Genomic DNA, 72,089 nt, shown 5'->3' with positions numbered 1-72,089 from the left:
TATCTCAATGCTCTCCTAATAAACTTTTATGTTAAATTTATTTACAATATGTTAGTTTTATGTTAATTTTTATTTCAAGAATAAAGAGGGAATTGGAACCAAAAGCAGGAAACAAAGAAGATTGATGGAGCCATTTGGAATGCATTATTGAGGAGATGTAATTAATAATAAAAAAAAAAGGAAGTGAGCTATATCGTGATAGTCAAGTGGGCATTTTATCACTTGACTATCACACATTTCTATGCAAATATATAATTGAAAAAAAAATAAATAATAATAAAATAAAAGAAGATGATATATTTGTTGCCTATAAGAGGTAAGGAGAGGAAGAACGAGGGGACGGGCGAGAGAAGACGACGAGAAAGGAGCTAAGACCGAGACTTAGAAATTTTTTTTCTTTTGTGTAGTTAACCCTCTTTTAATATATTTCAGAAGTTTTTTAAATAAAATGAGTGTTCTGTTTATCAACATGAGTGGGTAAATTTTCTAAGTTGAGATGAAATGTGAAGCTTAAGGATTTAAATTATTGAATTAATTACTCTCTCAAGTGAGTCCTAAAGTTTATTTTATTTGTTTTGTTTGTATTTTTTTCTTTACCACTTTCTTTTTATGTCATGTTAATTTATAAATCTAGATCTCCTTAGATCTATATAGTATTTTGGCATAATGTCGACACTCTAATATAGTTGTGGCACATTAGGTACTTGATTTCATATTTATCCATACAAACGGTTAGTTAAAGATTAAATAACATAACAATTAACTAGAAAAATGAATGATGAATGTAAAATATAAATATGAGAGAGTATCAGGACAATAATTTAACAACTGAGAGTAGATCCCGTAATCTTAACTTTTTTTGTCAGATTGATCCATATTAATTTTTTTCTTTAATTAATTTTTATTTAATAATTGACTACTAGATTTTTATATTCTATCTAGTTCGACTCCAGACTCATTAGATTATATTATAACTAGACACTGTTATACTTGAGAGTAAATAACACTTTTGCGTCACATCATATTTTTAGCGTCATTCCTGAGAATTTTCTAAATTTGGTGTCAGTTTGTCCTTAACTTTGTCGTTCGTTTATGTTTTCGTCATTTTATTTTATTTTATTTCTTTGTAAAACTTCAGTTAGCCCCCCACTTCTCTTGAAATTTTAGTATTATCTATAAAATTTGTGAAAACTTCATTTTGACCTAAAAACTTTGCAAATCAGTCCTTAAATCGAATTGGAACTTGGATCTTAGGAGTATGACTTATTCTTTGGACTTTTGGACTTAAAAGACTAAATGAACTTGGACCTTTGGACTTTGTGGACATAATGGGCATGGACGTGTACTTTTTTAAAATTATCATTAAGGCCTAGAAATTAATTTAATTATCTAATTGGTCATTAATTTTTAAAAGTTGTTAAAAAGGGGGGAAGAATTCATGGCTTGTGGTAAGTATTCATTTCCTTCCTTCTTCTTTTAATTTCTACAATTTTATTTTTGTAATTTTTTTGTGTTATTTTATATGGCTGGTTTAACCATCTATTATTTCAATTTCAACTGGTCAATTTTTAATTAATTTATTTTTATTTCACATTTATTTATTTTTAATTTTTGTACATTTATTTTATTTGCTTATTTAATGTTTAGTTTATTTTTGTTTGTGCAATATTCATTTAGTGTTTTATGCATTATTTATTTGTTTGTGTATCATTTTCATAATTTAATTTGACACATTATAAATCATCAGCATTGTATGCGACATTGGTCTCATATAGAAAGTGGCAAATTGATTAGGAGATCGCCTTCATCATCTTTAAACATAGCCAATATCAAAAGTGATAACATTTTAAAGTATGGAAATAACCAAACCTTGCAAAATCGTCATGAACAGCCTAGGACACTTGGAGATTTCATGCATCCTACTAGAACAAGGTCATCATTATGCATAGTTTTTTCTCTTGATGCATCTCATATTCATTTCAAATCTAGTATCATTCAATTTCTACCTATTTTTCATGATTTTAAGTCTGGAAAATCAATACTTGTGTTTAAGAGAATTTGAGGAAGTTTGTAACACCTATATTGATCAGAATTGTAGCATAAACATAATTAGACTCAAGTTTTTCTATTCTCATTAAAGGAAAAAAGTTAAAACTTGGCTACAAATTCTTTCAAAAGAGAAATCACCACATTCACTCAAAAGTTTGGAGAAACCCTTTACTAATGTTGGGATAGGTACAAGGAGACACTTGACATTTGCCCACACCATGGTTTTAAAACATAGAGGTTAATGTCTTATTTTTGTGAAGGACTAACATCTCAAGTAAACAGGTTGTCAAAATGATGTGTAATGGTGAATTTTGGGACAAAAGTCTTGAAGTTGCATTAGATTACCTTGACTATATAGTAGATAATGCACAATACTGAGACATAGTTGGTTTTTTTTTTTTCGAGTCACCAAATAAACTTTAGTCATCTCTATCTGGTGGAGGCATGTACAACTTTAGGGGAGACCATGAACTTCAAGCCAAATTTGCATCCATACGTAGAAAAGTCAAAGCACTAGAGTCCAAAAAAATGATCATGTCGTGTTTGCAATTCTACTGACCATTCTATGCAAGACTATCCAACATTGCCAATTTTGAGAGAAAGTTTGCATGAACAAGTAAATGTCATGAACAATTTTAAAAACCCACCCAATCCATACTCCTAAACTTACAACTCTGGTTAGAGAAATCGCCTAAATTTTAGATGAAGAAATGATAATAATGCACATCCTTCACAAATAGCTCCTCTACATTAGAAGAAGGTATTTTTACTTCTTATAGTACTTATTCTAGTAAATATGGTATCAAGCACTCATTGGGTCAGGGGAAATAATTTTTTACTAAATGTGGTGTTAAGTACATGTTGTGCTAGGTGATAATAATCCTACTATCAACAATATGGCAAGACCGTCCACTAAAAAACATAGATGCATTCTCTGTCAACACTAAGTCAAGACGAGCCACTAATACTAAAGTGGAGTTTCTCGCTAACAAATATAGTGTAAAGTGCTCGGTAACATATACACCCTAATTTTTCCTAATTAAGTATATTATGTATTTTACATTACGGTAGAGATGTAGTGTTTAATGAAGGTGTTTTGGTTAAAGACAGTCAAACAGTTGTAAAAACAAATGAAAATTCCAAATCAAATGATAAATTAGAGTTTAAAGTGGAGCCTTCTGAATGAGGAAACACAAGTGAAACTATAGATTCAGATAGTGTTGCAGAAAATGAAGAAGACAAAGAATCACCTCAAGATCAGTAAGGTTCTCAGGGAAAATCCAAAATTTTCAACTTATCAGAGATAAAGAGAAAAGGTAGATCAACCACCAAAAAGGTTTGGATATGTAGATCTTATTGCCCATGCTCTAGCAGCTGCAAAAGACATCGATGATGAGGAACCTAAGAGTTTTACAAAAGCAACTCAGAGCCTATTCAAGGAAGAATAACGAAGGGTTATAAATGACAAAATGGCTTCTTTTTATAAGAACAACACATGGGAGTTGGTTAAGAAGCCTGAAAATAGGAGAGTGATTGAATGCAAATTGATCTTCAAGATCAAGGAAGGCTTAAGTGGATCTGAACCAAAGAGATTCAAAGCTAGACTTTTGGCTAAAGGTTATACTTTAAGGAATTTTTACCCCCAGTTTTCAAACATGCCTCTATAAAAGTGATCTTAGTTATAACTACTGTCCAAGACATAGAGCTTGATTAACTTGATGTCAAGACAGCATTTCTACATAGTAGACTTGAGGAAGAAATATTAATATCTCAGCCTCAAAGGTATATTTTCCTTAGAAAAAAAGATCATGTATACCAACTAAAAAAGTCTCTTTATGGGCTCAAACAGTCTCCTAGGCAATGATACTTTAAATTTGATGAATTCATGCAATTGCATGAGTTTTTTAGATGTAATTATGGCTGCTGTGCTTACTATAAGCTAATCAAGGATGGTTTATACAAATATCTCTTTTTATATGTAGATGACGTGTCAATTGCTTGTAAGGATAAGAGAGAGATAGATAAGCTAAAGATGCTGCTGAATTCTGAATTTGACATAAGAAATTTATGGTATACAAAGAAGATATTGGGAATGGAGATCAAAAGGGATTGAAGTAAAGTACAAAGTTTCCGTCACAAGAAAAATACTTGAGAAAGATGCTAAAAGTGTTTGAGATGAGTAATGCTAAACTTGTATAGTTACCTTTGGCACCACATTTTTTGTTATGCAATTTACAGTGCGCTCAAACAAAAGCTGAAAAGCAAGACATGGCCAATGTAACTTATGCTAAGGCAGTAGGTTGCCTCATGCATGCAATAGTACTGACAAGACTTGACATAGAAGGAGATATCTTAATAGCACTGTGAGTTGTGGCTTGATGTATGGTAAGATAAAAGTTGATAGTGATGGCCTGAGAGGATATGTAGATTCAAAGTATACAGTGATGGCCTGAGAGGGTATGTAGATGATCACTCACAGATTTTGTATTCATGCTCAATGGTTCTGCTGTGAATTGGAAGGCAACTTTACAAATTGTAGTGGCTCTTTACAAAGCATCATCTTGTTCTCTGTATTGTTTTTGGTATAAGGCTCTGTAACTGACTCCATTTTTTTAATCAATAAAAGCTTTCTAAGTATTGAGTATGTGTTAAAGGGGCTTGGCCTAAGCTTTCTAAGTATCCAACCCAAAAAAATAGACTATTAGGTGGAGTGACCTATCCTAGATATAAATCAAGTATCTCCCCTTTACTAGTTAATATGGGACACAACTCAATAATTTCCCCTGAAAAAGACCACTATAAAACTTTGATCCTTTCATCTGACACATTTGAGTTGTTCTACCACTACATTCTAGCTAATAGGGTCTGGTTCTAATACCAATTGTTAGGAGAACTTGGCCTAGAATTTCTAAGTATCTAACCTAAAAGACTAGCCTATTGGGTGGAGTAACTCATCATACTTATAAATTCAAGTATCTCCTCTTTACTAACCAATATAGAATACAACTAATAATCCTCCCTCGAACAAAACCACTATTGCACTCTGGTCTTTTCATTCGACATACCTTAGTTGTTCCACTATTACATTCTGGTTATTAGGGTTTGGCTTTGATAACAGATGTTGAAAGGTCAACTTAAAATGGCTTGCTAATGGTGCTTAAACAAGTTTGGAATCATTAATACCAAACCTTAGTAAAATTTTCTTGATATAGTACTGTTAAGTTAAAAATATAACTTTCGTTCTCCTATCTCTGATTATTTCTATCCCTAGAATCTTGTTTGCAGCTCTAAGATCTTTCATTTCAAACTCACTACTCAAAGACCCACAGACTATTGCAGTGTAATAGAAAACGACAAGATTTCCTTACTCTAGCTCTATTGAGAGTCTTATGTGATTGTAGTAAGCAAATTTATGACTAATCCAAGCTATGAACATTTGAGAGTAGTATAGTGGTTAACGAGGCACCTGAGGGCACTGTAGAGTATGGTTTCATGTATGGTGGATCGAAAGATGAAGAATACATTTGGATTGGTTGTGTTGATTCTGACTTTGCAGGGCACCTTGATAAAAGAAGAGGTTGTGTTGTAAACTAAAAGGCTACATTACAGAGTGTGGTTGCATTATATAAATTAGAGGCTAAGTACACAACTATTGCAGAATCTTTCAAGGAGGCTATTTTATTTAATGGAATGGTCATTAAACTTGGAGCAAAGTAAGAGTCAGTTCATGTGTATTATCATAGTCAAAGTGCAATGCATCTCAGCAAAAATCAGACTACTCAAGAAAGAACAAAGCATATTGATGTGAAGTTGTATTTTATAAGATTAGAAGTATTAACAAGAAGTGTGAAGCTTATGAAGATACATACATAAGAAAATCAAGTTGATATGCTTACCAAAGTTGTACCATCTGCTAAGTTTAATCTTCGCATGAACTTAACAAAGATTTGTAAGTTTTAATGGCTACAAGTGTTGAGGAAGATAGCTGACGAGAGTAGTTAAAGTTATGAGTTCAAAGTGGAGATTGAACTCAAAACTCAAATGACCGATATGTAATTTTGAGGATTCATGCTTGTATGACATATCATTGTTAGAGTTGTAGCGTAGAACCAATGTGGTTGAGTATTATTGTGAATTCAAATGCTATTGGTGTCAATGTACAAGTGTACACAATAAGTAATTATAATAATAAATATTCAAGATCGTCTACACATATATTGATGTTACCAAATTTAATACATCAATCTGTAACAGTGCAATGGTTGTTCTAAATTTAAATACAAAAATTGATAAAATTAAATAACTAACTAAAATATAAAATGCAATAATTAAAAATTCAATAAATTAAATTATCACGTCAAACACAAAAGTAAACCAATGGGAATGAAGTAGTTGAGTGATTAAACTTTCTTAATGGTTTTCACTATTTCTTGTAATTTCTGGTTCAGTTGCTATAGCATCTGCTACAACACTGGGCAGAATCCTTATATATCCTTAGTTGTGGCATGTTTGATATCTTATATCTATATGCAACCGAACAGTAACCAATTGTTATGTCAACATAAGATATAGCATTACACACTTAGGTTCTATTTACCCTACAAGGTGAATTCCTATGTCTAGTTCATCACTAATTTTAGATTAAGCATGACCCTTTTGGAATCAAGTGAAACTCAACTCAAGAAACCAAATCTAAAATCAAGTATTGCTCTTATATGTTCCACTAAGATAGGCCCTTTTGTGGCTCTTTCTTAGCTTGTATCATTAAATGGGTGGTCAACCGAAATAATGAATAGAATAAGCTTTACCAAAGCAAAATGTTATAGCAAACATGCAGCAACATATAAACTTAGTCAAAAAACCATTAAGATTATCTATCACTCAACCACAATTAAATTAGTTCATGGTTTGCAAAAGAACAATAAATAAACGAATTTCAGTCATTAAATACATCCCAATGAATAAATAGAAAATAAGAAAAGAATAAAAAGGGCTGAATTCCCGATTGATTTCTGCAAATTTTCCTTGTTGCAGCCCTTAGTTTAAATCTTTAATTCTCTTTAATTCTCTTTTTGTTGGTTATTTATACTCAATTGCTATTAATGTCAATGTGCAAGTGTACACAACAAGTAATAAAGTGATGAATATTCAAGATCGTCTCCACAGGGACTAATGTTACTAGAAATGCTATAGCAATCACGATAGTGCAAACTTCCTTTAGTTCAAGAGGAATCTAGTTAAAGTTGATTACTACTGAAATTAATAATTGTAAGAAAATAAAACAAATAAATGCAGTAATGAAGTAAACTAGATGAATTGCGTAAAAAGAATTTAATGAGAATAAAGTAGTTGAATGATCAAACTCTCTTCATGGGTTGACTATTTTTGTTCAAATTAACACCAGTTGCTAGAGCAATTCTTACAGCACTGGGCAGAATTATTTTGGACTTCTCATACCCTTAAGCACCCTAACAATGACTAGTTGTTATTCCACCTAAGGTATGGCATTATGAACGTACACTCTCTCTACCCTACAAGGTGAATTCTTATATCTAGTTCTTCACAAATCTTAACTAAAGTGTGGTCCTTTTGAGACTCAAGTCAAACTCAATCCAGGAAACTTAAATTAAGATTGAGTATTACTCTAATCATTTCCACTAAGACATACCCTTTTGCGGCTCTCTCTTAACTTGAACCATTAAATGGGTGCTCAACCGAAATAATGATTGTAATAAAAGCTATCAAAGTAAAATGTTATAGCAATCTTGCAGCAACTCATAAGAACAGTAAAAAACTCATTGAGATTGTTTGTCACTCAACTACAATCAAATTTAGTTCATACTTTGAAAAAGAAAAATAAACAGCAAAGTAGCAGCCATGAAATACATCGGTTCAATCAAAAAATAAGAAAAGGAACAAGTAAAGAACGATGAAAATTGAATCCAAAAATAGTTCTGCTAATTTCTTCACTGGTGCAGACTTGTTTTCCCTTGAACTTTGATTTTTCCTCTTGATTCCTTCAATGTTAATTCCCTGCCGCTTTTTCATATGATGTGTGCTCTTTCTATATCTGAAAACTAGGGTAAATAGAATCCTGAGGCGCGCATAAGTCAGATTAAGAAACTCTTGATCGTGATTTTGCATATATCCCGTGCTAAATTTTCTCTATCATTGTTCCAGGATTGCTACAGCAATGGTTGCTCCAGCAACGATTACAGCACTACATTGTTCCAGATTTTGTTTCAATTCTTTTGTGGCCATGTTCTTCCTCCTTTTCGCAAGCCTGTTGCATCAGCATTCCTTCCATGAAATATAAGCTTCTGGATACCTACACTTATGCACACAATTTGAGACGAATTACTCTAAGTCAAGCAAAATTTATTAAGATTAAACTAAAATGATTGTTTATGCAAAATGTAACAAAAATGCAATAGAAACATATCATTTACTCTCTAAGTAATCTTGATTTGAGTCTAGAATTGCTATAATAACTCTCATTTCATAGAGTTATCACTTTTCATATTGGGCACATAGTAAACATTCGAAATTATTTGGTGGCTACCATATTTTCCACGAAAAATAATGTTACCTCTACCCTTCATTGGTACTTTTGAATCATCTCCAAAAGTGACAATGCTATTCACAGATTCATTTAGTTCTATGAACATGCTTCTGTTTCCGCTCATATGATTGCTAGCACCTGTGTTAAGATACCATGTATTTTCTTGACTTCCACTTGTGTCATTGCGTGCTAGTAAAAGAGTGCCATCTTTACCATTTTTCTCTTCAACATAATTCACTCTCTCATCAACTCTGGTACTTGGAGCTCTACATTCTGAAGCATAATGCCCAAACTTTTGACAATTATAGCATTGCACTTGAGATTTGTCATACCTCAATCTTGGATTGTCTCTACCTCCTCCTCTGGTTGAGCTTTCTCCTTTGCAATAATTGGAGTTGTTGTTGTTGAAATTCCAACTTCGTCCATGACCACGACCTCTACCTCGGACATAGTGCATTCTCTCATTGTCGGAGCTTTCTTCTCTTATATTTGGATTGACTTCCATCTTGAGAAGTTGTTCTTCGATTCCTTACTTCTTTTTTAGTGTTTCTTCATATGCTTGCAACCTTCCTTGAAGTTTCTCGATTGTCATATCTTTCAGATCTCTTGTTTCCTCAATTGTCACAACAATATGGTCAAACTTCGAGTCTACTGATCGAAGTCTCTTTTCAATGATCCTTACCTCTTTTAACTCCTCGCCATTTCTTTTTAATTCATTGGAAACGGTCACAACCCGAGTAAAGTAGTCAAAAATTGACTCTGACGCCTTCATGTGTAAGGACTCAAATTCTCTTCGTAATGTTTGGAGACGAACTTTACTTTCTTAACTTGCTCCGCTCCTTTGTAAGAAATCTCTAGTTTCTCCCATACTTCTTTTGAGGAGGTTGTACCAGCAATCTTTTCAAAAGCATCTTCATCTAATAATTGAAAGATGAGATACTTTGCTTTATTCTCTTTCTTCTTAAAGTCTTTTAAATTATCCTTCTACGACGCAGTTAAAGTGGCTTCATTTTCTGGCACAATAAAGCATTTTTCCACGACATCCCATATTCCATGTACACCCAATAGAGCCTTCATTTTAATACTCCAGTTGTTAAACTTCCCTTTAATTGTGGAACTTGAAATGACATCATATCACTATTTGCCATAACTCACAAATTGAGTGAGAATTTAGAGATTCTGAATGTACAGATGGATCCAGCACGTCGAAAAACCTTGGGATGGACTCGAGTCAACTTTCGGTCAACAGTCAACGTCGGTCAACGGTCAATGTCAGTTTGGTTGACTTTGTTCTGTCCGGCTTGGTTCAGCTCGCATTGGCTCGGTTCGACTTGATTCGGTTCAGCTCCGTTCGTCTTGATTCGGTTCGGTTCAGCTTGGTTCAACTCGGTGAGTCGACTTAGTTTCAAGACAGAGAAATTCTGACGGCGAGTGTGGGCGCGTCCGGTCTCCAATCTGGATGATCTTTACGGTGTCGCGTACCTCTCGTCGAGAGCTTCAATTTAATATGCTATATTGATATATATAGCTTCGAACACTAGCTCTGATACTACTTTGTTGGAGAATTAACAAATAAAACACACAAAAAACACACTATTTTATTTCTTCAACAATACTCCTTACCAAATACAACCCTTATTTTTCACTCTCTACAACTTAGAGATTTTTGTTACTTCACTTGATGCATAAACCAAATGGGAGAAGGGGTATTTATACATGAAACAAACTAATCACAACCATTTAAATAAGAAATTAAAAAAAATTAATAACCATTCATCTTCACCTACCACACCTAACACAAATAATTCAAATCTCACCAACCATACCTACTCATGAAACCTTCCATGAGTTGAGCTTGAATTTATTCATCTTGAATCAAGTTTATGATCCAATAGATACTACGTTTCATTAGTTGCATCGGTAATCTTTACGTTGGTGAATTGTTTTTTTTTTTTTTTTGGCCGTTGTATTTACTTCATAGTCATCTTCAGGGTTAACTCACTATGTCTTCTTGACTAGGTTCTTGGCTTTTATTTAATAAATGTCTAGTATTGTCGAGGTTATTCCAAAAAAAAAAAAAAAGAAAGAAAAAAGAGTGACCGTTTCATCCCTCATAGATGTTTTTGTCAGAATCTATAACATTCTCCATGAATTCAGAAACAATTACCCGAATCCATACCTGTAGCACGCGAAAGTGGAAGTGGAAGAACCAAGGTTGAATCACCATTCAATTTGGTCGGAAAGCAATCACAAAATTGGAAGTCTTCTCAAATCACAGCATAAGAAATTTATATGCAATGGGGCTCGAATTATAGAGTTCCCAAAAGTCTAAAGTGAGTTCTCTGCACTTTTCAAATCTCAACAATATTTTGTTCTTCGTGCTTTTATATCTACACATAAAACTAAATTCTGTGCAATTCTTATTTTATGTGCGTAGAGAGAGAGGAAAACAAAAAGGAGGTAGAGAGGTTAGTGATAACCACCATGATTCAACTTCCTTTCATCTTTTCTTTATTTATACGCTACTGCTAGTAATTACTCAAGTGGTAATTACTTCTATATGGGTTGGGTCCGATCGGTTCATCTTGTGCAAACCATCTGGCAACTCCCCTAAGTCTATCAAGTTGATTTACTACTTACATTCCCACTAGAATTTTAATTATTTGCTTCATCCCTACCATTAGAAATTAACGGAAGTAATTGTGAAAGTAAGCATAAAACAATCATTCAAAGTGTGATATTTTTAAAAATTCAAAATTAAAATCTGAAATAAGTTGTTAGGATTAGAAAAAAATTGAAAAATGAATGGTTTTTTTTTTTTTTTTGGAGCTAAACAGACCAATCTTTTCCACTTTCTCTTGGGTTATATTTCTGTACAAACAAAACTCTTCTCTTACCCGTGAAATACTGTGTCACTTATGAAACCCTTTCTCTTGTAGACAACATCAAACCCAAAAATCACTCACGACCGTTAACCATCCATACATTCTGTTGTTCGAGACGTTTGTTTGATGTGTGGCACAGCATTTTGATCGAATCAGATCGGTGATAATCAGTGGAGATGGCTCCAAAATCCTTCGAGGTTAGTTGTTCTAGGTAAACCTACCTTCATTATATAGAAAACAATTATTGTTGATTTATCTTTATAAATTGTATATGTTCGTATAAATAAGAAATAAAGTTGAAAGCTTTACCTGTTTAAAACTACGAAGATTTTGAAAAATGAAATGGGTATTGATCTGTAATGGGTTTGAAATATAGAAGTACTAGAACCCCTTTACTTGAAATGTCATGAAATCCTATAATGAGGGATAGAATTGTAAACGGACAAAAACTATTGACTTTATCTGTTATCTTTTGACACAGATGTAATAGTGGAGATGTAAGAGGTAAATAAGACATATCTATCAAGGATGAAACATTTATTTTCCCCCCAAAAAAAAAACAGATGTTGGAGTTTCCTTAGCTTTCCAAATTGGTGGTACAACATGGAGTAGCTTCTGGACTTTTATTTCATAAACATCTTGCATTGTCGAGGTTATTAAAAATAAATAAAATAAAATAAAAATCCAGTGGTCGGAGCTTCCTTAGGCTCTCCAAAATCACTAATACAACATGATATGTGTTTTAAGTGGATTTTGGTTGCCAGGGATAAAAATCTCACCAAAACAATGAATTTATTTTTAGGAGTTCAGGGTACCTCACTAAATCGTGGCATAGGGGGCTGTTTTAGGCTTTTAAGGGAGGTGAAGAAGAAGGGTGCCCAGGGTGGATAATGGCGAGAAGTCTAAAACGGAGTGAGTTGGTTTGAGATAGTGTCAGCACACCTGCAAAATAGCCCAGGGAGGTTAGAGGTGGAGTCGACAGTGGCCGGTGACCACACTCCGATGCTCAAGTCAGCTACTTAAATTTTTATGGAGGTGAGAGCTTGCAAGCTCTCTAAAATGAAGGCCGAAGGTTGAAGAAGTACAAGGTTCTACGTTCAGAGAATGTTATCATCCTGTCATCCTCATTCTCAATCTTGGCATTCCCTCCATGACTTCACTTTGTCGGATTCTTTACAGAAGATGCTAATGGATTCTCTAATTATTTGTTTCATTGATATTTTTCTTTCTTATAGTTAGATTCTTTCAAGCATTTTAATAATTTGCCTGCAGAACTTTGGCTACGTTTTGTTGTGGCACCATGCACTGTTTGAGAGGCAAAGCGAAATACAACCTTCTGATTGTTATCATTTTCTTTGTCTTAGACCGTCGAGGTTTCTTAAAAATAAATAAATACGATAGTATTTAAAAACTTAAAGGACATATTACATATAAGCTCAAACATTAATTTTTCAGATATTTTAATTAGTTTTAGAAAAACAAACAATGTAACATTTATAATCAGATATTAAACAATGAAAAACGAACATATCATTTAAACTTATGCATTCAGTCATATTCCGAATTCAAAAATTCCGAAACCATTTGCAACAACTTTAATGGAGAAGTGACCAACTAAGAAAGGCTTGCTAGTGAGATCACTACAATGCCAATCTCAGCGCCAGTGAGAATAACAAGCTCGCTTGCCTTTTTATAGATCCCGGATCTACGTTTGGAGAATGTACTCATCTCCTGTCACCTCATTTTCAACCCTCCTCTTCTCAATCTTTTGAAGAAGTTAAAGGTTGAGATAAAGAAGATTGAGAATGAGGATGACAGGATGATAACATTCTCTGAACGTAGATCTGGGATCTACAAGAAAGCGAGTAAGCTTGTCACTCTCACAGGCGCCTAGATTTGCCATTATGGTGGTCTCACCATCTGGCGAGCCTTACTCCTTTGGTCACCCCTCCATTGAAGCTGTTGCAAACCGTTTCCTGGGATTGAACCAGCCGCCTATTGACAACAATCACCCTCTTGCTGAGGCTCGACGCCAATTACCCTCTTTCCAATACAACAAAAAAGTATTTTTTCCTTTTATTTTTCAATTAGTAATGTTAAAGCTTGAAAAAGGCTTAAGGAAAATATCAAGATATTTATAGGGAATAGCGCGTAAAATACACCTACGCTCGTGAGCGCGTGCATGTATTTATGCACATGTAAATGTAAACTTAGTTATGTTCTTTCAAACTTTACCAACTCAAGCTCTCCAAATTACTAATTCAAGCATCTTACAGATTATTTTACCAAATTATTGAGAACTAGAAAACAACAACATTAATTATAAAAAATCTAAGCGTATCTGACTAATTCTACCTACTATACAAGTTACCAATTGCCTTCTAAGGGTTTGGTCGAGTGGTTTTCAAATAGTTTTATTTAGTTGGTCATCAGAGTTCAAATTTTGGGCATGTAGAAGGTTAAAAAATTGATTGAGGTATTGCCCACCTCTCTATCTTCGAAAAAAAAAGCAAAAAATAATGTGCCCAATGGGCATGGCCAAATAATTTTCTAATAGTTTTATTTGATTGGCTGCCCAAGTTTAAATCTTGGAAGGTAGGGTTAAAAAAAATTAATTTAGATTTACCCATTACCCTTAAAAAAAAAATCAAAGAAAATTTTGATTTTGATTTAGACTAAATATAAACTGATTTTAAGGGTATATTTTTCTTGAGTCCTCGTTTGTAGAAAGAAATTCACACCAAAATTTTTAAAAATACATTACTTAAGTCCTTGTCAATACAAATTTGTCTCCTTCAAGTTCTTGAATGATTTTCATAATTAAAAAAAAAAATAGCATTATGTCATTTTACTCAGATTTAAGCATTCAGTCTTCTTATTTTTAATTTTATGTATGACAGTGCCAAGGTTTCAAGCTGACTAAGGTTAGAAAACCTCAGCTTTTTATATTACTTGTTCTTTCCTATTTTAACAGTTTCTTGTTGCTCAACTCTACTTCATAATTTTACAGGGTCCTTTGCTATTATAACCCCTCGTTCAACTTTAATTTGCTGATAAAGGATCTTGAAAGCCAATATATAGACTTGTATAAAGACATAAGATATTGCGCTGAAAGTGAGAGAAAAAAAAAATACTCCTGAAGTTAAAAAATCTAAAGTATTTAGTTGAAAGTGGGGACTTATATGTATAGGGAAGAAAAATATGTGATGATAAATAATGTGAAAAACCTTCAAGTATTGTGGTGTTAAATCTATTGTAATTATTGAGCAATTGAATTAATTTTTTAAACAGTGAAAAAATAACAATTAATAAACTCAGATAAAATAAGCTTTAAACCATTAATGCGAAATATAAGGTTATAACTAGCCAGTTGAAGACAGGAATAAAATCAATTTCAATTTAGAAAAATTAAAGTGACATTTTAACAAACTATGGTCATGAGTTTCCTTCTTTTTTTTTTTTTTTCTATTTTCTCCGTTTTCTCAAAACACATAATTAAATACCCTTATTTTGTTCCTTCATTACTTCCACTTACGGATTATTATTTTGACAATATTGGAAGGCTTCATTACTTCCATATATGGACTATCATTGTACTATTATTAGAAGGCTTTTTTAATTTGTTACCCAATTAGTCTCACACGTGTAATTATGGTACTTCAATGCTTTTTTTTTTCATATCAATTAATCATTCTTAAATTTTTTTCCAAAAATAATTTTTTGAGTGATAATATCATTACTATAGATTATATATTATAATATTAACAATAGTTGGTGTGGCAGACAACCGGGACAAACTCTATTTATTTTTTATTTTTAATTGCACGTACCTTAATGAAGCTCAAACTCAAGACCTGAGTCCTAAGGAAGCAGCTCCTTACCACAACTTGGCCTCAACTCAAGCGAACTCATCTCTTCAAACTGGAATACAACTTTATCAAAGCCTAATCATTTCATTAAGGTCCAACTGTGTCACCCCAAAGACACCGTAAAATAATTTATTAATTTTTAATAATTTTCTAATTATTTAATAGTCATTATTCTTTTCGTTAGCCTTTTGTTTTCATTTTCCACTGCTTTCAATTTCCGCTGCGGTAGTCATATTCCGTTCAATAAACAAAATGAGAGAATTCTCATTTCATATACCTATTTTTGGCACGCTTACGAAAAAGAGTCATTTTATCGCAAAGTACTCACCGAGTAATTTTCAAATAATTTTATTACACTACCACCAAAATTTAAATTCCAGAAGTAATAAGAATTAAAATATCAATTTGACCAGGCCAACTCTACCTTCAAAAATAAATAAATAAATAAGTGCCATTTCAAGTAAAAATAGTAATCGATTCACTTCTTTCTTAAAGGAATATGGTACACGGTATGTTGAATATGGTACTACAATCTAATCTGTCGGTGTATCGGTAAAACCAGTAAAACTCTTCTAACTCCAGCTATCTCCAACAACATTAGCCTTCTCCAAGTGCATCAAAGATGTGAAACTGCAGCAAGCCATCCTTCAAGAACTCCAGAGGATCCCGACCATCTTTTGTGTAATTGTGTTAAGGAGAGGAGCAAGCATCATTGCTGCCTTTTGTCTTCGTATATATAAACAAGAATTGGTGTAGAAGTAAATTTTCATCCTATCTACACAACACACCCCCATTCTAATAGCAGTGTTTGCAGAGATTTCAGCAAATGCTTTTCATGCTTACCAGAAGCAACTGCTGTGTTGACATCACGCAAATAAGCCTATTGCCATCAATTAGTTGATTTTCTGTCATTTTCTCCCAAATTTCTTGTGTTTGTTAAATTTGGAAGCAGAAGCGGGTGTATAAACTGCTGTTCCATCGTTTCTGCCCTTTGTTTTCTGGTCCATCTTTCTCTTTCTCCTTGGTTTGGGCCCTTCATTGAAACTCCTGTTGGTTTTCCCACTTCTTTTTAATTGACATATCATTATCTTTTCATGGTTATAATCCCCAGCACTATTTCCCAATTTCAAACCACCAGTGCCTGTGGCTTTATGAGGTTTGCTTGAGCGATAATTGTTTTTCTTCTCTCTCTTTCTCTTTTTATGTTCTGTTGAACCATTTACCTCAGATAATGCATCCATTTCCTTGCGTTTCTTCCTATGAGGCCTACAAATACACAGTTTTATAGTTCATTAGTAAACATTAAAAAAAAAAAAAAGTGGATTCCAGAAGGAAATTCAAGCATAAGAGATCAGACCATTTTGCAGGTGAATCTGAGGTCACTGTCTCTGTACCAGTGCCAACTTCCTTAGGACCTGATTTATTCTGACGGTTCTGCAATAAGAATGCATGATATCCAGCAATTCACATCATCATGCATTGTAATATAATTCTTTATTGCACACACTTGAAAGAACTTGAAAGGCTACAAATCGAACCAACAATATAAGCTGTGAAAGCACATTACAATCTGCTGGAGGTGTAGATTAAGTATAAATGTTGAATCACAGGTATGAAATGTGATGAACAAAGAGTCAAAGAAAATAAAGACGAAAGAAAGAGTGCATAGGACAAGATCCCAATCACGCATACTGGATGCAAAGGCTATTGGACATTACAGGTGCAATTTGATGCAGAAGATGAAATGACTTGTTTCAAAAAAGTATTTTGTCCACTGAAAAGCAAACAGACAGAAGTGGTAAAGTGAAAATTGCTTATATAAAACAGTGGTTCCTTCACTTGAATTCTTCACTTGAATTATCTGAACATTATTTCGATGCCCAATCTATGTCTCAATCAGATAAAAAAAAGGTGATAGACAGTAAATAAGTTTTTTCAAGCATTAAGAAATTAATTACCTCCAGAACAGTCTTCAAAAATCTCCTATATTTGTCTGGAGTAACTGATTGAACTGCAGCAAAACCACACTTCCGTATCATAATCTCCAGAATGACTGTGACCTATCGTTGCACAGAAATGAATATGCATGTGAGATATTTCAACAATTTGAGTAAAGTTTATATGCATAAAAGTATAATGCAAAATTGGGAGTACCTTTGATCTAAAATGATTTCTAGAGACCGTTGACCATGGGAGAACTTCACTAATGACATCAACAAGAAGATTCTGCATGTCTTTTGCTAGCAAGGAAGAGACCATTACTTTCACAAAACCTAAAACAGCCTGTCATTATGTAACAATCAACTCAATGCTGCTGAAAGGTACACAGTTTTTAAAGAACTAGGACTAAGGAAAAACTCACTTTTATAACTTCTGCAGCTTTGCCTTTTAGCAAAGATAGAAGAGAGTGAACAAGATCTGGCTTTGAGATACAAATGTTAGGATCCTGATAAACCAGCATAGATAATGCAGATACTGCTCCACTCTTTATGTGAGGAGATAAGCCAGATAGATAACCCAAGATCTGGCCATATGTGAAAAACATCATTAGTCCTAAGCTATAGCAGTAGCAGTTATGAAAATCAGTAATACAAATATAATGGAAGTTTGAAGAAAGGAAGGGAAAAATTGGAGAAACTCACGACAACTGCAGCCCCGCAAAATCAAATAAATTATTTAAGAGGACACTAACCATATTAACCAGTTTGTAAAACGGTGCATCAGGATTGACACATGATGAGTCTCTCAAGCTGGAGCTTATCAAGAGCAGAACATCATAGGCTGCTTTCCTAGGTCCTTCCTTTGCCTACAAATTGACAAATAAATAAAATAAAAAAGCACGTAATATCAGCTCATCACTCGCTTCTATCATCTAGATCATTAACGATGTTTTAATACCAAGCACAAACAGTTAAAAGGTTAAAAAATGGATAAATCATGCTCCATAACAATGAAGCATATAAACAATGTTTTAATACCAAACACCAACAATAAAAATGTTAACAAATGGATAATTCATATTCCATACAATGAACCAGAGGTAATGAAAATTAACAGAATGTTTAAAATCTTAAATAACAGAGCTTAATTTCAAACAATAGAAATTCAAACAGAGCTGTAACTACTAAAACGTTTTATAACTAATAACTTTTTTCAGTAATCATAAAGAGAGAATTTGAGCAGAAGCTCTTCGAGAAACATAAATTATAGTTTGACTGTTTACATTAAATTTTGCTTAAACGCACAACATCATATTACTAAAAGCTTTGACAGCTCAGAGATACTACCTTTCCCTGGTACTAACAAGGGACTTGTAGGTTACCCTATCAGAACATCCCAGACAGCATCACAACAAAACATGAACATTAACATATCTAACTTCTTAAAGCCATTCTTACATCTTTTAATGTGACTATGATCTCATTGAGGATAAGAAAAGCCTTTGTATTCTCTTCCTCCAAGCTCATCTGCATAAAGAACTTGAAAGAGTTAAATAGGCAGTCTCTTGCCCTCTAACCTCGGAAAGAGGGTTGTAAATTTCACATCTACATCAAAAAGTCAATCAATAAGATCTTGTAAATATAAGAGCAATTCATCTTTAACCATAGTAAAGTATTTGCAAAAGCAGTGTATTTATTAAATACAAGTAATAGATTCTCAAAACACAAACAAGATAAGGTAAAATAGTTATCTGACCTTCAATGTGTGAACCAGAAGAATGTGGAGACATGCAAAACGACTTCTAAGGGAAGCAACATCCAAAGGAGATTTCACACCAAGTAATAAGTCAATCAGTTCCTCATATCTGGAAGAACAAAACCAAGCATGTTCCTGTGCCATTTGATTACATCAAAAGAAGGAATCAACTCCCATATATTAACAATTTTATAACAGTTCAAAAGTACAAGATGTTAATACAGACCTTTAAGATTTTGCTCAGTGTGTGGTATGCTCCATGATGGCCAAACTCATCACTTGCCTAGATATCCATGGGCCATAGATAATTTTAGACTAAAACATAACTTTTATCACAAATACAAATATTTCGTGTACCGATTAGATTTTTCTTCACTAATATACCTACCTCCAAAGTGTGCCTAATGAAGTTATAGATTAAATCCATCAGATCACCCTTGGCTCCTCCAACAAGAGAAGATGCTATCTCCATTATCACAGACCTGTTAGAAAATCAGAATACGCATAAAAGAACGTCATCAATCTATACACTACCAGGGGAAGAGAAAATTATTATTAGCATACTTTGAGACAGTTTTATCTAATCCCAAGTCCATAGACCATAGTCCACAAGCAGCTCCTAGTTCATACTCATACTTTGGAAGTTTATCAAAGTTGTGAAATTTTTTTTTGGATCAGAGTCGTGAAAATTGGTTGTCCTGATTCATTAAGAGAAATGAGATTTTGAAAAAAATTAAAAAAAAAAAAACAAAGAAAACAGTTAGTCAATTTATTGCCCGAAGCAGACACCCTCACCGATGCATCCACAGTCCACTTACCGAGAATTATAAAGGGAAGACAAGGGACCAGAGAATAGAGCAAGTTGGTTACTTTTCATCACATTTTTTATGATTCAAATATAAAGCGAAACATAATTTTACACTGTACCTCTGTATGCGTATTTCTGAAGCACTTGGATTGCCATGTTCTTCATCAGTTAGATTATCAATATGACTTCCCAGCATCTCAAATTCACCTTCACCATTTATAATATGAAACCTCTTTAGCAATGAAGAAAAAATGGTTTGGGTTATGGAAGAATCAGTTATAGAAGCCAAGCAACCAATTGCATCCTGCAAAAATGAGAGCATAAATAGGTGAAATTTTGGACCTAGTTCAGACCCTTGAGATTTGTATTAAGTAAAAATGTCATGTCAGATAAACTAACCCTGCACCTGAGTAGAACTAAGAAGGGAAAGTAGAAGAAAGTAAAAATGTCATGGAAAACCTTTAAATATGAGCACTTCTCATGTTGTGAATCAATAAATAAGTCTGCCAGAGCCTTAAGCATATCATTCGAACATAGCGCCAGCACCCTAATGTTTTTAGTCGCTGCTTTTTTCGTATATGAAGATACACTTCTGATCCCAAGCACAGTATCCTTGGCTTCGTTAATAATTGACTCATCAAGATTGTCTCTTGAGGTAAGAGCATTTCTGTTTTGATTAACAAGAACCTACAAAGGAAAAAGAAAACGATGAAATATATTACAGGAGACATGAATAAGACCACAATAATAAGCTAAATACATAAATAAATGATTGTAAAACAATGATGGAGATAAACCATAAATGAAAAACCAATGGCACCTCCCAGACCAAAAACAAATATTCACATATATGTTGTAATCAATATGAAGACTGAAAAAAAAAAAAAAATTACCTGTAAGGCAACAGCAATAGTTTCATACATGGATGGGTCCTTCTTAATAAGAGTAATTAAGAGTTTAGCCAAAGGCCCAAAATTTTGGCAAGTATCAGTAGGATAGCGACAAAAGGCAGGTAGTAAACCCCACAGTTCCTGAGCATGAGCCTGTAGATCTTGACCAGTTATCGATTTCTTAACTGAAAATTGAAAATGAAATCAAATGAATTGAATAGATTGGTAAATTATACATGCCAAAATAAATTTTATTTATTTATTTAAAAAAAAATAAAGAGCACAGAATGAGTGGAAATTAAACTGCCTCCAAGCCATGTAAGCGGGGTTCAAATCCCATACCTCTTGTACCGTCCCAAGTGATTTTACTACTTAAACTGATTGGCACTCACAACATAAATTATAGTTGACAAAAGTAAAAGACAAATATGCAAATTTAATACAAGAAATGGTAACATATGTAGAGAGCAGTTCTGCTTCTGAATCCAACAGGACCAACGTAGACAGACATGTGCACACAAAGCAATAAACTAAAATAAAACCCAAAAACAAAAACTTCAAATTTGACCATTTAATCCTATGTCACATTTCTAAAACTCAGTATCAAACCCAGACAGTGTGTCAAACCCAGACAGACCAAGATATTCAAACAGGACAAAGATATTATCAGTAACTATTGAAGAAAACTAGAAAAATAAATGAAAAACTATGGACTCCCATTCAAACTGAATAGGAATTGATTTGTTCTAGAATCCAAGAACTGATCCCCACAATAAAAGGTGAAACTTCAACATATATTAGCACAGTTCTGAAACTTCTAATCAGCTGAAGAGAGAAGGTCAAAGTTTTCATCTGATGGGGCAGTCATAGGGATATGCATTCCCATCAATATATTACTACTTACATAGCCCTCATCTGTGAAACTAAATCAGAATGAAAATGGGAGAGATCCAGCACAAGGAATCCACATACAACAGAAAAATCTAGGGTACAACAAAAAGCATGATTAGATGTTTCAACTTAACTTTTTTTAGATATTACAATAAAATTGTGCTTCCAAAGTAATAAATGTTTGAAAAAAAGCGACAACAATGCCACATCATATTTATTCTTGCCAACACAATATCCTTGATAAAAATCATAGAAAGCAAGCAATAAATCCAACCTCCATCAGCCATTTTTGGCAACAGCGGGGCAATGCCTTCGCACAAAATCAACCATCTTGATTGAAATCAAATATGCATAACATAATGAGCTTTTAAATTTCTGAATTTAATATCTAAAACTCATAGAAACGATTCTTTCAATGATTCAGCAGGAAATACCTTTACGACTTGCCCGCTGAAAAGTTTTTGCAAGAGGTACAATATGCTCCATATAATACCCTAGTGATGCTCCAATAACATGATTTTTTAATATAGGAACCAACCAAACGTTTGAACAAGTGAAATCATCAGCATTAAGGGAGATAGGTAAAAGGGTGAGTATCCTCTCTGGTCCCATAGCAATTACTGCAGATCCAATACAATGCTGAAGCTGCAGTAATAGAAAGAGATCAATCAATTTCAGTAGACATGATTGAAAGAGTAATTGTATCTGGCACAAGCTATAGAAATAGTAACTGGACCACTTGTCACATCTGCAGAAAACTCTAATCAGATAAATTGTCTAGATACAACATTTTTAGCTCCGTTAATCATAGATTATAATCGTTTTCTGTCCAACACTGTAAGTATTATTTTAAGAAGCTACAAGGTTTAAAGAAACTCCGATTAACACTCACATGGTTTGCGGTAGCCATGTCCACACTAGCAAGAGTCAGCAAGTCCGCAAGTTTAAGCACAATTCTTTTCATAAATATATATGATATCTCTCCTGCAGCCCAGAAAGCATGATGATGAGAAGTAGTTCTAGATCTATTAGTAAATAAACAGTGGTTACAAGTGCAAAAAAAATGGTAAGAACATAAATAAATAATTGAAAGTAAGATCAACTCTCAATCACCAAAATTCCAAAAAACAAAGGGCACTATCACAAGACAACCCACCTGACTTTAGATAAGATAAGCCCCAACATCATCAAAATGGTTAACCCAGAAGAAAATAATATTCTTTGTAAAATAAAATACATATAATCATTTTGAATTCGTTAATGAAATGACACTTGCAGTCATGACCTGGTAAGAGAATTAATTTACTGTAGCAAGGAAGCATGAACTGTGACAAAAGGAAAAAAATTCTTTTCACCAGATTGAAGACATTAAGACCCCTAATGCACCAATAGGATAAACTAAAAGACCAGAAATAAGCATTAAATCAAAAAAAAAAAAAAATTCAGATGACTGATTCTCAACATCCCAATTGCCCACCCAAAAAATAAAAAATTTGGTTCATGGACTCAATCAAACAAATAGAATGTGATAACTCACAAGAATAGTATGGCAGTGTGTTCTGTACTAAAGCATATGGTCATTAGTAAACAGCATGAATGAAGTAAACAAAATAATCTAGAAAAGCTATCGAACGAAGTACATGCAGCAAATCAACAAAGTCCACTTACCAAGTTTGAGAAACAAAAGTGATATGACGGCCAAAATATGCTCGTTTGGAATACTCTCAAAACCAATGGCATCCTCAAAGATAGCACATATAGATTTAATTGCTCTAGCTTCATCATTCTCTGGATCTCCATCTTCAAATGATAGAATTTCATAAGTTTTTACATCTGCAAGTTGGCTGATCAACTCCTTCACAAAAGCTGAAGCCTGTAATGTGATGCTAGCCTCAGAAGTCAAAAGACCTAGATCAGATAATTTGCTTAGCGTCATTTACTTTTAAACATTCCTAAGGAAATAACAGCAGCACCAGAGAAGTATCATTCATTTCTCGAATGATTAAATGGTGCCATGATAACGTGCATGTATAGACAATGTTGAACCTCGACTCAAGAGTATATGCACGTCAAGTTAGCACTCAGCCCATTGTTGGATCAAGTGGTCTCATTATTAACATACTTCTCAGATGGACCAACCAGTCCAAAACCAAATAATATATTAACTTCAAAGAACATCATAGTATGATGAAACATAGTAAATGATAATAAAAGAAATACTACAAAGTAAAGCCAATAACAAGTTTCATGCAGACTGAACAACAAAAAACAATACATCAACAAATTATTTAGTTGAAATAAATAAATAAATAAAATTTGAAAGCATGCATAATAGTGCCAAGTATATAAACTGAAAAAACAATATAAAAGCAGGTAAGAATCACTTTCAGCAACCAAATGCAAGAGAACTACTATTCCAAGCATGGCAAATTTACAATGCAAAAAAAATTGACAGTGTTTAACATAGAGCCTTTCTCATATCTAAATCCAGAGATAATGAAAAATACCTGCTAGAGCACCAAAAACTAGAGGAACATTCTTAGTCCACAATGATCTTGTTTCCCCATTCAGAAGCTTCTCCATACAGCTTTTTAACAATATTGTTGCAGTCATGACAGTGTCCACAGGGTTCCTCTTTTTTAAAGATACATATGAAGCAAGAGAAACTATAATGTTCTCCATCTCTGGAATAACAACTTCAACCCTTGATGTTTCAACAAAAGCTTCAATGCCTTTAAAAATGTGCCTTGTAAGTGGTGAGAACTCAGAAGTCATAAGTTTGCAAAGCTCTGATAAAATCTTCAAACGGACTTTGACAGAGAGCCGAGGAACAATAAGATTAACTACATTTAACATGTAGAGAACCTCCAGATGATCAGGTTTCAACAACATTTCATCCTTTGATCCATCTACAGTTCCTGAGGTACATAATGTGATTGCCAGAGGAATGTACTTTTCAAACAAGGAATTTATCAGTTTGCTTGCGGCCTTGATCACAGTTGAAGACTGAAAAGACTTGAGAACTTTTTCTAAACAATCTTGAGCACATCTTCTGACCTACAGCGAGAGAGGAAAAAAAAAACATGAAGAACCATAAATCATTAACTCAAATTGATTTACCATCATATATGAAATCGCCAAATCCCCCTTGATTAAATATTATGTAAATAACTCTAAAGTCAAATTTGAGTCCAGATTTAACCACTACAATATGATTTGCAATCAATTTAAACACATACTGGTCACAATATCAGCATGCACCAAAGTTTTATACCTCAAGTCAATCAAAGCTAAAGGCAGCTAAAGCAAAAGTTTAACAAACCCAATAGGCCAACATGTAGCCCCTACCAAAGTAAACATAATTATACACCTTAGGAGAAAATAATCTTGCTTAACCACATACCAATCCCAAAATTGAGAACATTCTTGATAAGCATTGGTGACATTGAATAGACCAATACAGTAACACCACGCTCAGCATCATCAAAATGATCATGTATGGTTTAATAATTTGATACAAAGTATATCTTCAAATCAAGGGTAATGCTATCACTCCAGGCCAGAAATACTATCCTAACAGTGACTTTTAACCATGTTATGAGTTCTGCATTCCGTGTTAAAAGTTTAAACTATTACATTACAACTCACATAACTAATCATTACAAATTTCACGTCAAGTTCACCACAATTTGCTGAGTTCCAAAAAAAAAAAATTTACCCTGATAACATTACTACAGATTGAAAGTCATCACAATTTATCAATAGCTTTTTAAAAGAAATTCTTACCTTGGGACGCTTATCAATAGAGAACTTAAGCAAGGTCTCGAACCCCAATTTAACCGAGCCCCAATCCTCCAAATCACAAAAACTAACCAACAAAACTCCCAAACACTTGACCACGCACTTAACGGTCGCCACTCCCAGCGACCCATCTCTCTCTAAAACCCCCACCAACAATTCCACCGCCTCGCTTGCCTTTGATTCAGCAATTCCCTGCTCCGGAACCAGGGCCACCGCGATCGACAAAAACGTCAAGAGAGCAGAAACCTCAGTAGAGTCGAGGGTTGCGGATTCCAAGGAAGAAATCGCAGCGGCGAAATAGGCGGAGGCAATCAGAGGCAAGGACTCGGAAGTAAGGATGGAGCGCATGGCGGCGGCGGTTGCGACGAGGTGGCGGTGCTGGGGAGCGGCGGAGGTGGCGTAACGGTCCATGATTTGTTGGCAGATGTCTGTGTCGGCTTTGAATTGGAGTTTTGCATTTTCGGTTTCTGTTTCCGTGGTGAGCTCATTGGATTGGTCCATTGTGAATTGGCAAATCTGGGTTTAGGGTTTAAGGTATTGAAGATTAAAGATGAAGAAAGGGTTTAATCTTTGAATGTTGTGAATAGTGAAGGAGATGAATGCATAAGCTTTATTGGGCTTGGGCCGATTCTTTGAGAGCTATGGCCCAACGTAATGGACTACCCTTGCCTGCTACTGGGCCTTCTTTGCTGAAGGCATAGAATTTATTTAAGTGCGTTTATTTTTTGGATTGAAAAATCAGGTATTAACAAAATTTACTTTGCCAAATGAGGATTGAAATTGGAATTGAAATTATGGGAACCACTCGAATTTAGAATGTGAAATGAGAGATTGATTACCAAGGGAGGGTGGGAATCAATCTCCCAGTCTCTAGATTGACTATTTTACTCCCAACCATATCAAAAATATTAATTTTGTCTTAAGTTAAAAAAATTATTATGATTAATTAATATATTAATTATTATTATTATTAATGACAAAAAATTTTACAATTGATTAATATATTAATTATTATTAACAATAATTATTGATAATAATATTTTTTGAATAAATAATCATAATAATTAAATTACAAAATAATAATTATAATAATAGTTCATTAAGTATTTTTTAGTAATTTACTTCAATCTAACTTATTCTCATTCTCATTCCAGTCTATTCCGATTTTAATTCTAACCTATTTCGATTCTCGTTTATAAACGCAATATTAAATCTAAGAGTTCACATAACACATCATAGAAAACCATACAACATCATAGAAAAATCTCTTCCTAAATGTCAAGGGAATCTTTTTGTATGTGATAAATTTAGAAAACTGTCAAAACTGGCAAAAAGGCACATGTGATAAATTCAAAAACATAGTTGCATAGGGCTTTAATTAATAGGTCTTCCTATCATGCATTTGGTGTATTCATGATTAATTTTGACATGACATGTAGCCAATTAAACTGTTACATGTGTGCAATAATGATGTTAAAGTAACATACTATTCTGATTGAATTCACAACAATATGTCTTTGTGTGTTAGTGTTCCAAGTTGCTTACATTTTGTCACAAGTTCTGTAATTGATCTCTTATTATCACAATTGTTGCTCATTAATATTCCTAATAATATACCCATGTCACAAGTACTGTAATTAGGCTATTGTTGTATTGACTACTAAACACTAAAATTTTTAGTTTAAGTGTTTCACCACATAACACCAAAAAGTTTTTGAAGGTGCTCACATTATCACCAATACTGTACGCATAATAGTTTCTACCATGCCACCGAGAAACTACTCTTAACCCCTCCCCAATCAATTGATCCACATTGTAGAAACTCATTCACCATTTGTATTCACTCTACTGCTGTTCAAACCCCATTTATTGAGCCATTATGGTATTCATGTCGTGTTGCCATCTCATTATAGCTTCTACCGTTCAAATCTCATTGCCATTTTATACTACCAAATCTCTTCGTCATATGCCAAGAAAATTGTGGCATCTTTTTTATTGTTGTATGTTATGAATTTAATTTTAAAAATAAGAGTGTCTGAGCATTTTTTATGGTTGTAGCAAATATTTATTTTGTCTTAATTTTTTAATGTTATTATATGTTGGTTTGGCTTAATTAGTTGTGAATAACTATGTTTTGTGTTATTTTTTAGGTAGCAGCTTTGAAATTCTCCAAATTGAACCATAAATGAATCTTATGCTATACAATCCGTTCACGTTGTTGGATCCATCTTCATAATTGAGATCTAAACGGTCATTTTCTTTAGCTGAAATTATTTGGCAACAGTTATTAGTTTGATGCCTGAAGCTTGACCTGCTTAATTTGAGATTTTCTCGATTGATTTCTGAAAGGATTTTTGCTTTGCAATGCATTTGTGCTGTGATTGATGCGTGTGAATTTTGAGGTGTTATGTTGTTTAGTTTGTTGGTTCCTTCGGATAAATAATATTGTCCAATTGATATTTGATTCTATTTCCTTTTTCTTCCTCCCCCTAAAATACGTGCTAAAGTTGTTTCTCATGCATCTATAGAGATTTTGTTATTGTAACAGAAAATGAAAATATTGTATTTGGGCTAATGGAACTTAAAATTACTTTATCATGATTTTATTTTGGTGTTTTTCCTCCATTTGGACATTGTTTTTTGTTGTATAAATGCCAAATGTTTTGCAATTCATATAAAATTCATTTTTTTAAATTGTGTGATTGTAATTCTAGGTCATCTTAATGGCTCACCATGAATATATGTCACTCCAAGAACAACTAATTTTCATGGTTCACTAGTTGCTGGTTCAACTAAGAGACTGATATTTGTGGTGAGAACACAACAATTTCTAGAACTAAGTAACTTCATGAGCATTAAACATTGATTCCACAATCCATAGAGAGCACAAAACACCACACATAAGATTTTGGTTAAGTGCATACATAATCCAATAAACTTGCAACTTAGATATAAGTTAAAATATGGAAACATGATTATAAAGCAGAAAATCTAAATTATACTGAAATCCAACCATAGAGCCATTCTTTTTTATAGTTCCATTAAGCATATGCCATTTACATATCTGCCTCAATCCTCCTACGTATTACGCCTCCATATTCACATATGAAATTAAAGGGAATGTCAAATATTAACTAATCAATTATTTTTAGAACATAAGGTCTGTAATCTCCTAACGCATAACGTTGTTGTAGGACATTAAATTGGATCTGCATAAATCTATAAGGATTAAGGCTTATGTTCACATCTCTCCTATTAACATAGAAGCCAAGGAAGTTCATTAAGAATCAAGACATTAGCACATACAGTGGGTGTACGAAAGCCAAAATGTCACCATCGATAAATGACATTAAAGCTACATCATAAATGGTGATAGTTTTGTTGACAATATTTATCCTCCCAGCAACGCAATGTACCTCATGTATGTTTACTAGCATATATGTCCGTATAGAGGAAATTTGAGTTGATTAACCAAGACAGATTGATTATAATGTTCCTAAAATAATTGAAATATAATACTCATGCCTCATCGATGTTTGTCTATACTATTTTGCCTTCTACAAATCCTTTTATGATGCCTTCATCAAAGCAACCTTCATATGACATCAGTGACAGTCTACGATGATATAACCAAATTTCTTCCATAAGAACTTGAAGAAACATGAATATTATAATGTAAATTATTATACTATTTTATGCAAATCTGTATAACATTTAACAAAACTTTGCTACATTGTTATTAACCATACTCAAATTTCTAGGTCAATACACCGCATCTATTTCCCACATTTTTAGGATACATCATTATACGGCAGTGAATGCTATTGATGTAGATGGACATATGCTGCATATGATAACAATCTAATTACATAGTTAGTTTACTAATAGAAGATAATACTATAAACCAAATTGTGTGCCCTATTTACAAGATTTTTTTAAAAAAAAATAATTACCTCCCCTTCAATCTATTTATTGCCTATTATCATCTGTAACCAGTCAGGAAGCATCCTAATTTTGATATTCCAAAATTTTTTAACTTTTATGATGTTGGCAGGGGTACTTTTAATCCACTCATACATTCCTTCTCTAATTTTTGTATTAAGTGGATTATTGTTATTAACTTCATCATTCAAGTCCGCATGGTTCAATAATGACTCAATTGAGTCAACTTCATTCGTCTTTATGGTTTTCTCTCTTATTGTTTTCTCTCTTACTAATTCAACATGTGTATTTGCAAAAGCATCCAAACTCCCTTTAATGTAACACTTTTGAACCTTGCGAAAGTATGATATTCCCACCATAGGCAAATTGCATGGAGGCGTTTGGAAAACTTCTTCATTAATGTCAACTGGGCAAATATCAATCTTGAAGTGCCCAACAATCTACACACATGTATTTTATTACTGAGTCAGAATATTTATGAAGTTATAGCATAAAATTAAATTGAAAACATTGTATAAAAAATTATAAATATCAAACTGTTTGGGATATAGCATAAAATTTCTCACTGACCTCCAATTAATTTGTCCCATCATCATCTCTCTTAATAGGTTTTAGCTTCATTTTCCTTGGCTTGCTTATCTCCTTTATAGTAATCGTATGCCGCAACTTCATTTCCCTCCTCATCTCAACCTTGATTTAATTCTTCAAATCTTCCAACTCACTTTTTATACTTCTAACAACTGCTTCAAAAATATTTTCGTTGTTATTATCAATGCAAACAGTGGGCATGAGGACATCATTGTTTTCCTCTTATAAAAAAGATGTATACATAATCAACTTTTTTACAAACAAATTTATTTTAGTAACATAATTTTTTCCCACTGAGTACAAAGATTTAAACTTATGTTACATAATCATAATCATTACAACTTATATAAACTTAGCAGGTAAATTGTTGTAAAAAAGATACCATAAATATTCTTACTTTTTAGGTTGTGGTTGTTTCATGATTGAAGTTTATGTTTGATACTTTTCTGCTAGACTTTATGAATATCAATGAACTGATAGAATATTTTGTCGAATTGATACACCAACAAGTTTTACCAATGTTTAGTTTCGACCTCTCTGTTTTCAGGCATTAATAGCATCAAAGATTTGTCATTGAACAACAAGAATGGAATAAGTTGTTGTTCACTTGTCTATGCGAAATAAGACCACACGTTCTCTATCTCAGTATACATGAAATGTCTTGATCATTCTAAGGAACTACATAGAGGTTGCCAACCATTAGGATGCTCTCAAACATACACACCTACAGCTTAACATATACTATAAGCAACCAGATGCAATGGTGTGTTGTACATTTCACAAAGTATGGTCATTTTAAAATAATATCATCACTTGATCTTACCATAAGAGCAAATGCAAATCCACCATGCTGTAATTGTCTTCTATATACACTTTATTTGAGATCTTTCCGTAGATTAAATTTTGCACCTTCTTAGACATTGCCTTTATAATGGAGTTGTAAGTTTCAATACATAATACAATCCCTAAAGGGTACGCATTGAACTCATCAAGGTTGTCTGCAAGTAAACTCTTGTTGTAAAAATCCAAAAACCGACCTCTAATGTAATACCAAAGCTCCTGTACGTAACCATGAACCTTCATCTCATACATTAATACATTATTAACCAAGTGCAACTGAAAAATCAATTAATGCATGTCTAAAAAATAACTCAAAGTTGTTTTACGAAACCTTTTTTTGCTTCAGCATCAGCAGCTGGTTAATTAGCTCAATAGCCCTCATTTTAAAGTATTCTGACACACGGGCATGTTGAATCTCCTTCACCCTGGTTCTTGAATTAGGTAATCACATATATATTCTCCAGGGCACTGCATGGATATATACAAGTACATTAAAATGATTGTTATTGGTTAATGATTGTTATAATATGATTTTTTTATGTAACTTATAAAAAAAAGCAAATTTTGTATGCACTTAGTTCTTCAAGTAAACCGGTCGTAAAAAATCCATATTAAACACTAGGGTTTACTACCAAATGCAGTCAAACATGTGCTAATTTGTAAGCAAACCACTCTTCAACACTAGGCAATAACATCTTAAACTACTTCGTTGAAGATATGGAGAAAGAAAAATATTAAATTTCTAAATTATCATACCCTTTTATAGTGACCAAATGCTCCAAGTATTAGGAAAGCCATAAATATTTGTTACATGCAAAAGTGAGCTAACAATATTAAAAAAGTAACAGACCTCATATAGATGAACGACATACTTTTGAGATGCAATGACGAAGTATCTATAGAATATATATTGAATGTGCAGGAATGTTCAGAGAGTAGAGTTCACTTATTGATCGAGTCTCAGCAAGTTAGTTACCTGGTTTGGTATATTTTTCCAGTTGAGTGAAATTTCATCAGGTACCTCTCTTTATTCATTACACACTTTATAATTTGATATGATCAGGTTGGTTTGATATAGCCAGCTGTTTACTTTGATTTTTTATTTTTTACTTTTTCTAAAATCTACTTCGGCAATAAAGTTGTAGTACTAATTATGAAGGGAAAAAGTATTTTCTTGGTTATGATTATGGACAAAAGATATTATATATTTGGTTCATTAACAAATGCATGATAAGTCCAACTCTTAATTAGAACAAGAGATATTTATAATACATTCTTCATATGTTGGCGTATAAATGACTAAATAATAGGTATCGTTTGGTATATATCATATATACCTGGTTTAATGGCACAAATTTGGCAAATAGAAGGAAAAGAATAGGTTAAAATAAATTAAGTATGAATAATGTGTTTAGTGATAACAATTCTTATACATGTCAATATCAAGGGTTAAGTGAAGGCTGTCATTCTCTATTTTGTACATAAATTAAAAGATAATTACCACATCAAAACTTAATGAAACCATAGATAGTTTCAAATTACATGAGTTGATAATTACTATTTCTATAAACCTACATGTCATTGAGGAGAGAACTGAAATATTAATAACAACCAATACTAGTGACAATTCCCATATGTATCGAAATGTAAATCTACAACAATCTCAATCAAATTACCATTAAAAATTATAATTTGCTCAAATTATACTACACCTTTTCTATTGTATAAGTTTCTTATTCATACAATATACAGACCTTAGAACAACGAGAAATCTCCAATATAAACTTTTTCTAAAAATTAGTGCCTTGCATGAAATGACTCAAGTTACTACCTTTGATCTTGCATATTGTCTAGGTCATATATGAACATAGTATTATTGACAAATAGTTCAAAATTGTCACATTAAAATTACTATGTAAAATACTCACCAAAAATTGCGAAGGCAAGTATCAGTTCACTTTTGAATTTGGCAAATTGCATTTCTCTTAGTATGTTAATATTTCAGTCATGGTTGCAATAATCTACAACATAAATTTTATAAAAGATACTTGAGATGGCATATATGTAATAGAAGGATAACAGATGCAATGCACCTCGTTGTGAATCCACCTCGTCGGGTTTAAAAATAACATTCCAACTTGACACACAAAATTCATTCCTAATTCAACAAGCCTCTCCCTAAATATACTAAATGGACCACTTTTTTAACTCATTTTCTGAATAATATTATTGATCTTGCACATTACTAAAAAACAAAGTTATTAATAAAAGATATAAGATAAAAATGTTGAAAATTTTCACTCTTTGTCCAGATTATTGTCCAATGCATATGTAAAATATGCAATTCATTGTCTAATAACAGTGTTGTCACCACAAATGGTCTAGCTCTATAAAGTCCAGACGATGCAGTAAAGTGCACTTCCTCTAAACGTGACATTGCTAAGGCTTTAGGAAAATTTACTTCAAAACTCCTATCAATACTATTTACATGTGAGTCCAGCAGAGTATTGATTTGTGAAACATTATCTTCAGCCTAATGGTAAATTATAAAACAAACACCGACTTATTATAGGGTCCATCTCATTTTAGTGGACCAAAATGCCCAAAATCCAAATAGGTTTACTTGATGTTAATTATTAGAAAGTTTTGAACTTAGAAGAAATTAACCAAATGAAAGTACATAAAATCAAGTGAAAGCCACTACCCTAGATAATGTGTTCGTGTAGAAGAAGCGACAAGAGAGAGAAAGGACAGTGGAGGTTTTTAATTTGAAAATAGTGATTTCAATCTTTGATTGGACAATTGGAAGACAATTTTAACTCCGTTTTCTCCCAAATTTTAAAAGTAAATTTCTGGCATTGCCCTCTATAATCTACTGATCTTGATTTTTATTTTATCCTCTTGTTTGCTAATATTTGAGATACCCATTTATTTTTACAGTAAGTTAAGAATATTGAGTTTCTTGATTTTATTAGCCATTAGTATTATCTACATAAATATTTGTTCTATAACTCTATTAATATAGTGGAAGATTTTATCGGACTACAATCATGTGGTTTTTCCTACTTTGAGTTTTTCACATAAAAATATGCATATTTTATGTTTTTTTTTTGTTTTAGATTGTGTTGATTTATTTTCTACCTATTTATTTGTGGTACACATCCTATTTTAATCACAGAAAGAATGAAAGATTTTTGTTTCTGCTTAATTTGCAGCTGCTTGTGAGAGTCCCTTATAAACACTTGAGAGTGTTTGATTGTAGAGTATACATTCACATCCCTAAAAATGAGAGATTGAAGCTTGATGATAAAGCCAAATAATGCATTTTCTTAGGTTATGGGCATGAAGAATTTGGGTACAAATTATAGGATCCAATGCCAAGAAAATTGATTAGAAGTGGAGATGTTGTATTTCTTAAAGATTAAATAGTTGGTGATACAAAAAAGAGTGATGAATCTCAATCATCTCTAGAGATTTCTATTATTCCAAATCTAGTTTCTCAACTTGTAGTTTATTATAATCATGAGGGAGCTAGAGAGGATAATAATAATGGTCCAGCAAAACCAATTAAGCAAGTACCCCCATAACCACCTGTACTACCAGTTGAGCCAGAATTAAGAAGATCCACTAGAGAACGGCGATCTTCACTAGATATCCTCCACAAGAGTATGTAATGTTTACATATGGAGAGGACCCAGAATGTTTTGAAGAAGCTATGTCTCATTAGCATAAAAATGAGTGGTTTAAAGCTATGCAAAAAGAGATGAAATTGTTGAATGAGAACTACACTTATGACTTAGTAAAGCTTCCTAAGGGAAAGAGGGTACTGAAGAACAAGTGGGTTTATAGGTTGAAGACTGAAAATAACTCACAACAGTGGTACAAGGCTAGATTAGTTGTAAAAGATATCTATAAAAAGAAATGTGTTGATTTTAAAAAAATATTTTCTCCTGTGGTGAAAATGTCTTCTATCCAAGTTGTTATAGGATTAGTAGCTAGTTTGAACTTGGAGACTGAACAACTTGATGTAATGACAACTTTCTTGCACGATAACTTAGAGGAGGAAATATAAATGGAGCAACCTAAAATGTTCAGTGTCGGAGGCAAAGACAATGGTACAAGAAGTTTGATTCTTTTATGGAGAATTATGGCTTTGGTAAGACTATGTGTGACCATCCCATTTTAGTGGACCAAAATGTCTAAAGCCCAAATAGATTTGCTTGATGTGTAATTATTCGAAAGTTTTAGACTTATATGAAATTAACCAAAAGAAAATATATAAAAGCAAGTGAAAGTCCTCGCTCTAGATAATGTGTGCGTACAGAAGAAGAGGGGAGAGAGAGAAAAGACTATGGAGGTTTTAATTTGTGAATAGTGATTTCAATCTTTGATTGGACAATCGAAAGACAATTTTAGCTCTATTTTATCCCAAATTTTGAGGGTAAGTTCCTGGCATCGCCCTTACAATCCTACTGATCTTCATTTTTATTTATCCCCTCGCTAGCTGTTATTTGAGATATCTATTTATTAGAGAGACAGTTATTAGGCTGTTACAGTAAGTCAAGAATATTGAGATTATTGATGTTATTAGCCTCTAATATTATTTAGAGACGAATTTGTGTTGTAATCTCATTAATATAGTGAAAGATTTTATCGGACTATAGTCTTGTAATTTTTCCCACTTTGGTTTTTCCACGTAAAAATCTGTGTCTTTTGTGATTGTTTTTTTTTTCTTTGGATTGTGTTGGTTTATTTTCTGCCTATTTATTTATGGTACACATTCTATTTTAATCACACAAAGAGGGAAAGAGTTTTGTTTCCACTTAATTTGCAGTGGCTTGTGATGGTCCCTTTCCCCACACTTACATATATTATATACTACAATGATCCTCAGCTATGATAACAAAAGAAACATTAGTCATTTGTCACCGTCATTGAGTATTTTTTCTTCTCTTCTATCAGTTGATGAATACGTGACTTCACACTCTGCTTTGAGACCACAAATGGACTTGCTCTAAAGGGTGATGTGGGTGAGCTATAGTTTTTTTTTAAACTAAGAATTGACATTTCCCCATCTTGTCGATGTTATATGTGAATGCGTTCAGCAAAAGAATAAATTTTGAAACATTATCTTTAACTTGAAAAATAAAAATGACTTAGTTACATATCAAATCACCATTTATATACGACCAAATAACCAAAATTGACTAAACGGCACCTCAACGAACACGTCGTGCTTATCATCCACATTTTGACATTTTAATTCAGTTATTTCTTGTCAATTCCAATCATATTAAAATTAAGATCAATTGAAATTTCTCTTTGATCCCCTCTAACATCTCTCTATTTGGTAGGTTTACCATACATTTCTTATCTCTTTTCACAAATGTGTCGCAATCACAATGAGATTTTGATGGACCCCCTGACTTAACCACTGATACGATGTCATGTAAAAACTTATTTTGAGATTCTACACGAGCAATTAGCACCTCTATATGTGCACACAACCCTTTAATATCCTCTACCTGTGAATCAAGTTTCTTAATCACAAAAAATGGTTGACGCTATTGTTTCCTTCACTGTGGATATTCACTACATTGGTTGAGCATATATTCAGACTAGTGCCTACAGATATCACTTGAATTTTAGATTGTTTGTCAATAAACCTCCTACTAAACTCAAGTTGCTCGTCTTAGAAGAGAAATTATACTAAATACATAATAAGTCAACAAACTTGAAGGCGTCTAATAATTAATAACTCGTTGCCAAAAAAAGTATAATAAAAGTTTTTCTTGCTTAGCTAGAAATAGCTTGTACTTCACTATTTTTTTTTATTATTGCAACTTGTAACTTATTGTTATTTTTAATTATTACAACTAGTAACTTATATTATTATTTTTAATTACTACGAGTACTTAAATTAGTTTGATTCGGTCATAGCACGTAATTTTATATATCTGAAGTACAACTAACTAATATTGTTTTAATTAGTGGACTACGGACCACAATGATCAAGGCTCTTAATTTCTTAATCTTTGTGACAAATTTTGACACATAATATTTAAAATATCCAAGGCTCAGATTTAATTTATTTACAATTTTCCTAGTTAGTCGTCAAAAAGCAAAAGTTTTCAAACTACTAAAATTAGTAGATTATATGAAAAATCAGATGGCTTTAATTGAGATACTAAACTTTGACTAAAGTGCAAGATCCTTATTAGAAAGCACTCTCTTTATGTATGTATGTATGTGTGTGTGTGTGTGTGTGTGTGTGTGTGTAGCCCTTCTCTAGTGCGATGAGCTTATTTTTTTCATGCAGACACGCTGAATTAGTTTTTAACTCTCTTAAATTATACAACTTTATAACTTATTGAAAAATAACTCTTTTAAACTGCATAGTTTAGGAGCGTGTCCGCATTAAAAAAGAAAATAAAGGTGCCCACACCTGAAAATGACTATATATATATATATATATATATATATATATAGCTTTTAAGTGTACGCACATGAAAATTTCTATTAATATCTAATTTAACTAATATAATTTCTTAAACCCTAATTTCTTTTAATTTTTCAAATTACTATATCTTCTTATACTTTACTTTTGTAATTATAGAAGAAATTAAATTATAATACTTAATAGAGGATGATGAACAAGTATCAAATCTTTTTTTATGATTATGGTAACGATCGATAAAACCTTCAAAAAAGAGAGAGAGATTATAGTGATTTTTAGATTTTTTATTTCACTTTTTAAAATAAATTTTATAAGTTTTATTTGGTGGGTGCTTGGAGAAAAGATAAAAATTATAATAACGGTAAATTTGAGATTAGGTGAAGTATGTTGAGAGATAACGATTAGCTTAAAATTTTTAATAAGGTTAACTGAAAAGTGGGGCTTGGTATGATTACTAAGGGAGGTTAAATATCACCACTCAATCTACAAAAGAGCTGAGAAAATAACTTTGGCTTAAACTTCCGCAAATATCCTCGTGACTTCAGCAATTTTTTAACAATATTAAGGTTTTGGTGATAAAATGATAAGTGCTGAAATATTAGGTAGTAAAATGTAATAATCAGAAAGTCTTGGTGATAAATTGATATGTCAAGAAATCTCTAGTGAGTAGTTGATAATATCCCTTTATATTAAATTGGGTTCAATTGTAATGAATGATCTTCACCCATGCAAAGATCAATAAAATATAATAAAATATTTCCTATAAATAGGATCAGTCCTATTCGCTCTTTCCTATTTTGATGACATTTATAAGAAAATTCTATAGAAAACAATCAAATGGAATCATTAGTGGACTACTAATTTCAGCGATTCTTAATTTCTGTCATTTGTTAATTTCATTCAAAAAGATTGGAAAAGTCATAACCACCCAAGATAGCTCTATGAAAACTCCTTCAACCAATTACGAAAGAAAAACATGTAATGCCATAGCTGCATTCAGTCAATTTGATAATACACAACATCATCTCAATTATTTAAAAAAAAATGAAATCAAACAGCTGAGTAACATTCTTCCAAAATGATCACCCAAAGATTAACTAACTATTTCAACAAAAATAAGTTTTGAACATTCATTTGAATAATACCCAAAACACATTACAAAGTTTGTCAGACACAAAGAAAGTAGCAAAGTTGATTAGTATATAAGTAAATGTTGCAAAAAGAATAAGAAGAAGAAGAAGAGGCCCATGTCAAGTGCTTGCCCAACAAGAAATTAATGAGAGATTCAAGAACTTGATGAGAGAAGTAAAGTGAGGAGAGATTCCATGATGGCTGAAAAAAATAAAGATGAGATTATGTGGGGTAAACGTCTACGGGTGAGTTTTGGGATATGTATGAAAAATAAATTATAAAATAGGAATATTTTTGGTATTAGAAATTAATTTTATTCAGATTTCTCCATTCAGTAAAAGCCGAAAAAATTGACTTATTTTATTAAGTCAAAATTATCTAAAAAGTCCTATTAAGTTATAAAAAGAAATATCTCTAGTTAAATTAATGAATTAAGTTAAGTCATTTTAAATCATTAAGTTAAAAAAATAAACGTCATCATAGTTTTTGTTATTATTATTATTAATTGGCCAAGGCGAAATTTTACTGATCATATGACCGCAATCACTCATGTCGAAGTAATAATAAGGATGAAAATATTTGGTGTTTAAAGGATGTTGATGTGATTTGACAAATCTACTACCATCTCTATTTTTACTATGGTCGGCTTTGGTTTCTCTTTTGAGCTCATTAGATTGGTCCTTAGCGATTTGGCAAATTAGGAATGAGGTTTAATGGTATTTAAGATTGAAAGAGGAGCAAAGGGTTTAATGTTTGGGCTTGGGCCGATTCTTTGAGTGCTATGGCTCAGCGTGAATAATCTAAGTACTATAACACTACATAGGACACATGTCAAGTCTCTCTCGTACCGTCAAACTAAGACCGAAACGTAAATGTTAACGGCTAAGAAAATATGTACCTTGTAGTTAGGGATGGCAATTGTACCCGCAAACCCGCAAACCCGCCCAAACCCACCCGCCAAAACCCGCCCGTTGCGGGTAATTTTATCTGTTGCGGGCGGGTTTAGTATTATAAATTAAAACCCGCACATGGATGCGGGTGGGTTTGGTATTAACCTTATATCCGGTGGATACCCGCATGGATATCCACCAAACCCGCAATATTTTTTTCAAATATTTTTAGTTTAATTTTAATCTAAAAATGTATAAAGAAAATAATGTCATTAATTAAATTACCAAATAGCCAAAGGCTCAAACTTGTGTATGTGTGTATGTGGCCTATATCCTATTCTAAAGTCATAATCTAAAGAAAACTAAAGGCATTTTCCTTCGAATTAGTATTTGAAAATATTAATCTTAATTATTATTATAGGCATTGTGTTGGATGGGTGCTTATGGTGGTGAATGAAATGAATATCTTCTCTTGGAGCTTGTTTTAAATGATAATATGAAATGTAATTATTATTTTTAGATACTAGTTTGCGTTTTTTAAATGGATTTGTGTAATTTATACTTAAATTTGAGAATTTGTGTTGAATTGATGTGGAAATTTTAATTTTTCATTTACATTATTTAAATATAAAATTGAGTATGTTATATGGAATTTGAGGTTATTATTATAAATTTATATATTAAACATTTGTGATTTTAAATACGGAAACCCGCAAAAAATCCGCCGGATACCATTGCGGGTTTGGTAATTGTTAAAACCCGCTGCGGGTGGGTTTGGTAATTTAAATTTTGTGCGGGTTTGGGTTTGGTAATGGCAAACCCGCTGCGGGCGGTGCCCATTGCCATCCCTACTTGTAGCCAATATTATGTCGTCACGAGAACCTTTGTGCAACAACGCACTTTATATCTTAAGATATCATTTTTATTATTATATTTTCGCGCAAATATATATGGATGTATACTCCACAAGTCTAAAACCCTTGGGTAAGGAAGGCAAAATGCAACATTGGGCTCGGTTTTTTCAAATCCAGGCCCAATCCCCTTAGAGAGAAAGTATAAAGGTTGGGCTTGGGTTGGAACCATTTCAGGCCTAGATTGAGTTTGGACTTTTACTTATTTTTAAAAAATTTTAAATTGTTATAAACATGAAATAAATAAATAGTCAACAAGTTGTGTATAATCAATTATGAATTAAAAATAAATAAATATTTTAAAATAAAATAATAAAGAAAGAAAATAAAGTAAAAAAGTTTAGAGATTTAATTTTTTAATTGTAGATTCTCTAATTCAAGCACCATTTTAATTAATTAATAGTTAAAAGAGAGTTTAATATTATAATTTTATTTTTTTTAATTCATTATTGATATACATGAATTAGGGCTTTAAACTTTCTTTTATTCAAATTTTTATTATTTTTAAATTTTAATTTATAATTTATTTTTTAAAAAAATAGAGAACTTAAGCCTATCTTAGACCTTTTTCCCTTAAGCCATCATCCAAACCCTTTATAATGAGGCCTGGGCCAAAGTCTGTGGTAATAGGCTGGGCAGGTCGGAGGTTTTTTGCCGTCCCTATCCTTAGGCTGTGTTTTAAATATAACATTATATGGTTTTATAACATTGCTCACATTAATTTATTACTAAGAGTGTGCTTGGGAAATTTTGGGAGCTCATTGTGGTGCATTATAATGCGCCACAATGTGCCATTTAGGCTTATCCTCGGTTTTATTATTATACAAATCCGAGGTTCTCTTCAGTTTAGATGTTTTGGAAGAGATATAAGTTTAGAAGAAATCGGTTAGAATATACAAGGAAAAAGAATTTCATTTCATATTTAGTCTCTCAAAAATAATTATTGGTGGTGAGAGAGTATTCTTTGGAGATAAATTATTGAATTTTTTTTAAAGGAATATTAGGGAAGTTAAAAGGACATGCTATGAAAAAAATAAATAAATACATTTTGACCGTGTAACATTATAACTGGCCATGTCGTTAGATTCTTCAAACCTAAGAAGACTAAGATTAGGAGAGCAACTTACAACTTTCTTATGTTGTGGTGGCCAACTAAAATTCCAAATCCTAAGTGCTAACTCCAAAAACTATCACCATGTTCTTTTCTTCTGTCGTCAGCCAAGTCAATTTGTTTTAATTCTAATTTTTTCTCTTATTTTTTTTTTCAATCGTAAGAAATCATTAACAATTATTTATATTCTAGATTCTAGAAGGAACAGAATTGTAGCCTTTCCTATTTAACACAAACAGATCCATAACGTAGGATTTTAAAAAAAATTCCAAAGATTTAGAGAAGACACAAAAGCTTGGCTGCTGCTAATAGATTTTTCACTAAGAGAAACAATGGAACTCTTCTGAAGTTAAAGTACCTGTGGATATCGTGTACGAAATCTTTATAAGATTGCCCGTAAAATCACTTATGCGTTTCCAATCGATCTCCAAGAGCTGGCGTGACATAATTGACGGCAGCCTTCGTTTTGCTAACATGCATATGTCCACACGACTGGCTGTTGCCGACAAACCTCAACTTTCTACCGTTGTGCAATTATATTGACGCTTTCGATCGAAAACGCCGAGCGGCATTAACATTCGACGGTAATATTATCAAGGAAAGTGATTGTCCATCACCAATCTTGGATTACTCAAAGAGAGACCATTACTATGTTTTTGTTGAATTTGTTGCTTATGGTTTATTATTGCTTCAAGATTGTTGGGCTGGTAGGAACAAACTCTTTTTGTGCAATCCTCTCAGAGGAGAAGTTTTAGAGCTGCCAAAGCCATTACAAGATTGTTCCAAGGACTTTCTCTTGCTGAGAAGTTTGACAAGTTACGGAATTGGATTTGATAGTGCTACCAATTCTTACAAGATTGTTCGGTTGGGTAGAGAGCCGAGGAATAATCTTGAAATTGAGGTATACACTCTTGGCACACATTCCTGGCGACACGCTTCTCCATCATCAATCCGCCTCTCTAACAATAAACTTCAACTGCAGTGTCTATCTGAATTTGGTTTGTCTGCATATGGAGACATGCACTGGAAGAATTGGGAATTTGGAAGTGATCATGAAGCACGCATTATATCTTTCGACTTCAAGAATGAGCAACTTAATGAGACTCCCCTACCAGATTTTGGATGCCAAGGTAAACATTATAGGAGGCTTCGGTTGATTAATCTCAGGGGATTCTTGGCAGTTGTTAGTTTTCAATCTGATAGACACATTGAAATTTGGATGTTGAAAGATTATTATTAAAAGGTAAAAGAGACTTGGGTAAGAGAATACAGAATTAGTACTCAAGTTTGGGCGAGAGGATCAGATCCGAATCACAATGGCCTTTTCAGAGCTGCCGATATAAGTTTTTGGAGAGAACGTCAACAATTTGAAATTGGTGTTAGCAGTCGTGGGTTGCTTTTTGTTGAAGCACTAGGTGGACAAGTATTCGTTCTTGATCTCGAAAGAAATTGTTTGTGGCATTTGGATTGTCCACAAAGTTATAATTTTTTTAAGAAAATAACTACAATATTTAGTTATACAGGCGGCGTTTTCTCTCTCAGACAATTTGGCAATCCAATTGCAAAGAAACCTCAAAAGTACAACTTTCTAAAAACAGTCCATAGGGTGTTTGTTTCTCCATAGATAGACATCGGGGATGTAGGATTTGCTTGTGTTTTTCAATATAGCATCTCTTTTTTCCTTTGAAAGAAATGTAAGTTGCAACAAAGAATTTTTTTTTATGTTTATAAAGAAAATTCCAAGATGGTATGTAAGTTGCAATAAAGATTTTTCACCAGCCATGTGATGTAAGTTGCAATTATCTATTTCCCTTTGCCCGCTGGAAAAAATGTAGTTTTGGGTAGCATCTATATTGATTGTGAATTGTGATGGCGCCTGAAGAGTGATTACTGATTAATTTTTTTTTCAATCCTAGGCCTTTCAAATTCTACTACCTTCTTGAAAAATCATAGATTATATATAATCCTAACACTACTACAAAACTGATCATTTCTAATAGAATTATTTTGTCACAAATAATGTTACTGGCATAATTATTTTTTGTCACAAAAGCCACGATAAGAATGTTGTGACAGAATATTTATTGATTTGTGACATAATATAACTATCAAGAAACAGTGTTAAAAATATACTTTCACACGTGGCAACTTATATGTATAGTATTTTGTTGATGTGGCATCCTATTTGGCAATTGAGTTGGCATATCTGGTCCCACAATTGGCTGACATGTTAATTATAATTTTTTTTAATGTAACTGATGTGGAATCTGACATATTTGTACATGTGGAATAATTTGCAAACGTGGCATATGATGTGGCTACTAACATTATGGTAATGTGGCAATCATTTCTGTCACAAGTGGATGATAGATTTTTGTCACGATGGGAAATATATTCTGTCACATGTGCATGATAGATATTTTTCAATTTCAATTATCCTTTTTTTACAATTCCTAAATAATAAAATTCTAAAATAAATCCATTACAATTTAAAAAAAATACAAATTGGTTTAGTAAATCACATAATAAATTTTTATAAAGTATAATCCAACATACATATATTTATATCCAGTATTCCAAAATATAAAGTAGAAGATAAATTCAATCCAGGTAATAAACATATACATTGATTAGTTAACTAAGAGATAACTACCAAAAATATATAGCTTAAAATATTGAAATTGACTCCAAAAAGAAACATCAATGTATGTTAATCGCCTGATCACCAGTAGCATATATAAGCAATGAACAACAACAACAAGTTCCTGCATACATAGAAATAAAAGAAAATGCATCAATGTAATGAAATTTTGAAATGCTGCTTAGTTACAAATACATAAATGTACATCAATCTTCAAATGAACCAAATTTTATTCACAGTATGCTTACAAATTGCCCCCCCCCCCCCCCCCAAAAGCATACACAACATCAACCAACAATAAAACGTACACAAGCATTAGCCAACAAAAATATGTAAACAGAAACCTAAAAAAGCCTAAGCACTTAGAATGCTTACAATTATTAAAAAACATTAGTTAACAACAAAGTCAAACTATTCTATTGCCTATAAACTATAATATTCTAATTAATACAAATATACTTGAAGAAAAATGGAAATGAGGGAATAATTACTTATGAAAACTAAAGTGAATATTTGATACCTAATACTCTCTTTCGTATATTCGTAGTATTAAAAAGCCAACTTTCAACCGATAATTATATCACATACCTGAAATAATCACAACTTTTCTAAGACAAAGGATGCCCACTCCTTACGGATTTCATCAATCTCTTCTTCATTATAAGTTTTCTTTCCAAAGAACTATAAACAGATTCAAATAAATTAGCTATTATATAAATATAGTACTACATCATAAAAAAATGCACACTTACATCTTCTTTTAGAACATTGTTATCAACAATGATATCTTGGATATAGGACATGACATAAAACCCGCATTCGACATTGCCAGGTTGTCTCGGTGCCTAAAAAATTATTCAATTAATTGTATGTTAAGAATATTTATCATTTGAACTCAAATTTGCATGATAATTAATAATTAATTACTTTTACCTTCACTGTAGCCCAATTAACTTTAACTTTATTACTTGAAGCTGATTCTTTAACATTAAGTCTTGCCATGGCACTGCAGAATGTATGATTATCCATGGTAGATGTTGAGTATTAGAAAATGCATATTTATAAAGGAGAAAACCGTCATTTTACATTTTAAGTCTTACTAACAACCCTTACTTTTATATATTTAACCTTCTTGTGATTTAATTACATGTGTTTTATTTTAATTAAGTATTTTATGTATTTTAGGGGCATTATAGTCATTTCACAATAAAGGAGAGATCAGACGGCAAAACAGACATCACTTTTGAACTCAGGACGGTCGAAAACCTTAGGAGGAGCATAAAAGGAAAAATGGCACTATTCACATGTACGGTACTATTCACGTGTACGGTACTGTATACGTTACTGTTCACGACACTGTTCACATAGACGGATCGATGACGTGGCATTGACCGATGATGTGGCATTGACTGATGAGGTGTCACGATCCTGTTGGGCTAAAATTCTTATGTACTGTTGATGGTGACGTGGCAGCATATCAGTGGACGAAAAATCTCGTGTACGGTGCATGCATCACACAGGATTATTTTCAACCAAACCGCGTTACTGTTCATCCGGGTCAAACCGCGTTACTGTTCAAAGTCGGGTCAAACCGTGTTACTGTTCATCCGCGTGGTCAAACGTGGACTGTTGACTGATGACGTGGCGCAATCCTGAGCGTCCAAACTGTTTTTAATCCGATGGCCATGATTTACTCCATGTATCTATAAAAAGGGGGCCTCCCCCCCTAATTTGATATCTCTGAATCCATTTTTGGGATCCATTTTCTGTAATTCCCTCTCCATCTTGTATTTTCTTCGTATTTTAATAAATTCCCATTTTGCCCCTAGTTCAACTATGAGTGGCTAATTTTCTTTCAAGCTTGGGTTGAAGGTGAAGTCTCAACATGTGTCATGGGCTTAATTTGGTAAATTTATTTTCTCTTCCCCTCTAATTTTTGTGGATGTTTTGACTTCTCGTCGACAAATAATAATAGTCTTGTCTAGATACCGCCTTGGTTACACCGGCTCTCTAGTATAAGGTTATTATTATTTGGCACGATAAGCCCTTAGCACCATATTGATTAGAGCGTGGTTCATGAGGTGTGGATTCCCCCCTCATGATTTAATTGGCATTAATACGGATTATTTAGCCCATGATGCATGTTGATACGGATCCAGATACCCAAGTACGTCATTTCAATATAATTCTCGTCAATTTATTCTCGCCATTTCAATACCAATTTTAGAATTTATTCTCGCCATTTTAATTTAAGTTTTAGCATATTCCAAATCATTTCCACCATAAATCCAATCACCCATTTACAAAATTAATTCTACACAATTAAAATCCACCTCCTCGTGGGATCGACACTCGTCACCATTAATCTATACTACAACAGATTCGTGCGCTTGCGAGTACATTAAAATTTGCACAACAAGTTTTTGGCGCCGTTGCCGGGGAGGTAAGTAATTTTAATTCATAGAATTAATTTTTGTGAATAATTTCTTTTATTTGTTTTCTTGTATTTTTTTTAATTATTAAAAAAAAAGAAAAAGAAAAAAAAAAGTGAATCTACATATAAAGGTTAGTATTTCTTTTCTTTTTCTCTTCTTTAAAATTCTGTAATTTAATTTTCAATTTATTTATTTTTTCTTTGTAATTTTTGTTTATTTTATTAATTTAATTTTTTTCACGTATTTATTTTTGTGTATTTTTATAGAAAGGTTGTAATAGCGCAATAAGGTTAGTATTGTAATTTCTCTCTCTTCTTTATTTTATTTGTATTTATTTTGTTCCATCTTCATTTTCATTTTATTTATTTTGCATGCATGGTCGTAGGTCATTATTACCTAATCTTGAACTTATAGACCTTGAACTTGAGAAAACAATTCGCACACAAAAGCACATTAAAAATAAATTTGGAATGGATTTACAAGCACCACAGGAGAGGCCATTTAAGGACTATTTTAGTCCCTTAGCTAATTTGAGCACATCATGCATAAGATACCCAAATGTAGCTGCTAGGAGCTTTGAACTAAAACCTAGTGTGCTAAATTGTCTCCCCACATTCTATGGCTTAGAAAATGAGGACCCATATAATCATTTGAATGATTTTCATGCTATTTGTCAAACATTTAAATATGAGAATTTTTCAGATGATGATGTTAAACTCAGATTATTCCCATTTTCTTTAAAGGATAGAGCTCGTTCATGGCTTAATACATTGCCTGCTAATAGCATTTCATCATGGGAACAAATGGTAACAAAATTTTTGAATAAATATTTTCCAGTGCATAAAACCAATGCTATTCGCAGGGAAATCTCGGAGTTTACCCAAAGAGAGGACGAGCAGTTTTTCGAAACATGGGAGCGATTCAATGGGCTACTCTTGAAGTGTCCACATCATGGGTACGAGAAATGGCACCAATGCCAATACTTTTTGGAGGGATTACTACCAAATGTGCAAGAATGGCTAATGGCAACAAGTGGAGGAGAGCTAATGTCAAAAAGTGCATCAGAGATTTGGGAATTTTTCCAGCGACAAGCGGATAATTCCCAACAACGGAGTCGATCACTCAGGAATACTAGAAGAATTAAAGGAGTGAATGAGGTTCAAATTGGCGAATCAAATTCAGAAATCAAAGAAGTCAAAGCGATAATTGAAGGTCTCTCTCGACAAATAGCATCGTTATCGACTGCTAAATCAACAGAGGCACATGACCATGACTCATACTCAGATCAAGCCAATGCCATAGGTGTAATGAGAAAACCATCGAATTACAACCCATACTCCAACACATATAACCCTGGATGGAGAGACCACCTCAATTTTTCATGGTCTCAAGGATTCCAACAGAATGGACCAGCAGCTCCAGCTCCACCAATGCAACAAATTGCTCAAAATCCTCAAGCCTCTCAGCCACCATTCAGACCATACAATCAGAACCAGAACTACTCTCAACCCAGACCATGGGAGGATGCATTCCAAAATTTTAAGAATGTTACTCACTCCACGATTGAGCAACAGAACCGCACCATTGATGGACTACGAAATGAATTGAGAGCGGGCTTCAACTCACAAGCTCAATCAGTTTCAAGCCTCGAGAAGATGGTGGGACAACTCGCTTCTTCAGTTCAGACCTTGGCAATGACTGTTGAGAAAGGAAAATTTCCAAGTCAACCAGTGCCTAATCCTAAAGGAGTGCATGAAGCGAGTACCAGTTCACCACAGCAGCATGGAGAGGTCAAAGCAATAATGACCTTGCGAAAAGGAAAAGAAATCGACAACAAAGTGGAGATGCCGGTGACAAAGGAAAATCAAATTGTACCTGTGAACGTTGAGGACTCACCACCGGAGGAGAGAGAAGAAGCCAACCCACGAGAATACGTTCCCAAAGCTCCATTTCCTCAGAGGTTAGCGAAAGGAAAAAAGGGAAAATCTACAGGTGAGATTCTTGAAATCTTCAAACAGGTAAGTGTTAACATCCCTTTGCTTGATGCTATTAAACAAGTTCCATCCTATGCCAAGTTTCTTAAAGACCTTTGTACTAAAAAGAGAAATATGCATGTTCAAAAGAAGGCATTTTTAACAGAAAACGTTAGTTCTATACTCCAACATAAAATTCCTTTAAAATGCAAAGACCCAGGCTCCCCCACTATCTCATGTAGTATAGGGAACCACACAATTGAGAATGCTTTGTTGGATTTAGGAGCTAGTGTAAATTTATTGCCTTACTCTGTGTTTGTGAAACTTGGACTGGGAGAATTACACCCAACTCCAGTGGTGTTACAACTTGCAGATCGGTCCACGAAAATACCTCGTGGTATTGTGGAGGACGTGCTTATCCAGGTAGACAAATTTTATTTTCCTGTTGATTTCATTGTAATTGACACTCAACCAATACAGGATTCAAGGAAGCACATCCCCATTATTCTAGGCCGACCTTTCTTGGCAACTGCGGATGCTCACATTCAATGCAGGACTGGAAATATGCAGTTGTCCTTCGGCAACATGACTATGGAGCTAAACATTTTCAACATTGCCAAACAACCTTACAGTGTAGATGATGGAATTGTTGATGTGGATTTAATTGAAGCATTAGTTGATGATACTTTTGTTTCAAACCTTAGTGATCCTTTACAAACATGTTTAACTCACTTTGGTTTGGATTTTGATATTGACAGATCGGTCGATGAGGTCAATGCCCTGCTTGACTCAACACCATCTATGGACACTAATAAATGGAAGTCAAGAGTTGAGCAACTAGCACCATCAGAGAAGCAATTCATTCCATCATCAGAATCACCACCGAAACTCGAGCTCAAACCATTGCCCAACACTTTGGAATATGCGTTTTTGGGAGAAGAAAGTACTCTACCGGTAATCATCTCATCATCCCTAAATGACGAACAAAAAGGTAAGTTGTTGGATGTTTTAAAAGAGCACAAAGAAGCATTAGGATGGACCATAGCAGATATTAAAGGTATAAACCCAGTAGATTGCATGCATTACATTCACCTTGATGAAAATGCTAAAACTACTAGGGAGATGCAACGTCGGTTAAATCCTAACATGAAAGAAGTTGTTAGAACTGAGGTCCTTAAGCTATTAGATGCAGGTATCATTTACCCAATTTCTGATAGTTCATGGGTCAGTCCTGTACAAGTTGTCCCCAAAAAGTCAGGAGTCACTGTAGTTACCAATGCCGATAATGAATTGATACCCACTAGAGTGACTACAGGATGGCGTGTATGCATTGATTATAGGAAGTTGAATTCTGTCACACGTAAAGACCATTTCCCTTTACCATTTATTGATCAAATGCTTGATAGATTAGCAGGTCATGAATTTTATTGCTTTCTAGATGGCTACTCAGGATACAATCAGATCCCCATAGCACCAAAAGATCAGGAGAAAACTACTTTCACTTGCCCTTTTGGCACATTTGCATATAGGAGAATGCCATTTGGATTATGCAATGCACCTGCTACATTTCAACGATGCATGTTGAGCATTTTTTCTGATATGGTTGAACGATTCCTTGAAGTCTTTATGGATGACTTTTCTGTCTTTGGCAACTCGTTTGATCAATGTTTACATCATCTAACACTAGTTCTGCAGAGATGTATCGAGAAGAACTTGGTATTAAATTGGGAGAAATGCCATTTTATGGTAAAACAAGGTATTGTTCTCGGTCACATCATTTCGAGCAAAGGTATTGAGGTTGACAAAGCCAAGGTGGATCTCATTTCTAATCTTCCTCCACCCAGAACAGTCAGAGAAGTAAGATCTTTCCTTGGGCATGCTGGTTTCTATAGACGTTTCATTAAAGATTTTAGCAAAGTTTCTAGACCCTTATGCAATTTACTTGCTAAGGATGTACCTTTTATCTTTAATGATTCATGTCTTATGGCGTTTGAAAAATTAAAACGGTTGTTGACATCATCACCCATCATTCAGGCCCCAAACTGGAGCTTACCATTTGAGCTAATGTGTGATGCATCTGATTATGCAATAGGAGCAGTATTAGGACAAAGAGTTGATCGAATTCCTCATGTTATTTACTATGCTAGTATGACATTGAATGATGCACAGTTGAACTATTCAACTACTGAAAAAGAAATGCTAGCAGTAGTGTTTGCATTGGAAAAATTTCGATCTTATCTCATTGGTTGTAAAATAATTGTGTTCACAGATCATGCTGCTCTTAAATATCTTCTCACAAAGAAAGATGCAAAAGCTAGACTAATTCGTTGGGTGTTACTTTTGCAGGAATTTGACTTGGAATTCAAAGATAAGAAAGGGTCAGAAAATGTTGTGGCGGACCATCTCTCTCGTCTTCACTTTGACACAATTACAGAGCCATTAATATTAAATGAGTCATTTCCAGATGAACAATTAATGAGTGTGGAAGTATTACCTTGGTATGCTGATATAGTTAATTATCTTGTTACAGGTAAACTTCCAGAGCATTGGACCAAGCAAGACAAGATCAAATTCTTTGCGGAAATAAAGAATTTCTTTTGGGATGACCCGTATTTGTTCAAGTATTGTGCAGACCAAATTGTTAGACGATGTGTCCCAGAAAATGAAATTCAGAATATCCTTTCATTCTGCCATGAACAAGCTTGTGGAGGCCATTTCAGTGCTAAGAAAACAGCGACTAAAGTTTTACAATGTGGTTTCTATTGGCCAACACTATTTCGAGACGCTTACACTTTTTGTTCTTCATGTGATAGGTGTCAACGAATGGGGAGCATTACACGAAGGAACATGATGCCACTAAATCCAATTTTAGTGGTTGAGATTTTTGACGTATGGGGTATCGACTTCATGGGACCCTTTCCCCCTTCTTTTGGCCATCAATACATATTGGTTGGTGTTGACTACGTCTCGAAATGGGTAGAAGCAATTCCATGTAGGACCAATGATCACAAAGTGGTGATAGGATTTTTGAAAAGCAACATTGTTTCACGCTTTGGATTCCCTCGAGCGATAATCAGTGATGGTGGTGCCCACTTTTGTAACAAAGCATTCAAAGCACTTTTGACAAAGTATTCAATCACACACAAAGTGGCAACCCCATATCATCCGCAAACCAGTGGCCAAGTTGAGATATCCAATCGAGAAATAAAGCACATATTAGAAAAGACGGTGAGGCCAGACAGAAAAGATTGGTCATTAAGACTTGATGATGCATTATGGGCATATAGAACGGCTTTCAAGACCCCGATTGGGATGTCACCCTACAGGCTAGTGTATGGAAAAGCTTGCCACCTACCTGTGGAACTCGAACATCGTGCATATTGGGCCATCAAGAAGTTCAACTTTGACATGCAGCAAGCCAGCTCAGAAAGAAGATTACAGCTGGCAGAACTTGAAGAAATTCGCAATGACGCGTACGAAAATGCCAAGATTTACAAGCAACGAATGAAAGTCTTCCATGATAAGCAAATTATGAGAAAATCGTTCACTCCAGGTCAGAAAGTGCTTTTATTCAATTCTCGCTTGCACCTATTCCCAGGTAAGTTACGCTCTCGTTGGTCTGGCCCATTTATTGTTCATACTATTTTTCCACATGGGGCAATTGAAATTAAAGACCCAAAGAATGGTGTCACGTTTAAAGTTAATGGTCAAAGATTAAAGCCATATCTAGAGTACCAACCACATGAAGAAGACACCGAAATAAATTTGAGTGACCCACCAAATTTGAATTGATTTTTTTTCTTTTCGTTGATTTGATTTTTCTTTCTTTCTTTTTATTATTATTCTTTTGCTAATTGAAATTGTTTTTGCATAAGTGTGTTTATTTTACCATTAAGTTTTCTCCTATCATTTTTAATCATGAGTCTCATACTTAGACCGTTCCTCCTGAACATTCTTAAACCACTTCAACGTGTCAAAACTCATCTCAAAAGACAGATTCAATTTTGTAAAACACATCGCATTTGGGCTCTACAACCACCAGAGTTAGTAGCCTATGTTGAGGGTTTAGAACACCAACTCAGAGACATTGAGAGAAGTGTTTACGACATCCAGTTGGAGCTTGAGGTAAATTCAATAAGAGGACGATTTTAATTTTCTTTGTGTGTTTTAATTTGTTTTTCTATTTGTGTGCTTTAGTTTGTTACCCCGGTGAAGTGGCGGATAACGGTACTCCGTGACAATCAAGTCGGTTACTTCAGTTTCCCATAATAACTGATATTCTGAGGCGAAGGTATGGACAGAAACGAGATTCTAGCGAAGCTTCACAAGCGATTCCCTTCACTTCCTCAGAATGCCCTCCTTACGATCTATAAAGCTCGGTCCGAACGCATGCGATTACTCATGAGGAATAACATACCTGCTGACATCCATTGGTTAATCGAGGCTAAAGTACGATCGGCAGGTGAGTTACCTCCAAAATTTATTGCATACATGCCTGGTTGTGGTAAAGGAAATTATGCAAGAAAACGACGAGCTCGAAGAATTTCTGTTGCTTGTCATAAGTGTGCCAGAATGAGTTGCAATAAAAACCCATGTTCTTTAGGAATGGTGTCTGATAACAGGGAAGATAAGATTCAATTCATTAGGGATGGCTTGAATAAGGAGTCATTGGATGATATCCTTTTGACTCTTGAAACGCATCCCAGTGGATATGTGCAAGGAGCGATTCTCCAGTTATGGCCATTATTCCAGAAAGAGCATGCACGATATAGTCTCGGGAATCTGACTATAAACGACCCTGTTTGCCAGTTTATAAGAAAACTGGATAGGAAGCCTATCCTCGACCCATAGAGGGCGTTCAAGCCGTTTCTGGACGTAAAACCAGAGGAAGATGTGAGCCACAGTCGCAACTACCTGTAAATATCCTTTTACTTTACTGTTATTTTATTTCACTATTGTTTTATTGTGTGCATTATTGTCTTTAAAAATTTTATTACTGTTTGCTTTTTCCTTATTACTGTTTTCTTTTTCCCTTTTACTGTTTCCTTTTTGACTAGCGAGCCACGTGCTTTACGCGTTATTTGACACTGACATGTTACCTCATACATAACTGTGATCCACTGTCACCAAGATTCTTAAATGTGATTTCCTTTTTGTCAAGCACTCACAAATTGTTTTCGAGAAGTATCACAATGGCAGCTACTCCCAATAGACAATTCAAGAACATTTGTGTGCTTTCTGGATTTACCTATGGCAAACATAAAGAGTTCGTTGAGGTAGCTATAGATCTTGGTCGAAGCATAGCAGCGAGAAAATTACATTTGGTGTATGGAGGAGGTAACCGAGGGTTATCAAAAATGGTCTCAGAAGCAGCTTTTATCAGAGGAAGTCAAGTGTTAGGCATCATCCCAAGAGTCCTAAAACCATTGGGCAGTTCTGCTGACTCATCAACTGGAGAAGAGTTAGTCGTCTCAGGTATGCAAGAAAGAATAACTAAAATGCTTAATCATGCTGATGCTTTTATTTTCCTTCCAGGAGATCTTGCAACACTAGAGGCACTTATGACACTAGCATCTTGGGCCCATCTGCACATCCACCAAAAACCCATCGGTTTGTTAAATGTCAATAACTTTTATGATGGTTTTATCGCATTTCTTAACCATGCAATAAAAAACTATTTCATTCCCGCTAATGTGAAAAAACTTTTTATTTGTGCTCACACTGCTAATGAGCTACTTGATCTGTTACAAGCTTATAGACCGGAGCCAGACCCCTGGACCTTCGTGTTGGAGCGTCCAAATAATGATGGTAACAGTAGCAGCAGTAAGAAGTACAAATTAGATTTAACTCTCCGCCTATAAATATTTTCTTCTGTGTTGCACCACCCAGGTGATGTCTTCTAAACTCTACTTCTTTCCTTTCAAACATTGAGGACAATGTTTCGTTCTGGTTGGGGGGAGGGAATAGTCGACAATTGTAGAATTTTGGTTAAGTTTTTACTAATTTTTGTTGTAGAAACTAACTGTTGCTAACTTTTTGTGTTGAAGATGGCTGAATATGGAGTGTAGTGACTCTAGAAACGCATCTTCATCGTTTATAAAAAAAAAAAAAATTCAGACATTTTTTTTTTCTTTATTATGTGTTTATGTTTATTTTTCTTCTTTTTAATTTCTCCTCTATAAATATACATTTTCCAACTTTTGAGTCGAAGATGGCTGAATATGGAGTGTAGTTCCTCTAGAAACGCATCTTCTTTAAAAAAAAAAAAAAATCATTTTCGTTTTCTATCATTTTACGTGTAACTTTTCTAATTAGTTTTTATGCATCATTTTCACATTTCTGCATGCATATTTTCCTTTCATGTTTAGAATAGGTTGGGGGGTAGAACGTTGTTAAAAAAAAAAAATTTTTGTTATTTGTTTTAACATTGGATGACATGATTAATTTCAAATTTTAGTATTTGTATTATCTTTGGTCTTAAGTGATGTTACGCTATGTTTGCTACTTTACATGTTGATGTCAGAGACAAATATGAGTTGCTTGAAGGAATGAACATGTCATAAATAAGTGCCAAGTGAGTTGTTGAGCCTATCATTTTCTTGGAGAGTAACCCTTTTGCCCATTCTCTATACAGCTTAGCAGTTTATTATTTTATACACGATCTCTAGATTTCTTTTGAGTTAACCCTTTAAAAAAAATGGTAAAATTAAAAAAAAAGAAAAAAGAAAAAAATGTGTGTTACTACATTGGGAGGCCCATCTAACTAGTAGATATGGATAATTATTTAGAGCCCTAAAAGACGATGGAAAGGCCATCTTTGATCCGTTTGAGCCTTTCTAGCCATCCCTGTTATTAAATATTCATAGTTACCCCTTTTGAGCCTTTAAAAAAAAAAAAAAAAAAACATTTTCTTTGTCAACTTATCATCTTGACCCACTCCGATTTGGAGTATTACCCGATGTCTTATAAGTTCCATCACCTATTTATGTTTGAGAAAATGTAAATAATTATGTTGTTCAGTGAAGTTATGCCAAAAAAAAAAAAACAAAAAAACAAAAAAACAAAAATAAAAGTTGTTGTTTCAAAAGAATAAAAATATGTGAAATCCACCTTGCAACTTCCAAAAAAAAAAAAAAAAATTTCTCTGCATTTTTCTCAAACATACACTTTGTTTTCCTTATTTTCCTTCTTTGTTAGCCATGTCCCTAGCCTACGTTTCATCCTAATAAAAGTCCTTCTTGATTTTAGGGAACTATAGTTTGAAGTAGAAGCTAGTTATATGGGCTAAAAAGATGTAGTGATGCATAAAAAAAAAAAAAAGATAAATAAAGTGGGTTGACTAACATTTTATTTGACTTGAGATCGTATTATTTCTAAGCTGAGGGCATATTTATTTCATCTTGGTGAGAGCATGTGATATCACTTCTTTATTATTTTCTCTCTCAATTACCATTCATTGGAGTGACTATTTTTATTGGGATTAATTTATTTGTGAGAGTGTCACTACTTCCAGTGAGATTTTGGGGTTTGACATGTCATTCTTGAGAGTAGCTAAAACAAAGTCTACTGGGCTAATTCATGTGGATGGTTGATGTGGGTGTGATGTTGCTTTAGACTGGAGATAATGCTTATACTTTTATTTGAGTGTTATCATTAATCTGATGGAATAAATACGAGTGTTTCTATTAAAACAAAAAAAAAATTATTTTGAATTTGAATTTTGTTTTCGCTTTATTTGCTAGGGACTAGCAATAAGCTGGTTGGGGGGTGTGTTGAGTATTAGAAAATGCATATTTATAAAGGAGAAAACCGTCATTTTACATTTTAAGTCTTACTAACAACCCTTACTTTTATATATTTAACCTTCTTGTGATTTAATTACATGTGTTTTATTTTAATTAAGTATTTTATGTATTTTAGGGGCATTATAGTCATTTCACAATAAAGGAGAGATCAGACGGCAAAACAGACATCACTTTTGAACTCAGGACGGTCGAAAACCTTAGGAGGAGCATAAAAGGAAAAATGGCACTATTCACATGTACGGTACTATTCACGTGTACGGTACTGTATACGTTACTGTTCACGACACTGTTCACATAGACGGATCGATGACGTGGCATTGACCGATGATGTGGCATTGACTGATGAGGTGTCACGATCCTGTTGGGCTAAAATTCTTATGTACTGTTGATGGTGACGTGGCAGCATATCAGTGGACGAAAAATCTCGTGTACGGTGCATGCATCACACAGGATTATTTTCAACCAAACCGCGTTACTGTTCATCCGGGTCAAACCGCGTTACTGTTCAAAGTCGGGTCAAACCGTGTTACTGTTCATCCGCGTGGTCAAACGTGGACTGTTGACTGATGACGTGGCGCAATCCTGAGCGTCCAAACTGTTTTTAATCCGATGGCCATGATTTACTCCATGTATCTATAAAAAGGGGGCCTCCCCCCCTAATTTGATATCTCTGAATCCATTTTTGGGATCCATTTTCTGTAATTCCCTCTCCATCTTGTATTTTCTTCGTATTTTAATAAATTCCCATTTTGCCCCTAGTTCAACTATGAGTGGCTAATTTTCTTTCAAGCTTGGGTTGAAGGTGAAGTCTCAACATGTGTCATGGGCTTAATTTGGTAAATTTATTTTCTCTTCCCCTCTAATTTTTGTGGATGTTTTGACTTCTCGTCGACAAATAATAATAGTCTTGTCTAGATACCGCCTTGGTTACACCGGCTCTCTAGTATAAGGTTATTATTATTTGGCACGATAAGCCCTTAGCACCATATTGATTAGAGCGTGGTTCATGAGGTGTGGATTCCCCCCTCATGATTTAATTGGCATTAATACGGATTATTTAGCCCATGATGCATGTTGATACGGATCCAGATACCCAAGTACGTCATTTCAATATAATTCTCGTCAATTTATTCTCGCCATTTCAATACCAATTTTAGAATTTATTCTCGCCATTTTAATTTAAGTTTTAGCATATTCCAAATCATTTCCACCATAAATCCAATCACCCATTTACAAAATTAATTCTACACAATTAAAATCCACCTCCTCGTGGGATCGACACTCGTCACCATTAATCTATACTACAACAGATTCGTGCGCTTGCGAGTACATTAAAATTTGCACAACAGTAGAAATTGTCAAAACATACCTTTAATGTCATAAACATATGTGGAAACATATAAAATTTCACTTACTTATTCAAAAGAAGCCTTAGATCCATATGCATTGGTTGTCGCATTGGATCCAAATAGTATATTGTATTAGAATCCATGTCAATAACAATAAGGACCCAATGAAATCTACAACAAATCAAACTTTAATTTTAGTAAAGGATTTTCTTAAAAAAGTAATGCGATTAAATAAAATAATAAGGCTCAAGTACTTACTTAGGATTATAAGGCATGAAGCATAATTGTCCAGATTGAATTCCTTCCAATTGGGATACAATGATTTCCATTCTATCAATTCGAGATTTATTGGTATTTGCTCGACCAGAAAGTGAGACAGCAGCTGAATTTATGAATTTATACTTCATCGTCATCTCAATCCTCTTTAGTTCCTCATATAACTTCCTGTGCAAACGAAAATTTAATAAGTTATACAATAATTAATAATTAAAACATAAGCTTGCAAGAAATCTCAATCTTCTTTACATTGTCCATATCATGAGACAATTCACTGTCAACTCCTCGAAGCATGCCAACACACTACAATCCTCTATCGTTATGTATGTGTTGATATCACATTGTCTATAAATCAAATCCTCAAAATATATTTTCTTTCCTTGAAACCTAAGAAGCTCTTGTGCCATGGTGAGAAACCGTTCAATTTCTTCGCATATTTTCATTTTCAGAATTCTAGAATGTTCTTCTGCTTGAGAAAGAATGTGTTCAATATCTTCACTAATCTTCATCCGCATAATTGTTTCATCACCCAAAGTCAAGAAATGTAAATTTATGTTAATTTTCATTAATAAATTAAAAGAAAAATGGCTAGCTCATTTAAATTATCTAACGTATTCTAATTACATGGCATAAGATTTTATGATCTGGGGAGGCTTCTTCAATGCCAACAGGCGGCATGGCTTTATGACTGTCACTTTCTTCTTCCACATGGATCGCTCTTTTTTTGCTTTCCTCATTTTCAATGACATTGTAAGCTCTTTTTTAAAGCTGTTTTTCATTCAAATCATCTTCCTATCTCATAAAATTAAAAAATGATCAGCATAAAACAAATTATCTATATAATAAACCATGAAGAAATTCAAAATTGGTTCAACTTACATCTAAAATCACTCAAAACATCAGGCATAAAATAGAATAAGTGAAGGAGTAACATATCATATACTTACATCATCATTATCTGAGGAGACAACATCTATATCTAATTGCTGGCCAACCTTCTTACTACTAATCTTCATATTAGAACTCGCACCTTCATAATCCTTGCCACTTACATTCAAATGTGCAGAAATATGTTTTAGTTGACTGTTAATTTCACATAAGATAATAGTATTATTAAGTAGTACCTCCTTACTATTCCTATATTAGTCATTAATCATTATTTTTCCGAATAAATCATGAAACAACAATTTGGATATTTGAATATAAGAAATAATTGTTTAAGAACATAGTTTATATAATAGGTGCTTGTAGCTTTTACCAATAAAACATATTCTTTTATGAATTAGCTCTGTCACTTTAATATTTTGATACTTTGGACCAATTTTTACTATATTCTCTTTTGATTTTGAACATATTTTTTATATGAACAATTTTTATGACACTGTTTTCCTTATCTTTTACTACTTTTACTATTAATTTCAGTACAAAAAACTTTTGCTCTGTACTTGTGTACATTTTATTTTTCTAACTTTTTTTAAGGAATGAAGAAGGTGGCTATAATTTGTCATGCAAAGTGTTAAGAATAAGGATGTTAATTAGTTGTACATCTTTAACAGTTACTTGATTTTCTAATAAATCCAAAACATATGAACTATCGACTACAAAGTATGAATTATTACTTGAAACCATCTGCAAAAGCTCTACTTTGTTCTAATAGCACATAAATAAATTATTCATCATTGTTGTATTAGTAAAGGTGTCATCTAGCACATACTATATTCCAAACACAAAGACAAAACTATAATTAACATACTTTGCACTAAAAGCACATAAATAAATTATTCATCATTGTTATATTAGTAAAGGGGTCATGTAGCACATGCTATATTCCAAACACAAAGGCAAAACTATAATTAACACATAAACAAATAATATTATTAAAAATCAACGTTTAATAATCCAAATAAAAGGAAATAACTCAATGCAAGAGAAAATTTTCTAAATCAAATCAACTAAATTCACACAAAATAACTTATAATGAAGAAATTACCTTTTTGAAAACTAGAAGCACTGTAAAACTCCACAACTCTACAAAGCAGCAGTAACCAAGACAAGCCTGAAGCCAAGAACAAAATATCATAATATGAAACAAAACAAATATTTAACTCCAGAGAGCTTAAAATTAATTGTCATTGCAAGGGAATTTTAGAAAATACAAAAAGCTATATGTGCCAAGATAAATAAAAAAAAAATTCCTTAAAATGTAGCAAACAAACTTTAGAAAATAATTCCTCTCATTTTATTTATTCTACTACAACTACTATCATCTGTATTGAATCATCATTCCTTTTAATTTATGCATCTATTGAATTCTCTTTTTTCTTCTAATTGCAATACACATAAATTAGAATATCAAATAATATTTTTTTTCTAAGTCTACTTTCTTATGGTTGTGAAAGAAAAAGCACTACAAGAAAAATAACATTTTATTACAAAGAATATTAGTCACTAAAAATAATAAATTAGTCACTTTATACTTTTTATTACAAAAAATAAATTGTCACACGTTAGTCGTAGAAGGACCGTCTTAAAAGGTTCTAGCGACCAAAATTATTTTCGTCACTTTAAGAACATGATTCTATGACAAACATGATTGTCTTAAAATTAAGTTAAAATTGTCACGAATAGTGTCTAAAATGGTCAAATTAGAGATTAAAAAATGCAATCAACGACACTTCATATCGGTCATAATATGTGGTTTATAATGACTATAATATTTGTCTTAAGAGTTTGTAAACATAGTCGCAACAATTACTAAAATCGTCATTTTAGAGGTTTGACGATACAATTAGCAACGCTATTTTTTTGTTGTTAAAGTTTACATATCGCGACATTTCATAATCGTCCCAAGTAGTTTTCATTTGTGACAATTTTTGCTAATACAATTAGTAATTAATTTAGTGTCAACTTTATTTTAATGACAGTTTATTTTACTATTATATGACTAGTTAAATTGTATCAAAACATTTTAAGTGACTATTATCTATTGTCATAAAATGTAAGCATTCGCAACTATAATATTTAGTCAAAAAAATTAACATGTTGTGACGTATTCTTTCATTGCAAAATATATGAATATAGTCTAACATTATTTTTAATTACAATGTACTTTATTATTTTATGACCATTTATATGGTATCAAAAAATTTTAAATGACTACTTTCAATCGTCATTAAAAGAAAGCATTCACGACGACATATTTTAGTCATATAAATTGATATATAATGACAAAAATTTTGATTCAGAAAATATTATTCTGTGACATCTAATTTCATTTCAAATGACGAGCAATATAGTCTCACATTATTTTTAACCACAATACATTTTACTATTTAACGACTATTTATATTGTATCCTAAAAGTTAAAGTGACTATTTTAAATTGTCATTTAAAAGAAAACATTCATGACGGCACATTTTAGTCACATAAATTGATATTTTTTGACCAAAAAATTTTGATTCAAAAAATATTATTTCATGACGATTAATTTCGTTTCAAATGATAAATAATATAGTCTCACATTGTTTTTAATCACAATATATTTTACTATTTGACAACTATTTATATCGTATCCGAAGAGTTAAAGTGACTACTCTAAATTGTCATTAAAAGAAAGCATTCACGACAACATATTGTAGTCACATAAATTGATATTTAATGACGAAAAAATTTGGATACAAAAGAGATTATTCCATGACAATTATCTTCGTTTCAAATAACAAGCAATATTGTCTCAAATTATTTTTAAGGACAATGTAATTTACTAGACAAGCTAGTGTGATTATTAAAAATAGGTGTAATGATTAACAATCAAACCAACAACAATGAGAATAACATAAGAAAGACTTCGAAATATTTATTCATAATCCAAAGGATTCAAACACAAAGCTTGACATTGAAATCCAAACAAATTTGGTTCTTGGCAAATAAATGTAAATATAAAAGTCACAAATCACTATCAATGACCTAAAAGTAAAATTTCATAGTAGATGTATTTGCAAAGGTCTTATTGGGATTGAGAATCAAATAATGTAGGATCAATTGAAGGTGTAAGTGAAAATGATGGTTGCTCTTTCATGAATTTTATGAAATCTTCAACTACCTGTAGTCTGTTATCTTGCTCCTCAATCGTCTTTGCCATCTCCTGATTTTGTTGGGACAATGCTACATTGGATGTTAACTTTGAAGGACTTATCATTTTCTTCACAAAATTAGATTTCTTCCCCAAAACAATTTCAAAATTTTGATTATCAATTAATGGCTCAACATTTTCCTCGGTATTGGAGTTTTCCTTCATGTCTATCATTTGGTCCTTCATAATTATATTTTATTGCTTTTCTACAGTATGTTATACCAAGTCTAGGTTCTAATAATATATTTCGTGGTCATTTTTCAGATTGAAAAAAATCAACGGTAAACATATATTTAACCTATTAATTATTATAAATAGTAAAAAGTCAACAATACATTGCTCATGAAACTATTAATTATTAAAATATTAAATCAGCATAATAATGAAAGCAGAATTTAATATAAAACAAAAAATTAACCAAACCTTGGTGAATGGAGGACGGTTGGAAAACTTGATGGATGAGAGAAAGGAGCAAAAGCTGCTGGATGAAAATTCCAACACAAAAATTGCAATATGATATATGTCAGTAAGTGTACTTGCTTTTTCAATCACATGGCTCATTAAACAATTAATCATTAAAATATTATATCACTATAATAATGAATGCAAAATATTATATTAAAATAATATAAAACAAAAAAAAACCAAACCTTGTGAGTAGAGAATGGAGAATCCCTATGAAAACTTGATGGATGAGAAAATGGAGAAAAAGCTGATGGATGAAAATCCCTAAACAAAAAATGCAATAAAAAATGTGTATGTCGGTAAGTGTACTTGCTACTTCAGGGGAGAAAAAAAGAAATGCAGGCACACAATTGCAGTACAAATAAAATAAACTAATAATAAAATAACCTAATAGAAATCTTAGGAAAAAAACCAGTTGCTTTATTTCTTTGAAAACCGTGAAACACAGGGGAAAGTGGCGGGGTGTGGAAATAATTTGTAATGAAAACCTTATAAAGTAGGGTTTAAAGAAGTGATAAAAGAAGAGTTACCTGGGTGAGTTAAACTAATACATGTGGCAATTTATGAAAGCCTGTCATAATAGATGTGTGTTGCTAAACAAATTAATAAACTGATGTGGCGGTACATCTATCTAATGCCGCCAAAATTAATTCTTTTAACTCATTAAATTTAACTAAAAAAATAAACGTTACAATCTGTAAAATAATAATTTATTTTTATGTCTTCCAAAACATAAGTAGGCTGCCAAAAGAGTCTACTTATATATATATATATATTTTGTTCATTTATAATTTGGAAGTTACCATAAGGAAATCCTTTTACTAAAACAAAATAAAACTATTACCAGAATCATTGAAATATAGCACATCTTCCATAACAACCGCAAAAGAATAGTAATAAAACTGTACCAAAAATTCCCTACCTGGTTGCTCTTGTTAATGTCTGGCCTATCTTAGCAATACAAATGAGCCAATCATGCTGCAAACCATTATTTCCAAATGCACTAACCCAGGTTTCTACATTTAGAGCAGCATTCCTGCAAGAGAGACATAAATCAGACATTTAGTCTTCAATAAACTTCTTCTTTCTTTTCTTTTTCAGTTAAGCGATATATCACTCAAAAGCATAACAACAAAGAACTATCCGAGCTAACATATTGAGCATAAGCCTCTGGATACATCCATGGGCCAACTTCTACAGTATGTTCTAAAAAATTTGCAAAACTTCTACAGTCAATTCTTTGCACCAAGGTAGGTTTCATCAATTTCACACAACAAGAACCACCATTCCAACCATATCATATAGCCAAATGCAAGCCAATAAATCACATGATTAAATGATAAGGTTTTCAGTTCTCAATGAATTGTTCCAAGAATTTTAACATATATAGTGTTAAATGAATACAACTTTGTATAAGACCATAATGAGCATGCTAACTGTTTTACATCTAAATGAATACAACTTTGAGATTTCTTCTTGTAAACTAATTAAAAGCTGATTCGGATAAGATCTTTCAACAACAATAGAACCAACTCTGCAGACTGTAAACAAATGTTCAACTTATTCCAATAAGAATTTTACCTCTTTTAGTAGCATTTTGAGATTCGTGGCATTGAGCATTGTGTTTCCAGTCATGATAAAGTCTCAATACAACTGCTGCAGTGGCTCATATGGGAAAACAGAACACTCTTTTAGAATACTAGCAAGATAAACTAGGAATGAAATCTTCTCATCAACAACCAAATCATCTTTAAAAGATAAATCCAAAGAACTACCGATCTCATGGAAGCCATTTTTTAGAAACTCAAAAACTTTCTTAACCTATCCAAAAGATAAATCATGCTTTAATATATGGATCTCCTCTGAGCCCACAAAATTTCTTAACATTTCACTGGGCTTCATCTTTTCTGTTTTTCCCCCTCTCTCAGTGGATGAAATACTAATAATTTAAAGACGTAAATAATCATATCTAAGAATTTTTTCATTACTCTGATGAAGAAAATAACAAGTTTATACTTATTATATTATTTATTAAAACAAATAGCACATATATGTAATTACTTCACTGTCAATTTTCCTTGTTAAGATAAAAGTGCCAATGACTCAGAATTTCAGATATAGATAGTATGCTTCAGCTAAATGTAATGACAGTCCATATATGACAATGATTTGGCATCCATGTTTTATAATTTGCCTTTAGCATCTAAACTAAATCCTACAAACTACATATATCATAATGTACCAGATATCCAAACTACTGCTGCCAATCCACAACGGCATTTGAACATTGTACACCAAGTTTTCAACCTTAGATTGAAGAAAATGCAGTGACAAGCTTCTGTTTGTCCTTTCGATTGTAATAGTTTCAAGTTCGAATATTTCCATTGCCTACATCAAATAAGAAAATAAGACAAAATAATAGGGCATTTAACATTCCAATTGACAACAAATGCAAAGAGTGAAAAATAATATTACATGAAGCAACAAGCAGGAGACTAGCATCAAGTTCATTCACAAGACAGAGTTTGGATATTCCTTTGTTAGGAAAGTCGTGATTAACAAAACTGTTGAGAAGGGTAGCTTCCTCATAATTCCATATCTTGCGATTAAACAAATACTGAACAGCTAATGCATTTGAGAGAGATGAAATTATAAGAGACCAGAGGACCCATCTCACTACATCTAATAAACAACAAAATCAAAATTTATTGAACCATCTCATAGCAAAAAAACCCCATGAGTGGCCAAATTTGTACCCAATTCTACACTCTACTATGAAGCTTATGAAGCCGAAGTTACTTCAACATATATCAGCTCATATGTTGGCAATCATAGTAAAAAATGGTTATCAAGCATCCTCACAAATTAAGAAGCTAATAAAAACCAGGTTGCACTACATTAACATATATCAATTCTTTAATATAAAGATATTGAATGTTATACACTTTTAATCCCAAGTCATGAAACATAAAACAAAAGTTCACTCCACACGCTCATAAAGATAGACTGCTAGAAAAATGGAGAATAAGCATCGAATATGAGTCAATAAACTATTAAGCTAATTAATGCACAGGAAGGACACTGGCATAATAATAATAATAAAAAAACTCATTCACATTCTTAAAAAAAAAACCATTTAAATTCTAATTCAATATATCAACAAACCCATTCGCATTCTAATTAATTAAAAAAACACCAGCCGCGAAGCAACTTTTCCAACATATTCAACAAACCTATTTTCATTTTAATCCACAACCAACACCAGCAACAGAGCAGATCCTTTGACAAACTAATAAACCCATTTTCATTTTTCAATAACAAAATAATGCCCAATCACCGATTTCTAACATGCAAAGAGTTTTTTCAAAGACTAACCTTGTACGCAATTGCGTGACAGTCGCCTCTAACGCCGACAGCAAGCGACACTCACTCGACGCCATCACCCATGATTCATCACATGTTCTTTTATTATCGGATTCTCCAAGCTAAAGTTGCAGGATTGCAGTTGATTTCTTTATCTTCAAAGCATTTAGAGATGGAGTATGTGTGTGTTTTGGTTAGATGAAGAACACTTGCTTTTTGTGATGGGTAGCTTCGATAAAGGAAAAGAAACACCACTAAATCTACTGGATTTAAAGTTTTTGGAATATAAATGGGCTATTGCCAATTTACCCTCATCCATTAACAATACATGAAATAATAAGGGAGGAAAGTGGAGATATTGTGATACTTTCATCATATTGGCGATAAGACAAATCTCAGGGGGAAAACTGAAAATTATCCTAAGTAACAGTAGTATGTGCGTGTTTTGTCTTGCTATGATAGTACTAGGGATTAAGGAAGACAAGTTATTATTTCTTACCTTTGTTTAATACCGATTATTATTATTTGGTGAGACCAATTAATTGTTTATACATACATAAAAATTAATTTTGTCTAACCTTTTAATTACATTTTATTATAAGTAATTATGTGTAAACTACATCAGAAAATAAATTAATTACTCGGTCATAACAATACAACGTTTTTTAAGACAAAACTTTTAGTTACTATTTTTAGTTTTGTGAGTATAATGACTACATTTACGACTAAAAAAATAAATTCTTAAAATTATAAGAAATCATAATAGCTTTAGAGACTAATATTATGTGTCATTGATGGTTTGCCTAAATTTACACCTGTTTTTTAGTTACAAAATACTTTTGTCACCCATAATTATATTTCGTGACCATTTATTTTGTCATGAAGGATAAAATATTGTCTTAAAATGTTCAATTTTTTAATGAGATTTTTGTGCAAAAAAAATAAATTTATTTTTTCCGACTACAATAATATTTGTCACAAGAACGTTGAATCAGATACCAAGTAGTGCGTCCAAGAAAAGAAATAACTTGGTCACAAAAATACAATGTTATTCAAGACAAAACCTTTAGCTACTACTTTTACTTTTGTCACTGTAATTACTCATCCAAAACCAAAAAATGGCGTCTTATAATGATAAGAAGTAAAAATAGCTTTAGAGACTAATATATATGTCACGAATAGTTTGGTTAAATTTGTACTTAACTTTTAGTTACGAAATAGTGTCATCGCCTATACTAATATTTTGCAACCATTTTTTTTGTCATAAATAATGAAATATTGTCCCAAAATGTTTCGAATTTGGAGGGAAATTTTTGTACTAAAATAATATGTTTTTCAGTGACTAAAAAAATATTTGTCACAAAAAGGTTGAATCGGATACCAAATATTGTGTTCCAAAATAAAATTATTGGTCACAAAATATAATACAAGTCAGGACAAAATTATTAGATATGATTTCATAAATTTATCACAGTAAATATCATTTCGTGACCAAATTTCAAAGCGTTGAAAAAAATACCGTCTTAAAAAATCAAATTTCTTGTAGTGAAGGGATCACAATTTCATTAGCCAACAAAAAGTCAAACACAAAGATTGGAACCACATCAATTATGAAATAAGCCAAAAAAGAAAACTAACACTTGTATTCTGAAATAAAAAACCCAATTCAATATAAGTGGAGCTTCAAGGGACCACTATCATTGTACAAAACTACTGAAATTTTACCACAGTTTATAAATACAAAAGCACAAATCCGTAGTCTTTTGTCTATGAAAAACCTTAAAACGTGCAAATTTTCAAATACCCAAGAATCAAAAAGGGACCACACTCTCATTTTTAATTCAATGTGTTCCCCACAAATGTTTCCCTTAGCAACGAAGCCAAACAATTTTGCATAAAGAGACAAAAAGCTTTGAAAACCCTAGGTCCCAAAATCATTGGCACCACTAAATTTAGGCATAATCAGCACAAACGTTAAAAAAAAAAAAAGCGAGAGAGATAGAGAGAGAACTACAAAGTGATTCTGCTTTTACCTAAAATTGTAGGATAAACTTCAAAAGCTTCAGTAGGTCACGCCAATCATCCTTCAAACCATGAATTTTCTTTAACCAAAATAGAAGCTTTCGAAACCAATCCCAAATTCTGTCTTTAAGTGCAGAGAATTGATTTTGTTTCTGCAAATACTAGATTTCCGAATTGGAGCATGAAGTATATTCTTTTTTTTTTTTTTTACTGAGAGTGAAGGTTGTCGAGTATAGAGAATGAGAGGAGAAAAAATTTTCTAAGTCAAAATAGTTACAGCCTTTCCCTTGTTATTTAATAAAACAAAGTAGTTTACTCTATATAAAACTACACCGTTTTAATTTAGGAGAATATTTTAATAATAATTTGTGAAAAAAAACTAAAGAAATACGCGCCTAAAATTTAGGCGCCATTATATATCACAAAAAAAATTATAATAGAATATTAATTTTTTATTTGCATACGTGGCAAAATAAGTTCTATATAGTTAATTTATTTGACAGAATTTTGTCAAGTCTTACTAAAAATTCAAAAATTGATGTTCTTATTTAGTGCTGATGTGGAATAAAACATAAATAAATAAATAAATACATTGTTTATTCATGTCGATGCATGAAGATTTAATTCCATGACAAAAATTATGTCAGGAAGCACTTCGATTATCATTCCGTGATAGAGTTTTGTCACTAATGTTTGTTGAAATAATCAAAATTTTCAAACCTCAAGCTTGTGCCTGGTTCTATCTGTCAAAAAATCTAATCCACATATATCTGTCACAAGACTTTGTCAATTCCAAACTTCTAATAACAAAATTCTGTCACAAAAACCTTATTTTGTAGTAGTGTAATGACAGTTGGCGAGTCAAATTCTTTCATTTCCTAATCTCCTAAATTTTTTGTAAATTAAGTTTCTAGGAGATTAAAGACAGATTTCAATCGACTACAACTAATATATAGGTAACAGATGTTCCCTCTAAAATCTATTGCCATTATTATCTTTCTTCTATCGGGCAAGATGGCAGTGGCTATATTTGAAACCCATAATGATAATAAAGAACAATAATAAATGTCCCAAAATATTTTGATTAAATCAGCTAAATTTTAAATTTATTGAATGGCAGAGGTTAATGTGAATTACAGTGTACACACACACATCAAGTAATAAGACATCAAGAACCTCACAATAAACAATATACATATTTGTAATAAAATAAATATTTAACTCATATTAAAGAGTAATTTTCAAATAACTTTATTTCACTTGCATCCTAAGAAGGTAGGGAATTAAATATTGATTTGGGCTTTACTCCTTTGCCAACCCTTCTACATCTAAAAGAAAAAGGTAAAAATGTACTCTTTTAAAATTAAAGGTTTGGAAAGAATAACTATAAATAGCATGTCAATTTTTTTAAAATTGAGAGTGATTTTATGGACATATTTGATAAATAAGTAAAAAGTCTATTATTCTTAAAAAATCATTGCACTTGAGTAGTGTTGGCAAAAAATCTTGGACCGGCCCAAGCTTGCACCAATATGGACCAAGTTAGTGCGAACCAGGCCTATAGGCTTTAACCTCAGCCCGCCAGATAAAGACATAGATAAGATAGTTATGGCAATGGGGCAAATATGGGTTGGATCTACTCTGCTCCAGATCCAGATCCATAATAAAAATCAAGATCCGTATCTGCTCCAGATCCATCATAAATCTATAATTTTCACTCCATATTTAGATCCAAAAATGAAATAAATATCTATATCTGCTCCAAATCCGAAAAAAAATAAAAATCCAAATCTGCTCTAAATCCGTCATGAATTCTAAAACTCGGCAATAAAAAGTAAATAATTTTTTAGAATGAAAATTGAAGGCTAAAATGTATTGATAACAAAAAAATTATATAATTTTTCTCAAAAAGATAATAAATATTGTAGTTTATACTTTTACACCAAAACAACAAATAAGAAAGATAATAAAATATCCTTAAAAAGTAATTAGAGGAGTAAGATCAATCTAATATTCTATTATCTCCTTCATCATTCTAATATTCACGACACACCCACCCTCATTCCTACAACATTAGATAATGACGTATAAATTAAATATGATTTATATTCAGTGCTTTATTATTTTTATTATAACCATATTTGACTAAATATATGAATAACTATATTCCTTAAAAATTATTTGGTCAATATAGTAAAATAAATTACCAAATTGTATTACTTAACTTGCAATTTGAATATTGCATGTACATGCTTTTGGGCTGCTGAACTTTAAATTTACAAAACTAAACTTCAAGTTTTAAGAGTTTAAATGCATAGTAAATACCACTAATATGCTATGAATAAGATTTATTTATCATTATAATTCCACAATTGTTAAGAAACTTTTAAAATAAGATAAAATTAAAAGATGGGTGGATATGGATATGGATTTAGATATTAAGATAGATCCAGACTTGCTCTAGATCCTTCTTAAATTCGCACATCGATATCCAAATCTGATCCAAATTCATTTTAAATCGACCCAAATCCGATCAGATTAGATTTGGATCACGTAGATCTTGGGTCAGATCCAATCTATTGCCATCTCTACGATAAGAGCTCAAAAAATACAAAACCCATATATATTGAGCTTGGTTAAGGGCCTTACAGAAAAAGTATATAAAAAAAATTTCAAAAATAAAAAAGAAATCTAAAAATAAAAATAAAAATTCAAAATGCTAAAGTCACACAGCTAAACCCTATATTCCCTAATGCCTCACACAATACCATGAGTCACACCCGCCCACCCAAAACCAAGTGAGGCAATAGCCAAAAGCTGCACCTTCATCCTCACACCCACCCAACAATTGTAGCTATCACCACCCAACACACGAGGCAGCCATGCGAACCCAACACCAATAGCGCAATGCAACCGTAGCCACTCGAACCCGCCTGACGCAACAACAACAAACCCAGCGCCAACAGAACCTAATAAAGTGGACAATTATTCTGTTTTTAATCTTTCATATGTAATATGCAACAAAAACCTGCAGCTTAAATGTTGTTGAATTTGTAGAATCTACCAGTTAAACACTTTTAATTCATTAACAGGTAAAATGCACTTCTCACAAGTTATTGTCGGTTTTTTAAGCTTTTTTATTTGATCTTGTAATTTGGTGAAATCCGAGTTGGATTAATTGTGATTATGATCATTTATTTATTTGTTTTTTTCAAATAGGATCTAGGGTTGAGGTTGTAGAAATTGATAGCTTGGAGAAGGGTTTATTCTCTGATAATGGAATAGAACGTGAAGATGATGATGTTCTATATACGGCATCATTTCAAAAGAAAGAAGACAATTTTGCTCAGCATCAAACGGCTTAGTGGGTGTTATATTCCTTGCTGATGTAATTGTGATTATGATTATTTTACTGGTATGCATTTAGTTTTTAATGTCTTTTTTTTTAGTTTTGTTACAAAATTAATTAAAAGTCCAATCATAGCCCAAGTCTGCCCAAGTCCAGCCCAAGCCCTACCCATATAAATTTGGATAGACTTTCGGAAGGCTTGGGCCTAGTGACAATAACATCAGCTTAGGCCTGGCTTGAAAAAGCCCGACCCAAGCCTGCAATTTGCTAACTCTACACTTGAGGGACTTAGCCACCACATAGATGATCCATATCAAGATGAAATTTGGGAGCTTAATTTCAAGATGTTTAACGTCACACAACACTCTTTGATGAGTTAATAGTTATTTAAATTTAAACTAAAAAATATAGTCCTTAATTTTAAAAAAACTAGATTAAATGATAAATAAAGATAACATGTCTAATTTTTAATAAATTTGATGAATTTTGATAGGATTTAACATACCTTCAACTTTCATGATTCAATATATATACATCCACAATTGTATGAATTAAAAACAAGATAAAACACCTAAAGATATAGAGAACATTAAGAGCAATCGATGGCTGCTAATAGATGTTTTACTAAGAGAATCAACGGACTCTTTTAAAGTTCAGGCTCCTGTAGATATTGTGTATGAAATCCTTATAGGATTGCCTACAAAATCGCTTTTCCATTTCCAGTCAATCTCCAAGAGCAGGCGTGACATAACAGATGACAGCCTTCGTTTTGCTTACATGCATATGTCCACACGACTGCTGGCTGCTACTGATGCCGATGAACCTCAATTTCTACCTATGTGAACTTTTGTGACATAATTGATGATTACTGTATTACTATTGATTCGTTGCTTATGGTTTATTATTATTTCAAGATTGTTGGGATGGTGGGAACAATACTTTTTTATGCAATCCTCTC

At 32.8% G+C, this 72,089-nt stretch overlaps 2 protein-coding genes and 1 long non-coding RNA gene across 12 annotated transcripts; 1 reads left to right on the top strand and 2 right to left on the bottom strand.

Moving 5' to 3' along the window:
• Window positions 1-15,802: 15,802 nt before the first annotated feature.
• LOC102608567 (uncharacterized) lies at window positions 15,803-26,027 on the bottom strand. Of its 4 annotated transcripts, XR_008051785.1 has the most exons (20): window positions 25,437-26,027; window positions 24,158-24,707; window positions 23,319-23,558; window positions 22,543-22,634; window positions 22,085-22,295; window positions 20,763-20,944; window positions 20,329-20,556; window positions 19,989-20,173; window positions 19,450-19,543; window positions 19,288-19,344; window positions 19,062-19,196; window positions 18,764-18,832; window positions 18,058-18,171; window positions 17,728-17,889; window positions 17,520-17,648; window positions 17,324-17,425; window positions 17,085-17,139; window positions 16,904-16,978; window positions 16,723-16,799; window positions 16,584-16,631 (listed from the first exon to the last, which is right to left on the bottom strand). XR_008051785.1 is itself a non-coding variant. In XM_006489899.4 (18 exons), exons 1-18 carry the CDS (start codon window positions 25,950-25,952, stop codon window positions 16,274-16,276), a joined length of 3,501 nt encoding a protein of 1,166 aa, XP_006489962.2. In that variant the 5' UTR covers window positions 25,953-26,025; the 3' UTR covers window positions 15,803-16,273. The 4 variants fall into 4 exon arrangements, 3 of the variants coding, with proteins under 3 accessions (XP_006489962.2, XP_052289701.1, XP_052289702.1); XM_006489899.4 differs by lacking the exons at window positions 16,904-16,978; window positions 17,085-17,139 and having other exon boundaries at window positions 15,803-16,631; window positions 25,437-26,025; XM_052433741.1 differs by lacking the exons at window positions 16,584-16,631; window positions 16,723-16,799 and having other exon boundaries at window positions 16,904-17,139.
• Window positions 26,028-40,809: 14,782 nt separating this feature from the next.
• Window positions 40,810-42,970, top strand: LOC127899816 (F-box/kelch-repeat protein At3g06240-like). Its single transcript, XM_052433944.1, has 2 exons — window positions 40,810-40,849; window positions 41,780-42,970. Exons 1-2 carry the CDS (start codon window positions 40,810-40,812, stop codon window positions 42,559-42,561), a joined length of 822 nt encoding a protein of 273 aa, XP_052289904.1. The 3' UTR covers window positions 42,562-42,970.
• Window positions 42,971-57,379: 14,409 nt separating this feature from the next.
• On the bottom strand, window positions 57,380-68,031 carry LOC102630418 (uncharacterized). 7 transcript variants are annotated; one of them, XR_008052016.1, is made up of 10 exons: window positions 67,794-68,031; window positions 65,773-65,915; window positions 64,640-64,785; window positions 63,979-64,053; window positions 63,320-63,433; window positions 62,583-62,661; window positions 62,356-62,410; window positions 59,791-59,856; window positions 57,783-58,847; window positions 57,380-57,695 (listed from the first exon to the last, which is right to left on the bottom strand). It is a non-coding gene; the product is annotated as an uncharacterized LOC102630418 (long non-coding RNA). The 7 variants fall into 7 exon arrangements; XR_008052014.1 differs by lacking the exon at window positions 67,794-68,031 and having other exon boundaries at window positions 57,783-57,968; window positions 58,748-58,847; window positions 65,773-66,311; XR_008052013.1 differs by lacking the exon at window positions 67,794-68,031 and having other exon boundaries at window positions 62,356-62,413; window positions 65,773-66,377.
• Window positions 68,032-72,089: the final 4,058 nt, after the last annotated feature.

Source organism: Citrus sinensis, chromosome 9 (genome assembly GCF_022201045.2).
Source record: "Citrus sinensis cultivar Valencia sweet orange chromosome 9, DVS_A1.0, whole genome shotgun sequence".
Classification (NCBI taxonomy): domain Eukaryota; kingdom Viridiplantae; phylum Streptophyta; class Magnoliopsida; order Sapindales; family Rutaceae; genus Citrus; species Citrus sinensis.
Note: the sequence above shows the minus strand (reverse complement) of the source record. Positions and strands in the feature narration are given on the sequence as shown.

What these genes read in the sequence shown, in the direction of transcription:
- LOC102608567 (XM_006489899.4), bottom strand. Translation starts at nt 25,952, where the DNA reads ATGGACCAATCCAATGAGCTCACCACGGAAACAGAAACCGAAAATGCA. An exon ending in TCAGAAATACGCATACAGAG is followed by an intron (nt 19,544 to 19,988) that starts GTACAGTGTAAA and finishes ATTTTCTAACAG; the next exon opens with GTCTGTGATAATGGAGATAG. An exon ending in TTCTGGTTCACACATTGAAG is followed by an intron (nt 18,833 to 19,061) that starts GTCAGATAACTA and finishes TTCTTTATGCAG; the next exon opens with ATGAGCTTGGAGGAAGAGAA.
- LOC127899816 (XM_052433944.1), top strand. Translation starts at nt 40,810, where the DNA reads ATGAGGCCTGGGCCAAAGTCTGTGGTAATAGGCTGGGCAG. An exon ending in TGTGGTAATAGGCTGGGCAG is followed by an intron (nt 40,850 to 41,779) that starts GTCGGAGGTTTT and finishes AATTGACGGCAG; the next exon opens with CCTTCGTTTTGCTAACATGC.